We start from the raw sequence: 72,089 nt of genomic DNA on the forward strand, positions 1-72,089 counted from the left end.
AAAAAAAAAAAAACAAGAGAAAAGAGCCGTAGTCCTATATGAATATATCAAATCTATACAACTGAATTGGTTTAGTAGGAGTCTGAGTTTCAGGCCAAAGGCATGCTAAACCACATTCTATAAAAAATCTTGCTTGAGTTCAGAATGTAAGTTAATGGCAAAATCCTAACAAAAACGCTTTTTAACTATACTTGGCTATTGTAGCAAGTAAGTAGTTGGGGAAAGTGTTATATTATTTTTACTCTACATTTTATCTGCTTTTTTATTCACTGTCCACATTATCTTAGAGATACTGTTAAATGAGGGGAGAGCGAACCAAGAGGTAAATAAAAGGAGAAAATAAACATTTTCTTTGGTCTTTATTAGTTCAACAGAGGATTCAGCTTCAGATTATTCTGTGAGAAGTCCAAATTTGTCTACGTTCAATACACTTCCAAAATAAATTCACATATTATATTTCATCTGATTCAAATGCTTTAATAGCAAAGTGTTTGTATACCTCTTTGTTTAAACGTATTTGGTATATATGGGATCCTTAATCTAGTCTTCCTTCTATCCTCCATTCTTTGCATCATCCTTGTGTAGTTGTTATTTTTCAGTTTTGAATATTTTTATTCTCCTTCCTTCAGAACATTCCTGTGCAATTTCAACACAGATGAGAGAATTCAAAACTCTTCCCCCAACAATTTACTTCTACTTTCTCCACAAGTGTAAGACAATATAGTATTTCCCAGGTTTCTTCCAGAGACCAATGCCAACAGTGCTTATGTGCCCTCTATATGGGAACGACACACACTCTCATAGAGTGCACTCTAGGGGAAAATGAACATCAGAAATTTATTATTTTATTTATTTATTTATTTATTTATTTATTTATTTGCAGTACGCAGGCCCCTCACTGTTGTGGCCTCTCCCGTTGCGGAGCACAGGCTCCGGACGCGCAGGCTCAGCGGCCATGGCTCACGGGCCCAGCAGCTCCGTGGCATGTGGGATCTTCCCTGACCCGGGCACGAACCCATATCCCCTGCATCGGCAGGTGGACTCTCAACCACTGCGCCACCAGGGAAGCCCCAGAAATTTATTTATTTATTTTTTAATTCTGAAAAGAACCACCTTCCAAGTGTTGATTTTGTTAGATTTGCTTGAAAACTTCTTTTGGCTTCCTTTTTCCCTTTCAAGATTTAGGCCAAATTTTTATCTATTTCATTATTTGATGAGCCTTTCACATTTTTCTTCTGGCATTTGCTCTAAGTCTGTGATACACGTACACTAGAGGATTTAACCAGTTTTGACACAATTTCTTTTTATCTTATTTTTATAAATTCCTTCTATTTAACTTGTTCCAGAATTCTTTACGTCCAAAGTAGAAAGGAATAGTACTGTTTCACCCAGCTTTGTTACCATTCTTCTTCCCCTGCTGAGGAAGGAAGTTATATGTGTGAAGGGCACCTTCACATAGTTCAGATTGTGTCTATAGGTCCATCACTTTTCTTGGTCATAAAGATAATCATACTGGTATAGTCAGTCAATCCAACATTTCCTTAATCCAAACAATTAAAAAAACACCATGCCTCCATTCTTTAATGAGTTTGCTCATTTTTCTCATGTTAACACAGACACCAGGTACTTCCTCAAGGTGCTCTCTGACCTGCATTTTCCATCTGCATAACTTAACAACTTTCACCACAAACAGGTTGTACCTCAAAATCAGTCTCACTGTTAATAATTCTTTCTTGAAATATGGTTGCTGTACATTTTGTTTAGTTGGCTATTGATAGTGTATTTCAATTCTCTTGAATCTGCCATAAAAAAAACAACAAAGGAAATTTGTTCTCTCAGTTCTCAAGATTGTTTAGAAATCAACAGTGGGGTCATGCACCATTTTACTTTTCTCCTGAAATTCTTTAGCATAAACACCTTAGCTTTTTGATTTTGGTATTATTTTGTTTTATTGCCTCCTTCTAATGCTTTATACCCCAGAATTAATCTCATTTTTCCCCCTCTCTTAGCTCTGAAATTTCTCTTTTGATGCAATTTTAATGCATCAGAAACTTTATGGGTTTCTGCAAACCTGTATTTGTTTACAATTTGTTTACAATACAATTGTTCTAAGAGCTAGGGAAGTACATTGACGATGAAGAAGTCTTTAGTCTTCTTATAGATGGACAGATTAACTGTTTTCATAGCCTAGAACATGTCCAAAATTTGTAGACAAGAAAGATTTTAATGTACTCTTCCACTGGAGGAAAAATATGTGTTCAAAAATTTTGCAGAAATTGTTGGTTCTGTCAGATATGATGACCAGGTAATCAAAACAAGTAAGACGCAGAAATAATGAAGCTGGCAAGCTAGAAAGATCCAAAACACAAGTGTTCTTTCCAATGGTACTTTAAAAATCTTTCATTTAGGGCTTCACTGGTGGCGCAGTGGTTGAGAATCTGCCTGCTAATGCAGGGGACATGGGTTCCAGCCCTGGTCTGGGAGGATCCCACATGCCACGGAGCAACTAGGCCCATGAGCCACAACTACTGAGCCTGCACGTCTGGAGCCTGTGCTCCACAGCAAGAGAGGCCACCATAGTGAGAGGCCCGTGCACCGCAATGAAGAGTGGTCCCCACTTCCCACAACTAGAGAAAGCCCTCACACAGAAACGAAGATGCAACACAGCAAAAATAAATAAATTAATTAATAAACTCCTACCCCCAACATCTTAAAAAAAAAGCCTTTATTTAAATAACTATTCAATTGTGAAATATTCAGCAAGTACTTATTAATCACCTACTATGCTGGACTGTATTAATTCCTGGACACAGATTTGAAGAAGTTGCCCTCATAGGACTTGCAGACTTTTCTCCTTTAATCTTCACAAAGATTGTCTGAAACATGAGGGTTGGCATAATTATGCCAATAATAGATAAGAATAAAGATTCAGTGTCTTGCCCAGGGTAAAACTGGAACTTAAATCTCTATATTTGGGGGGGGGGCTTTTTCAATATATAAAAATGCAATTTTATTGTCATTAAAAATATATCGATATCAAGAATAAACCAAGAAAGAAAACAAAAGAAATGAAACAACCTGTTTTAGTTCTTTTTACTTGGATAATTTATACTCTGAATTAATGTGACTTGGTTGTTTATTTTGCAGCGACTTCTTCTCCAAGCAAGATATCCATTACTTCCTACTTGGAGTCATTCTTTCATTCTACAAATAATTTAGAGCCAGATATGTATCATACACTATGTTTCGCTTCACTCAAATATCTTCCAAAATAGTGAAAGAACCAGCACAGACTTTCTGGAACCCAACTGGATATTCTTTCCACACTAAATCCTTCTTCCCCGTTTTCATGTCTTGGTGTATCTGACAGTTGCATTTCATCCTAACTAAGCTGAATGTCATAAGCTCTGTTGGGTTTACCTTTATGAAGCTGTGGTATTCCTGCTTCTGTGGAATTATCAGACATTAGGTGGTATCTCCATTTTATTTGGCCCAATATAAATACATTATCTCCCCTCCAATGTAAAATAGTTACCCATCAATTCCAACGTTTTTCTCATAAAATGTAATGAACATATCAAATGCTAACTTGAGACTTGTTTTCACGATATTGAGTTCCGCATTTACATTTTTATGAACTACATTAGTTTTTCACTTCCAACACATTTTAAGATTCATAAAGGACTAGATATCCTCATTAGAATGCTTTCTAAGCACCTACTACATGTCTCTCGGTCCTGTAGACACAAAACAACTATATATTGCCAGATGAAGTTTAATATTTTCAGGCTATCCTTACATCGCTTCTCCATTCTGTGACCTTCCTCCTTTTTCCTCTAACCCCAATGTGTGGCAAGATTGAGGTGTGGTTGAAAAATAGAAGGTAACAATGATCACAATTCTTATATTTTTCTTTTATACATCAAAAATATTTCTAACAGCTCAAGACCATATCCCTAGGATGGCCCTAACCACCCCCCTACCCCTTAGAGTGCCTGCCTGAGAAAACTCAAGGCTGTCAAAAAATGGCCTGTTTGTTCCAGCCAACACTTGAAGACGGGGCCCTGACTTCCAGTGTCTGTGGGAGGGTAGGAGCCTAACTTCAAAAAGCACGGGTTACCAAACCCAGAGAGGTTTCACATGGACCAATCCCCTCTTCCCAGTTTTTGTGATTTTTCTCTTCCTTGACTCTACTGAGTCCCCACTCGCCCCCTTCCTACACCCTCATACTCCCTTTAAAACACCCAGTCACCTCTATACAAATTAACCTTAAGGTCATGCTGAACTTTTTTCCCTATTGCAATAGTATATTACTAACTAATATCTGATCTTACCATTTAACTACTGTCTGGCTTTATCTTTAAGAATGGGAACAGGTGGGCTTCCCTGGTGGCGCAGTGGTTGAGAGTCCGCCTGCCGATGCAGGGGACATGGGTTCGTGCCCTGGTCCAGGAAGATCCCACATGCCGTGGAGCAGCTAGGCCCATGAGCCATGGCTGCTGAGCCTGCGCGTCCGGAGCCTGTGCTCCGCAATGGGAGACGCCACAACAGTGAGAGGCCCGTGTACCAAAAAAAAAAAAAAAAAAGAATGGGAACAGGTGGTGGCTATCGGGGAGATGGGCGGCAATTATTCAAATGTTATGCAAGAGAAGATTCACTTAATGCCAAAGAAAACAGTAATGGAGAACAGAGGAACAAAGAAGATGTAAGGCAAAAAGAAAACAAAATAAAGTAGCAAAAATATTCAACTATGTCGATAATAACATTAAATGTGAATGGATTAAACAATCACTCAAAAGGCAGAGGTAGTCACACTGAAAAAAACAAGATCCAACCACACACTTTCTAAAGGGGACACTGTAGACTCCAAGATATAAAGCACTGAATGTAAAAATATACCATAGAAACAACAATAAGAAAGATGGAGTGGCAATAATGCTATAAGACAAAATAAACTTTAAAACACAAAATGTTAACAGATAAAGAGGGGAAATTTTATAATTATAAAAGTGTCAATCCATCAAGTGGACATAACAGTTACAAACATTATGCACCTAACAAGAGACCCAAAATATACAAAGCAAAGTTGAAAGAATCAAAGGGAAATAGAGACGTCAACAACAATAACTTACAGCACATGTATCACTTATACCCAGCCCAGAGCCTCCATAACTTGGATCTTCACAGGTGTAAGACAGAGACCACATGCTACTGAGTCAGTTTTTGCTATTCATGTTTTTTTCACAGATTGAGAAAAATATTCTAAGTCTGTGCTTTCAAAAGGAGGCACTGTTTTACTATTCATCCTCACTTTAATGTCTAAGAAATCCAAATATATGGCTCAGAGTAGACACTAAGGATTGATCTCTGGTGATGAAATTACATCAGAATAGGTTTTGATGTGCTTCAATTTCCTTGTTCCATTAGAGCTCTGAAGGCTGAATTTATTAATTTTCCCACTTCTGGGATCTAGCTGACACTCCTAGCTGTGTAAATTCAACTCTGAGCCTTCTACAACTCTGTTAGTTTTCTAGTTCTAGATTCTTCCTCTTTGCAAAATACCATGCATACTCAGTTGAAACAATTGTTATCTTGTTCCCTGCTGTACAGTAACATGTTTATATTTTATGCAGTGTATTTCTGAGCATACATAGGTGAAATAACAATGTGTATGAAATAAAGCATTCCAGGCTCTATTTAAAATCTAAATATAAAGACCATATTTAGAAACACAGTCTGCAGAACAGAATATCATTTTAGGAATATCTAAGCTTACGCTTTATTCTGAGGGTAAACACTAGATTAGGAGACGGCTAGCCGGGAAGTCGTCTGGGGAAAGCCTATTCATGGAATGGATTTGTCAAACGTAGGGTAAGGTGGTGAAAAAGTTGACCACAATTATAGTGAAATATAGCATTTCCTTTTGCTGACTTATCATCAATAAATTTCTATTATTAGATATAGTTATGGTCTAGCTGAAATACAAAACCAAATAAGACATGGTGCACACTTTAAAAGGAGTAAATGATGTACTATATCATTCAAGTTGTCAAACTTCTAACATGACTCTGAAGAAAATTTCTGGTTCGAGAAATGGAAAGGAGAATAACAATTATGAAGCAGTGAAAAAAATGTTTCTATAATTTTCTTCAAACTAGACTTAGTTTTAACAAAGTTAAAAGTGAGTTAGAAATGATTTAAAATCAATTTCTACCCAAGCCCACTAAAAAGTGCCGGAAAATATTTGAAGCATATTACTTTGAAGAAAGGTCAAAAAAAAAATTTTTTTTTTTTTTTTTTTGCAGTACGCGGGCCTCTCACTGTTGTGGCCTCTCCCGTTGCGGAGCACAGGCTCCAGACGCGCAGGCTCTGGACGCGCAGGCTTAGCGGCCATGGCTCACGGGCCCAGCCGCTCTGCGGCATGTGGGATCTTCCCGGAACGGGGCACGAACCCGTGTCCCCTGCATCGGCAGGCGGACTCTCAACCACTGCGCCACCAGGGAAGCCCCTGAAAGGTCAAAATTTTGCCTGCTCAGGGCAACTTATTGGGCTGTCTTCATTTCTGCCCCTAGAGGAATAAGTAATGATAAAACTGTCTTAAGCTAATAGAGATAGGTGTTGAAACTCACTTCTGATATATGTAGTTGTCATTATGTGCATATATGAATGAATAAATGATGAAATGAATTAAATTATAAGTCATTACAATTGCATTTCAATCAACTTATCCTATATATCAGAAACTTATCCTACAAAGACTTTATTAGTCAGGGTTCTCTAGAAAAACAACCAACAGTATGTGTGTTCAGTATGTGAAAGAGAGAGAGAGATAGAGACTGACTTATTATGAGTCACATGATTATGGAAGCTGAGAAGTCCCACAATTTTCTGTGTGCAAGGTGAAGACACAGGGAAAGCCGGTAGTGTAACTTAGTCGGAGCCCAAAGGCTTCAGAACCAGGGAGATGATGCTATAAAACCCAGTCTGAGGGCAGGACAAGATGAGATGTCCTAGCTTAAGTAGTGAGGCAGGAAAAAAAGGGCACATTCTTTCTTCCTCCACCTTTTATTCTACTCAGGCCCTCAGTGGATTAGATGATGCCCATCCACATTGAAGAGGGCAATTTATTTTGCTGAGTTCATCAATTCAAGTGCTAATCTCATCTGGAAACACTCTCACAAAACACACCCAGAAATAATGTTTAATCTGGGCACCCCACTGCCAATCAAGATGACACATAAAATTAACCATTACACTTAGACTCACACATTTTGATAAAAGGTATATGTATCTAAATATTCATTGCAACATTAGCTTTTAATATTTAAAAGCTTGCAAACTTCCATGTATTAGCAAGTTACTCATTGATTATTGACTTAGAAATATAATTACAAAAGCCATCACACTATTTGGGTTTCAATAGTATTTTTTTGAAAGATAATACATGCAAGTGGTAGAAAAAAATTAAGTCCATGAATTTATGAATGGATAAATAAATGTGATATAGGCATACAGTGGAATATTTGACAATAAAAAGAAATGATGTACTGAACATGACCTTGAAATCATATTAAGTGAAAGAAGCCAGTCACAAAGGACCACATATTGTTTGATCCCATTTATACAAAAAGTCCAGACTAGGCAAATCCATAGAGGCAGAAAGTAGATTAGCAGTTGCCTAGGAGTGACAGAAAGTAGATTAGCAGTTGCCTAGGAGTGGGGAGTGGAGGAAGGGGGGAATGGTTGTGGGGTGAAAGGTAAGGAGTGTAGAGTTTCTTTTGAGGGTAATGAAATGTTATAAAATTGCTTGTGGTGATGGGCTGTACAACCCTGCAGATGTATTAAAAGCAATTGAATTGTTCACTTTAAATGAATGAGTTATATCTAAATAAAGTTGTTAAAAATACATAAGGATGTGTGTTAAGAAAAGATAGTTTTTTAGTGAGGGTTGAAGTCTGAAGCATTTCTAGTCTGGAAACAGTGTGTGTGTGTGTGTGTGTGTGTGTGTGTGTGTGTTTGGCTGGCTGTGGTGTTACGAGTTGATTTCTGCAATAAAAATCCTTCTGTAGAAGGTGTGGTCATTTAAAGATACTAATGTATATTGTCATTCTGTAGCCTTTCCTATTTCCCAACATTTACTGAACACAGTAAACAGCCAAGCATTCTATTTATTAGAGGCTAGTGGTAGGACGGGCAATACAAAGATGAATCACATAATCTCTCAAGGAGTTTCTAGCCTAAAAGAATTGTATTGTTAGACAGTTTGAAGCATGTAATCCCAGGCAATCTGACTGAGGCACAGTGCCATCACCCTAGGAGTTAATAGGCTCCATATCTGGCTTCTCTTTTTTGTCTAACAAAGTCTTTTTCTGGCATATGTGGTGATCCTTAGTCTCTTCATCATTAAGTTACTTGACAAGATTCTTAGATCTGGAGAGACTGGGTGTAGTGCCTTATAAGAAAAATGCATTCATTTGAAATCATATTCAGGGATATAAGGTCAGGTAGGAATTTTTACCCACCTGTAAAATGTAAGGCAGATTCCCAATCTGCCTTAAAAGTTTTTAAATTAAAAACCTTAAAATCTTCCTGTAAAATTTTTACCTACCTGTAAAAATGTAAGGCAGATTCCTAATTTGTCATAAAATGGTTCCCATCTTCCCCTAGAGCTTTGGAAAGCTGCAATTTTAGGCAGCATGGACCAACTGGATTTTCTTTATCCTTTGAGCACAGGTTTTGTAGCTTTTGTTATTTTGTCAGAACATTCTTTGGCTTGTGTGTACTAGAGAAATTACCAAATTTTGGTGAGAAAAAATCTTCCTGATAAAGTTGAGATCTGTACATTTAAGAAGAAATTTGAGTATTTATGCTTGGTTCTATGTCTCCCTTTTCTCTTCATTGCTCCCATTGATAAAGCTAAATATATAGAAACAAATGTTGACAGCTACACAAATCCTTAGGTTAAGTACTTTTAAACTGATGGTACAGTATGAAAGAAACTTCTTGGCAAATTTCTGTTGCAGAGAATTAATTAGAACTGACCTGAAAGGTGGTTGGATTTATATCCAACCACCTTTCAAAATCCCTTTTCCTCCTCTTGCCCACACTCCTAGCACAATGTATGGAACACAGTAGTTTCTTAATAAATGCTTGTTGAATGCTGCATTCTGCATCTTCCTGAAATAACAGAACTGTCAATAGTTACTTAACAGTTAAATGTTTTAAAAACTTATTTGGAAATTAAAATGTAAGAGACTAATGAACCAAAAGAAAATCTCATCTCTTAATTGCTTAAAATTTATTATTTCAAATAAACTTCTTTAATTGAAACTATTCTGAAGGCTGGATTTTTAAATTATATGCTTTGTTCAGACCAGCCTCTGAGAATAAGAACATTTAAGGTAATTAAGATAGCTTTAAATTTTTGATGAAAAGTTGGCGTTTTCTGTATATTAAGATTAGATATTAGCTACTGAAGTTTCTGGGGGTAGGACTTAACTAAAGCTTCCAACATTAATGATACAAAACTGTTATGAATTTGCAATCAAATTTTCTTGGACATTTTTTTCATTGAGGTGAAAAAGGCCATGTAGCCATGCCTCAAGCCAGTTTACTCACCTAGTACCTCCTTAATAATCCATTGGTAGTTGTGAAGCAGTTTAACATTTAAGTTTAATTTTTTTCACTAGTCTTCTGATTTATAAATACTAATTTCTTGGAAAATTTGAAAATTTCCAAAAAGTAAAAAATTCAGTATCTTGTTATCCCACTATACAGAGATAACTGCAGTTAAATGTTTGGTGCATTTTCTTCCAGTCTCTTTTATTAAATGTATAAATATTAAAAGTATTTCATAGTTGAGATCATACTGAAAAAAAATACATAAGGACATAGAGTGAAAATTATCTCTCTATTCCCAGTGATCTCCTTAGAATCAATCACTTATTTTATTGTACTATGTTCTGATAAATGTTTCAGTGCATAGATAAGTATTTATTGATCTATCAAGTATCTATGTACCTATCTATCTACTTTCCCTATTCCTTTTCTCTGCCTCCTGGTTTTCTTCTCTTTTATTTGGCGGGGGCGGGGGGATGGTAGAGGGTGTTGGCAGCAAGAGAGAAGGTACTTAAAATTGTTCCATAACAGTACATATAAACTTTCTTTAGTGCCAAGCAGTATTTCATCATGCAGATGAGTTCAATTATACCTCATAAGTTACAGGAAATTACGACCGTTTGTCTAAAAAAATAAAAAGAATCCATAGAAATCGACTCAAGATAAATCAGATATGGAATAAACAGATAAGGATTGTACAAGTTTTCATAAATGTTCGAGAACTTAAAAAGATGGCTGTAATGAAGAAACATATGGGGAATCTCAACAGAGACACAGAAGATGCAGTAAAGAACCAAACTGAAAGAATAGAACTGAAAAGTGTAACACCTGAAATGGAAAAATCACTGGAAAGGCTTAATAGCAGATTGAAACAAAGGTCAAAGCTTGTAGAGAGATTCAAAGAAAATATCGAGTTCTAAGAAAAGAATAAAAGAAAGAAAATGCAAATAAATCCTCAGTGATCTGTGGGACACTATCTAGAGTTCTGGCATATATTCAGTTGGATTCCTGGAAATAAGGGAAAGAATGGAACAGAGAAGAAGTTTAAAAGAAAACTGGCTGAAATGTAACCACAGTTTGGGGAAAAAGCAGCTGACATATCCACAAAGCTCAGAGAACTCCAAGCAGGAAAGACACAAAGAAAACCACATATTTTAGACTAACTGCAAGAAAGCCAAAGATATAAAGATATCTTAAAAACAATGACAGCCTACTCAACATCAGATAAAAATGGAAATCAAAGGGATACTATCTTTAAAATGTGTGGAAATAAAATAAAACACTGTTAATCCACAATTCTATATTTAGTAAAGATGAATCTCAATAATGAAAGCAAAATAAATATATTTTCAGATTAATAAAAGCTGAGAGAACTTACTGCAAGCAGAGCTGCACTTTAAGATATCCAAAAGGAAATTCTTTAGCCCAAGGAGAGATGACACTATATGAAACTCCAAAGTTCAAGAAAGAATAAAATGCACATGGACTTGTGTATATGTGGGTAAGTATAAGATCTATCTTCTTTTTTCCCTTCTCTTAATACCTATAAAAGAGAACTGACTCTATGCCAAAGTTATAACAATGTACGTGAAATTTATATCATATGTCCACGTAAAATATGTGACAACAATGACATAAAGGATTGAGAAACTGAAACATATTGTGGCAAATTTTTTAATTTTGTATGAAGTGACATAATATTAACTCTAAGTGGACTGTGACAACATAAGAGCAACTGGTTAAAAATAACAACACACAACACAAAAAGATGCAGCTAAAAACATCAAGACAAGTGGAAACAAATACTTAAAACAAAAAAGATGCAGTTGTTATCACATGACTTATTCAAGTTGGAACATCATTAGATCTTGAGAAAGACTTGCGTTTAACTGGTCATAGCTTTGGTGCCTGTTTCTTTGTTTTATATTTTAACACACTATTTCTACATTTGAAAAACGTCCTGTTCAATAAAAAAAATTTAGAAAAAGGAAAATGTCCTGTGCAATTTCTAAGGAAAAATACAGTATGATTTTTAAAATTTATTCTCACACACATACTGACAAATAGCATGCATACAAAGGAAGAGGGAAAATTGCAGAACTCCACTCCTATATGCTTTCCCCTATCCAAACTTCTCCCATACTGGGGCACTGTGAAGTACTCTTCAGAGCTTAATCTATTTTTGTCCAGTTTTGATTGCTTAATCTAGAGGTCTGGGACTTCTAGAGTCTCCCAGTTCCTGTCCTATCCTTCCAGTGAGTAACCAAGCAGGACTCTATGGGGCCTTTCTGGGACAGACCTCCCCCACCCAAAGTTCTCCGCCTGCCTCTTGTCTATAGAAAAACTTTAGCCTCCTAGGTCTTCACTGAGTTCCAAAGAATAAATTTAATCAGAGAAGTGAGAAAATGCAGAAAGAAAGGAAAACAGTCAAGCAAGACAAAATAATCCCATAATAGTTTAGCCATTAAACAAAGTCGAGGACCTTTAGTTCCTCCTCAAGGGCCATACATAATATTCTGAGCCATATCCTTTGAGCTGTGTTTGCAGATACTGAGACCGCCACCAGGGGGAAGAAATTAACTGTACGCTGCCCACAAACACTCAGGCCCCAGACTGATGGGAAGCAGAAGGTTGATGATGTTGACTCCCGACTACCTCACAACCAACCAATCAGAAGAATGTCCACCAGCTGATGGCTCAGGCCACAACCTGCCTCCTTCACCCTGGCTTTAAAAACCTTTGCCTGAAAGCCATCAGGGAGTTCAGGTCTTTTAAGCACTAGCTGCCTAGACTGCTTGCTTGGGGCCCGGCAATAAACACTGCACCTTCCTTCACCAGGACCCCAGGTCAGTAGATTGGCTTTACTACACTCAGGGCACGCTGACCCAACAGCGACAAGTGAATTACGTTCCTCCCCAAGGACCACAAACCTGAACCTCAGTAGTCTGAAAACAATACTTGTGCCTAATAACAGTAATTAACACATGGCATTGTTGTCCCAATGCCAGAAAACACAGGCAACCCAGCTCCCGCACCTCTCTTTGCTGGCACCCCTTCCTCCCTCCCTCCCTCCAACATCCAACTGGCCTCCTCCAATCCTGTGGAAAGGAAAACAAATGCCCGGGCCCCCGCGCCCCAGTGTTTCCAGCCAACATTGCATCGCCAAGGCCAATTCTCCAAGCCAAGCGTCTGAGGGACTGACAGGTGCAAATTAACAGGGCTCTTACGAAAGGCTGGTTTCTTCTTTTCCTTTCTGGGCTCTTTAATCTCTGCCACGAAGCCCTGCCTCACAGGCTCTAGAAAGTGCCTTTAGGATTAGAGGCAACCGTCGACTTGCTCTTATCTTTTTCTTCACCTCACATGTGAGCGGTGACAACTAGTTTTCCCTCTTTTCCTGTCCGCTGTGTTTTTTACCTGAAAGCCGGCTTCAGCGGCGGTCCACGACTCCAGGGGGCAGCGGACCCGGGGCGGCGGAGCACCCAGCGCGGGGGCGGGGCGGGACGGGGCGGGGAGACGGCGTCTGGGGAGGGTCCCCGCCCGCGTGGCCACGCCCCCGGCCCCCGACCCCCGACCCCTGCCCGGCGGGGCTCTATTTGTTTTTAATTAGAAAATCCTCCTCTTCCTTCTCCCTTTCCCGGCCCCGTCCCTTTCTCTTTCCTCCCTGGATAAACTCAGAGCCCCAGTCCTGGCGTCGCGGGTGCCGTGCGGACAGCGGGCCGGGAGGTCAGTGGGGCCGGGCGGGCAGAGAGCCGGGTCGCGGGAGCCTCGAGGAGAGGCCCGAGGCCGGAGGCCGCCCCGCGCCACATCCTCAGGTGGTTCCCGAAGTTTCGGGGCTCCCGGGAGGGAGCGGTCTCCGGCGCTGAGTAGGGGTCGGGGTCGCTTGGATCTGAAGTCGGCGGCCGTGGTCCCCAGACGGAGTCTGTGTTGGGGAGACCGTTGTGCCCGCGCAGAAGCGCGCCCCGGGGAGCGGGCTGCGCTGCCTGGCCGCGCTGCGCCCCTTTCCCGCGTCTCCTGGCGCGCCTACTGCCTCCCGCCGGCCGGGGCCGCCCGCCCCCCGCCTCCCGCCTCCCGCCTCCCGCCTCCCGCCGCCCGCCTCCCGCGCGTTTCTGTCCCGCAGGCCGGGTCCCGCCGGATGCGACTCAGCTGGGGTCTCCAGCGGGTGCTCCCTCCACGTAGCTCTGGGGAACCGGATCAGGTCGACTCGCGGGTCAAAGGGTTTGTAATCACTTCTTGACGGGCCTGACGGGCGGGGGTTACAGGAAGAACCCATCTATCACTTTAGCATTCAGGCAAACTGGAGAGATGTAATTATATCGGGATACACTTACATGTAAAATAAAACATATTTCTAGACTTAGGTTTTCTCTTAATTTTATATTCTCCCCCTTTGTTTACCTTTACTGAGAACCTGCACTGAGTTTTAAATTTTATATCACATATTTAAAATTGGAGCCACCTAAACAGGTCCAGGTGAAGAAAATATGTGTGTACTAGGTTCATTTCTCACCTACTTAAGGCGTTATAAATCAGTATTTTAAGTTGCACGTCTCTCTGATAGGAATATACAGATAATCTGTTGTCCTGACATCATGTTTAATGGTAAAACACTAGTATCAATTCCATCAAATTTGAAAAGGACAAGAATGTTCACCAGCACACAATCAATGTGATAATACTGTGAATTGTACAGCCAAGCAAATTAGCTAGAACACGTTTCTCTGATTGGAAAAAGAAGATGCAAAAACCACCTTTATGCATAATATGGTTGTATTCCTTGAATATCCAACTGAAACAACTGAAAAACTATTTGAAAAACTAAGAAAATTTAGTAAACTGGATAACTACATTTAATCTTAATCTACAGAAAACGTTACATTTCCTGTATATAAACACCTAGAAAGTTAAAAAAAAATCTCTTTTCAGGTTATCAACAAGGAACACAAAATATACAGGACCTATTTTTAAAAGATATAAAACTATAAGGGAAAATACTCTTAGGGATATTAATAAAAATACATGATGTTTATATACAGATGTATCTGTGAAAGTGTAACTTTTTTCTTCCTAAAGAAATGTATAAGTTAAATATAATCTTAGAATTTTTTTGCTTTGTTTTTCTAATTCTATTGTTTAGTTCATGTGGAAAAACAAATACTTGAGAATAGCTGGGATATTTTCAAAAATGAATCTATAAATAGCATTACACAGCTATAGTGATTAAAAGGCAGTGGCATAAATTAGTCAACGTATTGGAACCCTTTAGAAGGAGAAGCTATTTGTCTCAGAGTTACTGCTGGTAGGATTTAAACTTAGAGCTGCTGAATGCCACTTTTATTACCACATGTGTGGAGAGTCTGCATGAAAGTGAATCCTAGAGGGAAGCGAGACAAACCGAAGGATGGAGGGAGGCAGAATCCTGATAGCAACGTCTGAGTCTTGGAATCTAGCCATGCTTGGGCTTTTCAGTTATGTGTATCAGTCAGAAATAATTCTTTTTCTTGATACATTATTAGTTCTTGATTATTATTTTCATTATTATATATCATTTTAATTCTTGATAAATAAAAGTTCTTCAGCCTATTTTTTTAGGGTTTTTTTGACTTTTCTAATTAAAGTATAGTTGATTTACAATGTTGTGTTGGCTTCAGGTGTACAGCAAAGTGATATATATATATATATATTTATATATATATAGGTTATTACAAAATATTGAGTATAGAAACTGGTCCTACACTGTAGGTCCTTGTTAGTTATCTATTTTATGTGTAGTAGTGTGTATATGTTCCAGCCTATTTGAATTGAGTTGTAATTAATGACTGAAGAAGTCTGAGTAGAACTTGTTTGCAGAGCAGAGGTAGAGTCACAGACGTGGAGGGCAAACTTGTGGTTGCTGGCAAGGGGGGCGGGGGGGCTGTCAGAGGGGATGGGTTGGGAGATTGGGTTTGACATATACATACTACTATGTGTAAGGGTAGATAACTGATAGGGACCTGCTGTGTAGCTCCGGGAGCTCTTCTCAGTACTCTAGAATGACCTGTGTGGGAGGGGAATGTAAAGAAGAGTGGATATATATGTATGTGTGGCCAATTCACTTTGCTGTACAGTAGAAACTAACAACATTGTAGATGAACTATACCCCAATAAAAATGTTTTTAAAAAAGAAAAAAAAGAAGAAGCCTGACTAATACAATGGCATATAAAATCATCAATTCTAGAACTTGGAATTTAAGGTCATTCTGATCTTACCCCAGTGTCTTTCCCAACTGAATATTGGCTAAGACTGGGCCATACTAATGAATAACACTTTCTCTTGATCTAGAAGTGAGCTGTAAGAACCAGTGCAATTGTGCTGTTCCATCCACATGCATGCTTATCCCACAGTTCCTGCACAATATTTTTTTTTCCAAAGACATGGAGAATGTTGCAGTATAATAGAGGAAATAAACAGAGCATTCTCAAGTGACCTATTTATTCATTTTAGGAGAGAGTATGTATAATGAAATGCACTTTTGCTCAGAAATGAAAAGGGTCCTCTCTGCTATTGTCAAACTTGTTTTTATAAACTCCTATTTTATATTTTATTTTGGTACATCAATCTTGAGTACTTTATTGTCAGGTCTTCATCGGTAAACCCCTTCCCTATGACAGTACAGTGTGTAATCAATTTTAGAGCATGGAAAATACATGTACTTGTTTTGTACCTGTAGTTTGTATATATAATTGACATCTTTGTGCTTTGGTGTTTCAAAAATGTTAAGGCTGTAATGAGGAGTCACATTTACAATCATCAGTGTATTCTCTACAATGAATATGCTCCCTTAATTAAATCATGATGCTGGAAACACACAAACACACACACACACACACACACACACAAAGACAATGGCATAGACCCAGGACCAGACAGGTTAATGAAAGAATAAAAGGGAAGCTGGCATTTTAAATCAGGGAGTGGCGATAAGGAGGAACATTTAATAGATCATACTTGGACAACAAGATACTTATTTGGTAAAATTAATAATAAATCTGGAATTTTTCTTCAATCTTAACTCCAAAATATAGTCTACATGACTTACTAATTTAAATCTAACCTAAAAGTACTAGAAGAAAACCTGGGTGAATATGTGTACACAAGGGAATTAGGAAGGTGTTTATAAGCATGATATAAAAGCTAGAGCCCATTAAGTAAATACATGTTTATTTTTAAAACTTTGCATGTGGGAGGAAAAAAAACAGACAAATTGGATGAAGAAAATTGCTAATATACCTACAACATTCATAAATGATTTTCAAAATCAACAACCCAGTTTGAGGATAAAGAGTGTGAATGCACAGCAAGAGAAATGCAAACGATAAGCCAAATAAAGATGCTAACCACACTAATTATCAGAGATTCAAATTAAATAGAACATTTTATCTGTTGTTCTAATTTTGAAAGTCTGATGATACAAGGTGGTATTGATAATGTGACCAAGAAAATATATCCTTACACATTCTAAGTGGAAATAGGAATTGGTAAAATGATTTTATGATAATGTGTATTAACATTTTTTCTAGTTTTATCGAGATATAATTGACATACAGCATCGTATAAGTTTAATGTGTGCAGCATTATGATTTGATTTACATATATCATGAAATGGTTACCACAATAAATTTAGTGAACATCCATCATCTGATATAGACACAAAACTGAAGAAATAGAAAAAAAATGTTTTTTACTTGTGATAAGCACTCAAGATTTATTCTTAACAACTTTCCTATATGATGTACAGCAGTGTTAATTGTTATGCTGTACATTATATCCCTAGTACTTATTATTTTATAAGTGGAAGTTTGTACCTTTTTATTTCCTTCATCCAGTTCCCCCTCTTCTTACTCCCCACCCTCCCCACATGTGGTGATCACAAGTCTGATCTTTCTCTGAGTTTGTTTGCTTGTTTTTGAAGTATAATTGACCTACAAGACTAAGTAAGTTCCTCGTACACAACATAGTGATTCGATATTTCTATACATTTCAAAATGATCACCATGATAAGTCTAGTTACTATCTATTGACATTTTTAAATGTTCACTTTATTATTGGAATTTATCCTACAAAACATGCTTCCAAGTGGGCAAAAAAAAATCTGTGTTCAAAGTTGTTCACAGTAGGATTTTTTGTAATATTAAAAAATTGGAAACAATTTTACATCCATTGAATAGGATTTGATCACACAATATGTGGTATATCCACACGTGAAACATTATGTAGTTAAAACTATTAGGTAGCTCTGAATGTTTTAACAGACATGTCCAAAGTACATTATAAATTAAAACAAATAAAAATATCAATTTGTACTTTGCTTCAATTTGTTCTTTTGTTTCTACTCTCTACTGTATGGTATATACAGTTTTTGTATATATAGGACATATCATTTGTGTTTCAGTAATATATGTTGTAGGATACCATTTTTATAAATAACAACCATAAATACTAATATATACAAAGATAAGGCTCTATCTTTATGTATTATATATAAATTTTATTTTTATGAGTATTTGTATTTTACATGTTTCTATAATGTATGCATGTTTATAAAGAAAAAGTGTTTCTATTGTAATTGGAAAAACTAAAAGATCATGAGAGTTTTTGGTCACTATTTTGTACAAAATGATTTCTTCCTGGATATTTTAGTCATCATTCTCTATTAAGAAAGTATATTCTGGGGCTTTCCTGGTGGCGCAGTGGTTAAGAATCTGCCTGCCAATGCAGGGGACACGGGTTCGATCCCTGGTCCAGGAACATCCCACTTGCCGCGGAGCAACTAAACCCGTGCTCCACAACTACAGAGCACGCGCTCCTAGAGCCCGTGCTCTGCAAGCACAGAAGTCACCGCAGTGAGAAGCCTGCACACCGCAACGAGAAGAGTAGCCCCCGCTCGCTGCAGCCAGAGAAAGCCCGCGTGCAGCAACGGAGACCCAATGCAGCCAAAACTAAAAAACAAATACATTTATTTTTTTAAAAAGTATATTCTCTTACATAAGGCTTTCCTTTTACTGCTTATACAGTCATAGCTCAGTGGGGGGTGCGGGGTGCAGGATGATTCCACAACCCCCCATAGATACAAAAATCCTGCATGCTCAGATCTCTTATATAAAAGGTTATAGTACAATCGGCCCTCTCTATCTCTGGGTTTCTTATATGGAGGGCCAACTGTATACACACACACCCAACACATTTTCTGTTATTTGTCTTCTTCTGGCTTCTTAAACAGTATTTCCCAGTTTGAACTTTTTTTTTTTTTTTTTTTTTTTTTTTTTGCGGTACGTGGGCCTCTCACTGCTGTGGCCTCTCCTGTTGTGGAGCACAGGCTCCGGACGCGCAGGCTCAGTGGCCATGGCTCACGGGCCCAGCCGCTCCGCGGTATGTGGGATCCTCCCGGACCGGGGCACGAACCATGTCCCTGCATAGGCAGGCGGACTCTCAACCACTGCGCCTCCAGGGAAGCCCCAGTTTGAACTTTTGATTCCTGCCCTCCCCAGTCCCAACATTTTCCCACCATCTTCCTCTCTAGTTCAGCTAATGGCATCACCATCAGCTCGGGTACCCTGGCTTAAAAAGTGAGACTCATCCTCGACTCCTCTCTTTACTTAGTCCATCAGCAACTCCTGTGGGTTCTGCTTCCAAATCTTGTTAAGCATCTGACCACATATGACCCTCTCATGTCACCTCCCCAGTCTAAGCCAGCGTCAGCTCTCACTGGGATTACTGCTGCCAGACCTCCCCCACTGCTTCTACTCCCGCCCCCTCAAGACAAAGTTTAAATCAGATGTGATCACTCCACTGATTAAAGCCCCCCGAAGACTCTCCAGCTGCAATTACAACAGATTCCAAACATTTTGCCATGAATTTCAGGTATGATCCGACCTCTGTCTCCACCTCTGACCTCGGTTCTCTTCTTTCCTTGTGTCCCAATCACACCTGACCTTTTTCTCTCCTTTGAGTATCCCAAGCTCACTGCCATCTCAGGGCCTTTGCACTTACTTTCCTGTCTTTCTGGGACTCGCTTCCCACATTTTTAGTGTAATGCTTCCTTTCACAGTTCAGGTAGCTGAAAGGTCACCCCTAAGAGAGGCTTTCCTTTACCCTCCTGGAGCTCCCCATCCATGTTTTTCTTAAACCTTTTATTCTGTTTTCTTCATAACTGTTCTATCTAAATTTAATCTTAAATATTTGTTGACATGTTTTTTAATCTCACTCCACTAGAATATGCTCTCCAGCAGAGTGTCCATCTGGTTTACTGCTGTATTTTCAACACCTATAGTAGTGCCTGGTACATAATAGGTAATCAGTAAATATTTGTTGAATTAATGAAGGAATGAATGAAAAGTAACTGGGGACAAAAAATCATAGAACTTGTTATATACATTACTAAGTAATATATATTATATATGTGTAAACATAGTAAACTATTAAAACACTTTATTTTTCAGTATTAGAGTTCTTCAAAAATGTCAGCAGGTGGGTCTTTTGTGAACAAATTTTATTATGCTTTATTTCAAATGTGAATTATGTGATTGTTTTTCTTAGTACAGTAATACCTTGAGTTCATTTCATTTTGAAATTGATTTTATGGTTTAACACTTGGATACTATGTCTACTCATTTACAAATCTGAACATTACTGTCTTCCTGTATTTGGCACAGTAAGGGTTAAAGGAGATTTATATTGGTCATATCTAAAGAAATATACTTAAAACACATGAGGAAGACAAAGTAAAGAAAAATAAGAATAGGAAAGTAAGTCTAACAGAAGAGTTGATAGTAATAAAAAGCTCACCTTGATAGAGGAGGTCTGAAACGTGGGCCCTGAGTGTTCTAGCAACAGATATAAGGAGAGAAACACGTTCATGGGACTTGTGTTTTCTATGAGATAAAAGTCAACCAGTTCTTTCAGAAATGCTGAGTTATTCCTGATCCTGAGGCCAGGAGAAAATGTCTACACTCTCAATGAAAGGACAGGGTGTAACATGAAATGTGACCTCAATACCTTCCTTTCAGTAATTACAGTGACCTACATTGTTTTAGGAAGAATAAGTCAAAATAGAGTCACTAGTAAATTAAATCACCTCTATGTGAATCATGTTAAGTATTTCTGTTGCTTTGTTTTGAACTTACTTAGAGTCACTTTCCAAAAAGGATATGGGGGAAAAAAAAATCAGATTCACATCATATATGCCATGTTCTCCATACTGCATAATAGGACAAAGAATTTTCACTATCCTGGAAGGAATTTATCTATGTAAATAAGAGCGGTATCAGGTCAGCTAAACCACCAGCCTGAGAACTCAGTGCTTAAATCACAAGCACAGTATAATTGCTCAGTCTTATTTTTTTCATCTGTGTTCAGCCTAAGAATTTACCATATATATAGATTGATGCCTAGTATGTCATACATTATGTATCACGTGTTATAGTAAATATAGTTGTGTATTTTGTAGTGATCACATGCACTGATGTTTTAGCATACCAAAAATCAGTATCTTCAGTTATCAAATTATTTTATTTCTCCATTGTGGTCCACCTCTCCCTCTAAGGCCTAGTACCCACAAACTTGATCAACCTATAGACAAAATGGAAGATAAAGCAGAGTCCCTGGATCTAATACCTGATGCTCCTCCTGACTACAACTGCAGCTTAAATTCATCAGATACAAATCCTGATGCCCCTCCAGAATACAATTCCTGTTTTGTACTTGGTAAGTTAAATAATCACCCCAACAGAAAATGACACTAAGAGTTAACGTTGTTCTTTTAATTAACTAATTCATTTCTTGATTCAATAAATAAGTATTGAGCACCTACTGGATGCCAAGTAGTTTACTAGATGCCAAGTGGAACAGATTCCTGCCCTTAAAGAATTTACAGTCTCCTGGGGAAGGAAGTTGTAAAAACATTGATGGCATTCTCCGTTGTTAGGGAGCTATGAAGCGAATATTGTAGGGGCCCAGAAGGCAGAGTAACTGATTCTGCCAGAGATGAGGAAAGCCCTGAGGAAGTAAAGTTTTGTTGGCACGATAAGGATTTTCTCAATCGAAACATAAATAAAGGTGGGAGGGGACCAAACCTGGGAGAAAGAAGAACATGTCCAAAAGCACAAGGTCATGAAGACCTACTGGTCTCTTGGGGACATGATGGCGGCCTGTTTGGGTCAAATGGCAGAACCACAGAGAAAAGTAGGTGAAGGGTCTTGAGTGCAGATAAGGAGCTGGCATCTTATCCTAGAGACCATGGAGAGCCTGCAGATGCTAATTAACAGGCCATCAAGAGTATAAAGTATATATTTGAGTTTGTTTTTTCATCACCTCTCCAGCTTCTGGCACAGGGTTCAGTGCATAATGGGTGCTCAATGAATGTTCAGTGAACAGCTGGTTGATAGCTAATAAGACAGCTCTAGGGACCAGTGTGAAGGGATCACTGGAACAAAGAAAACAAGAAAAGGGAGACTAGTTAACAAGAGTCCCAACTGGATGAGGCTTAGTAACAGTATCAAGAAGAGAGGCAAAAACTTAGTTTGAAAAAAAATCCTCTATGAGATGATGCAAAAATATTATGTCTTTCTAGAAATAAGATTCTGTAGCTCAGGCAGCCTTTGCTTCTGCAGTGTTTTCTGAAAACGGCAGAGCTTCCTTTTCCCCTTTGCCTCGTGTATGTGTGTTGTCTGGATCTGATCCAGTATAACCCCAAATTATTGGGTCAACACCTAAATCCAAGGTCTCAACAATCTGACATTATATAGTCAGTATCATTTCTCAATACTTCAGTGTCTTTCAACATGATTTATCTTTCTTTTTTTAATGGAGATATAGTTCACATACATAAAATTCACCATTTGAAAGTATGCAAGCCAGTGGTTTTTAGTATGTTCACAAGGTTGTACAACCATCACCACTGTTTAAATCCAGAACATTTTCATCACCTCCCATTAACAGTCCCTCCACATTTTGTCGTTCCCCTGGCAACCAGTGATCTACTTGTATCTGTATAGTTTGCCTATTCTGGATATTTCATATAGGTGGAATCATAACACAGGTGGCCTTTTATGCCTACTTCTTTCAGCATATTTTTGTCACAGTTTACCCATGTTGCAGCATGTATCTGTACATTATTCCTCTTTATGTTGAATCATATTCCATTGCATAAATACCTTGATTCTTCATTGATCACTTCATGAGCATTTGGGTTCTTTCCACTTTTTGGCTACTACGAATAATGTTGCTATGGCCATTCACATTTAATGGCAGATTATATTTTTTAAGTTTTAGGGAAAAAATTCTAATTGTTTTTTAAAGTGTAGTTTAATACTAAGTGCAACAAAATAGTGTGAACTTCATTTGATAATACAAAAATGTAGATTTCTGGCCATCTATTTAATCAGAATCTCCAAGGCAGATCTTAAAAAAGAAAAACATCCTATCTTGTTGATTCTTATCAACAGCTAAATTTGAGAAACACTGTTCTAGTATCGTGTTTCCCAACCTATACATCCATGAGTAGACTGTGAAATTAATTTAGTAATTTTCAATCAATAATTTCTTGAAACAAAAATGGTGAGAATATTCAAAGTAAGTAAAAAAACACAAATGTCATCAAGGCTTCAGCCAATTTTATAGGTCAGATCTCAGCTAGACTCTCCTGCTAACTTGGAGTTTATTTACTTTTAGCTAAAATAGATCTGTAATAAAATCTGAGAATGAAATATTCATCCTTGTTTCATTTATTTTGTTTTCAACTACGATACTTTTTAAAAAACATCTCTGTTGGCTGGGATTGAGAGGAGAGGATGTTTTTTGTCATGGATCTGCCTTTCTTTTACATTTTGTTCTGGCCTTTCCTAGAAGGTCAGAGAAAGGCAACTGTGGTTCTCCCTCTCCCAGAGCTTCAGGTAAGGCTCTGCAATGTTAGGAATAACTTAGAGTTTATTAGGTACCCCTTTGTAATCAACCAGAGCCCAGTTACCTACGTAAATAAACCAATTATTTTAAATCCAAGAAAGTAAATCAAATTTCAAGGTAAAAGTATTCAGATCTTTTTAAGAACTATAGATACTTCCCAGCAGTATGGATAGTCTCATGTCTAAATGCTGGTAGTACTTTAAATTTTAACTAGTCCTTATGAAATGTTTGTAGAGAGTTACCCATTCTTCTCCAGTAAATGTCCGGGGATCCTGCTTCTTGACAAGGCTTCGTTTCACACGGAGGGGGTAAAATGTTCCTTGTTATTGCTGGCAGGAGTTCAAGGTTCCTTATTAGGCCTGCACGGATACCATTCTGGCTGGGAGAGGGGAGAGCAGAAAGGAGATGGCATCACTGCTGCTTTTTAGAGACATTTAATAAAAACAAAATCTAAAGTCATACATTAGCAGTACCCTTATACTAATTCATGATTTTGAGTGCTTAAGTGTTGTGTCTGTTTAAGGAAAACTGGTTTCCTTGACTGTGATCTTTCTTATATTGACAGAGTTAAAATTTAACTAATCCCTGGTTGGAGGAGAGCTGTGTGAGAACCAGACGATGAGGGTATAAACAAGTGACTGAGTCAGAGACAATACAGCATAGTCTTTAAATCATCACTTTTAAGTTAAAATGTGACTTCAAATCCCAGTGTTACCACTTAATATCAAGGTGAACTTGAACAATAATGATAGAGGATATAAAAATAGAAATTTGCACGGTGCTAATTTTATGCCAGACCCTGTGCTAACCCTGCAGCAGCTTTATTTGATAGGCATAGAGAGGCTAACAAGTTACTTAATCTCCTTAACCTTAGTTTTTGCACTTATGAAATGGGCATAATTATCTCACAAGGTTTAAGAAGATTAAATGAGTTAATAATCTGGAAATCCTCCAACTACATTTTTGGTACATAGCCCTTTGCTTGGAAAATGGAACTTCTTGTTATTTTTAAGAACCTGTCATGTGACCTGTGTAATCTCCACATAAAAATTCATGCTGTTTCAGTATATTATAGTTTTAACCATATATAATTCTTTCATTTGTTTTTGAATACAGGGCCCCCAGACCAGCTGTCATGCTACCCAGGAGGCTTGCCAGCTGGTAGCACCCATCCTATACAGTACCAGCCTGGCAGGTATCCTTCACCAATCAGTCTGCTCCAACAACATGGAGCCAGCTCCTATGCCAAACTGCCCTTCTGGTCTGGTCTGGAATACTTAGGTCAGGTACTCCACACAAATCCAAATTGTTTTCTTTTGAAATTTGACCTCAGGGATCCAACAAGAAGAAATAAAAAGCTGAAGAGAGGGGATAAAGGTGATGGGTCAGTGATGACAGGTGTCTAGTTTCTGAGACTGTAAAAGTGGTGGTACTAATTTCAGAAATGTAAAGGAGGATAGGGAGATTTTAGTGGGAAGAGTGTGGATTTCATAAAGAATGCAGGTTGAGTTGTAAGATATTCAAGATGTCTTCTTGAAGGAAATTAGAAAAATAGGAGTAGGAATAGAAAAATGCTGTGGTAGGTGCTAGTTGGGGTGTCATTTACCAGGAAGTAAGAGTGAACATGAAGGAAGGTGACATGAAAGAAACAGAACACTTAGTGGCCAAACCATCAAGTGCCTTGGCCCCTTGCCTTCCCTCACCGCCCATAATTTCATTAGCCACTCCGGCCCCCACAAATACCTGATACCTTAGGAAAAATGAGGTGACTACCAACCACATGTAGCTTCAAGCCAAGTCCCTGAGACCCCCTCCCACAGAGTGGTGATCCCCTAAATCCCTTCTATATAAAAATTACAGAACCACCCTGAAACCTTGGTCAGAAACTTGGGGGATAGACAGGTTTGGTGAACAAAATGGTGTAAATTCAAAAATTGTACCCTAAGATAAAGCTATTATTGGAAAACGCTGTGTAATCTTGACCCCTTTGGTTTTGGAAACAAGAGGTTTTGAAGTTCACTGTGAGCAAGAGACTCTAATTCAATACTTGTCTCCCAATATAGTCAATAAAATATTCCTTGAGGTTGACAAGTTCCTCTTTGCAATTCAATATATTATTAATCTTGTGCATTACAAACTATTGATACTATAGAAATGATGTGCAAAATACAATACAGTTGGACCAGGAAATTGGAATCTCCAGAAGGCAAAAATTTTATTAAACTATCTCTTTGTTAAATAACTATAAAATACACATAAAAGTCATTAAATTGCTAGAGTAAACCCCTTTATTACATCAGAAGCTTATAGAATATTTATAGTAAATACATTTTAGAAAATCTTTTTTATACTTGCACAATGATACAGGAATTTGTCCTTGCAAGCCTAGGGTCTTCTAGACCATTTCCCTTGTTTTTTAAAATTGTACAACTTTAAATTTGTTTATTTAAGTTAAAAAAAAAGCGGCTTAACTTTTTCTATTACCCTGACAAAGGTTAAATGACAGATATGATGGGTTCACATTTCCATTTCAGAAATGGTTTGAGTTAAAAAAAGAAAAAAAACAGAAATAAAAGATAAAACAGGCTTTGGAGCCAGACAATATGGTTTTTAATTCTGACTTTATCCCCTACTAGTTCTGCAATCTTCAACACATTTCTTAACCTGTTGGTGCTTCAATTTCTTCATTTATAAAATAGTATCAGTACTAACTATCCCTACCCTGTTGGGCATTATGAAAATTGTTGACGTGTAATATAATTCCTGGCACATAGGAACCACTGAATGGATGAGAACTGTATTGATGCTGTTTAATTAAAATGCTTCCTTGAGTGTGAATGGAAGGCACACACCCAATCATTTTTCTCTATCTTCACTAGACTTCTGAGATCTCATATGGAGGATATGTAGATCCTTATCAGGACCCGTTAGTGGAATTCTGTCCAACATAGCAGGATTATGTGGTTTCTGAGGCTTGAGTTTGCCAGGGATTCCATTAACTCCTCAAATAACTACTCCTTAAATAGCCACAGTTTGTTATGGGGTAAATTCCTTCCATACTGAAGAGCTTCATATCTTTAGGATATTTTACCCAGCAGTGGACATTTTACCAAGTCTGAATATGTTTTATCTTTTTTTTTTTTTTTTCTGGTATGTGGGCCTCTCACTGTTGTGGCCTCTCCTGTTGCGGAGCACAGGCTCCAGACACGCAGGCTCAGCGGCCATGGCTCACGGGCCCAGCCGCTCCGTGGCATGTGGGATCTTCCCGGACCGGGGCATGAACCCGTGTCCCCTGCATCGGCAGGCGGACTCTCAACCACTGCACCACCAGGGAAGCCGCCAGTTTTTGATTGGATTGTTTTTTTAATATTGAGCTACATGCGCTGTTTATATATTTTGGAGATTAATCCTTTGTCCGTTGATTCGTTTGCAAATATTTTTTCCCATTCTGAGGGTTGTCTTTTCGTCTTGTTTGTAGTTTCCTTTGGTTTGCAAAAGCTTTTAAGTTTCATTAGGTCCCAGTTGTTTATTTTTGGTTTTATTCCCATTACTGTAGGAGGTGGATCAAAAAAGATCTTGCTGTGATTTATGTCAAAGAATGTTCTTCCTATGTTTTCCTCTAAGAGTTTTATGGTGTCCGGTCTTACATTTAGGTCTCTAACCCATTTTGAGTTTATTTTTGTGTATGGTTTTATGGAGTGTTCTAATTTCATTCTTTTACATGTAGCTGTCCAGTTTTCCCAGCACCACTTATTGAAGAGACTGTCTTTTCTCCACTGTATATCCTTGCCTACTCTGTCATAGATTAATTGACCATAGGTGCGTCGGTTTATCTCTGGGCCTTCTATCCTTTTCCATTGATCTATATTTCTGTTTTTGTGCCAGTACCATATTGTCTTGATTACTGTAGCTTTGTAGTATAGTCTGGAGTGAGGGAGTCTGATTGCTCCAACTCCATTTTTTCCCCTCAAGATTGCTTTGCCTATTCAGGGTCGTTTGTGTCTCTATACAAATTTTAAGATATTTTGTTCTAGTTCTGTAAAAAATGCCATTGGTAATTTGATAAGGATTGCATTGAATCTGTAGATTGCTTTGGGTAGTATAGTCATTTTCACAATATTGATTCTTCCAATCCAAGACCATGGTATATCTCTCCATCTGTTGGTATCATCTTTAATTTCTTTCAAAAGTGTCTTATAGTTTTCTGCATACAGGTCTTTTGTCTCTGTAGGTAGGTTTATTCCTAGGTATTTTATTCTTTTTGTTGCAGTGGTAAATGGGAGTGTTTCCATAATTTCTCTTTCAGATTTTTCATCATTAGTGTACAGGAATGCAAGAGATTTCTGTCCATTAATTTTGTATCCTGCAACTTCACCAGAATCATTGATTAGCTCTAGTAGTTTCTGGTGGCATCTTTAGGATTCTCTATGTATCGTATCCTGTCATCTGCAAACAGTGACAGTTTTACTTCTTCTTTCCAATTTGTATTCCTTTTATTTCTTTTTCTTCTCTGATTGCTGTGGCTAGGGCTTCCAAATTATGTAGAATAATAGTGATGAGAGTGGACATCCTTGTCTTGTTCCTGATCTTAAAGGAAATGCTTTCAGTTTTTCACCATTGAGAATGATGTCTTCTGTGGGTTTGTTGTATATGGCCTTTATTATGTTGAAGTAGGTTCCCTCTGTGGGTTTGTCATATATAGCCTTTATTATGTTGAGGTAGGTTCCCTCTATGCCCACTTTCTGGAGAGTTTTTATCATAAATGGGTGTTGAATTTTGTCAAAAACTTTTTCTTCATCTATTGAGATGATCATATGGTTTTCCTTCTTCAGTTTTTTAATATGGTGTATCACATTGATTGATTTGCATATATTGAAGAATCCTTGCATCCCTGGGATAAATCCCACTTGATCATGTTGTATGATCCTTCTAATGTGTTGTTGGATTCTGTTTGCTAGTATTTTACTGAGGTTTTTGCATCTATATTCATCAGTGATAGTGGTCTGTTACTTTCTTTTTTTGTAGTATCTTTGTCTGGTTTTTGTATCAGGGTGATGGTGGCCTCATAGAATGAGTTTGGGAGTTTTCCTTCCTCTGCAATTTTTTGGAAGAATTTGAGAAGGATGGGTGTTAGCTCTTCTCTAAGGGTTTGATAGAATTCACCTGTGAAGCCATCTGGTCCTGGACTTTTGTTTCTTGGAAGATTTTTTATCACAGTTTCAATTTCATTACTTGTGATTGGTCTGTTCATATTTTTTATTTCTTCCTGGTTCAGTCTTGGAACGTGATACCTTTCTAAGAATTTGTCCATTTCTTCCAGGTTGTCCATTTTATTGGCATAGGGTTGCTTTTAGTAGTCTCTCAGGATGCTTTGTATTTCTGCAGTGTCTGTTGTAACTTCTCCTTTTTTCATTTCTAATTTTATTGATTTGAGACCTCTCCCTCTTTTTCTTGATGAGTCTGGCTAATGGTTTATCAATTTTGTTTATCTTCTCAAATAACCAGCTTTTAGTTTTATTGATCTTTGCTATTGTTTTCTTTGTTTCTATTTCATTTATTTCTGCTCTGATGTTTAGGATTTCTTTCCTTCTGCTAACTTTGGGTTTTGTTTTTCTTCTTTCTCTATTTCCTTTAGGTGTAAGGTTAGATTGTTTATTTGAGATTTTTGTTGTTTCTTGAGGTAGGCTTGTATAGCTATAAACTTCCCTCTTAGAACTCCTTTTTCTGCATCCCATAGGTTTTGGATCGTCGTGTTTTCATTATCATTTGTCTCTAGGTATTTTTTGATTTCCTCTGATTTCTTCAGTGATCTCTTGGTTATTTAGTAACGTATTGTTTAACCTCCATGTGTTTGTGTTTTTTATGTTTTTTTCCCTGTAATTGATTTCTAATCTCATAGCGTTGTGGTCAGAAAAAATGCTTGATATGATTTCAATTTTCTTAAAGTTACTGAGGCTTGATTTGTGACCCAAGATGTGATCTATCCTGGAGAATGTTCCATGTGCACTTGAGAAGGAAGTGTAATCTGCTGTTTTTAGAAGAATGTCCTATGAATATCAATTAAATTTATCTGTCTATTCTGTCATTTAAAGCTCATGTTTACTTCTTTATTTTATGTTTGGAGGATCTGTCCATTGGTGTAAGTGAGGTGTTAAAGTCCCCCACTATTATTGTGTTACTGTCGATTTCCTCTTTTATAGCTGTTAGCAGTTGCCTTATGTATTGAGGTGCTCCTGTGTTGGGTGCATATATATTTATAATTGTTATATCTTCTTCTTGGATTGATCCCTTGATCATTATGTAGGGTCCTTCCTTGTCTCTTGTAACATTATTTTAAAGTCTATTTTATCTGATATGTGTATTGCTACTCCAGCTTTCTTTTGATTTCCATTTGCATGGAATATCTTTTTCCATCCCTTCACTTTCAGTCTGTATGTGTCCCTAGGTCTGAAGTGGGTCTCCTTTAGACAGCATATATATGGGTCTTGTTTTTGTATCCATTCAGCCAGTCTGTGTCTTTTGGTTGGGGCATTTAACCTATTTACATTCAAGGTAATTATCAATATGTATGTTCCTATTACCATTTTCTTAACTGTTTTGGGTTTGTTTTTATGGGCCTTTTTCTTCTCTTGTGTTTCCCTCCTAGAGAAGTTTCTTTGGCATTTGTTGTAAAGCTGGTTTGGTGGTGCTGAATTCTCTTAGCTTTGCTTATCTGGAAAGCTTTTGATTTCTCTTTCAAATTTGAATGAGATCCTTGCTGGGTAGAGTAATCTTGGTTGTAGGTTTTTCTCTTTCATCACTTTAACTATATCCTGCCACTCCTTTCTGGCCTGGGGAGTTTCTGCTGAAAAATCAGCTGATAACCTTATGGGGATTCCTTTGCATCTTATTTTTTGTTTTTCCCTTGCTGCTTTAATATTTTTCCTTGAATTTAATTTTTGTTAGTTTGATTAACATGTGTCTTGGTGTGTGTTTCTCCTAGGGTTTTTCCTGTATGGGACTCTCTGTGCTTCCTGGACTTGGGTGACCATTTCCTTTTCCATCTTAGGGAAGTTTTCCACTATAATGTCTTCAAATATTTTTTCAGATCCTTTCTTTTTCTCTTCTTCTTCTGGGTCCCCTATAATTTGAATGTTGGTGTGTTTTATGTTGTCCCAGATGTCTCTGAGATTGTCTTCAATTCTTTTCATTCTGTTTTTCTTTATTCTACTCCTCAGCAGTTATTTCCACCATTTTGTCTTCCAGCTCATTTATTCGTTCTTCTGCCTCAATTATTCTGTTATTTCCTTCTAGTGTATTTTTCATTTCAGTTATTGTTGTTCATTTCTGTTTGTTTGTTCTTTAGTTCTTCTAGGTCTTTGTTATACCCTTCTTGTATCTTCTCAGTCATGCGTCCATTCTATTCCCAGGATTCTAGATCATCTTTACTATCATTACTCTGAATTCTTTTTCAGGTAGACTGCCTATTTACTCTTCATTTATTTTGTCTTGTAGGTTTTTACCTTGCTCCTTCATCTGTGACATGTTTTTTTGCCATCTCTCTTTTTTTTTTTTTTTTTGTGAGTAGGATTGTGTTCCTGTTTTACTGGTTGTTTGGTGTGAGGCTTCCAACACTGGCATTTGTAGGCTGTTGGGTAGAGATGGGTCTTGGTGCTGACATGAGGACCTCCAGGAGACCTCACTCCAATGAATATTCCCTCGGGTCTGAGGTTCTCTGTTAGTCCATTGGTTTGGACTCAGAGCTCCCACCTCAGGAGCTTCGGCTGGAACTCTTGCTTGTGAGCCAAGATCCCACAAGCTGCATGGGGTGGCAAAAAAAAAAAAAAAAGAACAATAATGAAGTAAAAAATAAAATTAGACTAGGAAACTAACAGCTATGTTAGAAAAAATATAAAAAAAATAAAAATATAGATGAAATAACAACCAGAAGGTAGAACAGAACCAGAATAGTAAAAAAGAAAACAAAAAAAGAAAAAGTGGAAAAGGCCTTGGTTGTGGAGAGCAGGGCCTAAGCAGGGGTGAGGTTTGGGTGGTGGGTGGGCCTATGCTTAGGACCCACAGGGCTGGAAATGGCTCTGGGGGTTTGGGGATGGGGCTTAGGCTCACAGAACAGAAGGGGCCCAGGCGTGCCTCCCACCTCTGATCTCACAGGTTGGGGGACCCCACCTGGGTGCCCAGCAGACTTCCTGGGCTTGAGTGGGCAGGGCATACAGCCTCCTGCTCCTCTGGTCCTGGGGTTCCCCTCCAACCTGCCTCTCCTGATCTCCCTTGCCTCCCTCCTATGCCCCCAGGAACCACGTGGCCTGGAGTGGGCTTTGGAGGGCGGGGGATCAGCCTGGGAGCTTAGCAGGCTTCCTGGGCCTGAGGGGGGGGCGGTAAATGCCCTCTGCTCCTCTCTGGCTCCTCTGGTTCCAGAGGGCCTCTCCCACCTGCCTCTCCTGTCCTCTCCTGGCCTCCCTCCTACTCCCCCAGGGCCAACCCAGCCCAGAGGGGACCTCTGTGGGCATAGGACCCAGCCCAAGAGCTGGGCAGACTTCCCCAGCTGATTGGGCAGGGGAAACTCTGCCCACACTCCACCCCTGATCCAAGCTCCTTAGGGTCTCCCCAGGCATGGGAACCCCTCCCCTCTCTCAGCCACCCCTCAGGGGCGCCAGTCCTCTCTGCCCTCCACTTCTCCTCCCCCCTCAGTCCCCCCATGTCCTTCCTACAAGTTCGCTGGGGGGTTCTTCCCATCTCCTTAAGCGTCAGCGTCCCCCAACAGCATCCGGCAGGCACCCTAGTTGTGGGGAGATGCGAAGTCCGCGTCTTCCCACACCGCCATCTTGACTCTGTCCCCAGTCCTACCATTTCTACTGAACTTTGTACTGGAGCTATAAGCTGATTGCAGTAAGTCAATGAAACTACTTAAAAGGCCTAAAGTTCAAAAATAAAACTGTCTCTATTGGTAGATGACATAATTTTTAGCATGGTAAAAACTAAGGAAACTATAATAAAGATACTAAAAATAATAAATGAGCTAGCAAGCTCACAGATTATATTTAAAAATCAATTGTATTTTCATAGACTAACAGGAAAAAAATTTGGTAAATGAAATTACAGAAATAATTCCACTTATAATGGCATCAAAAATCATAAAATATTTGGAAATTTAACAAAGGCTATGAAAGACATTCACACTGGAAACTACAATACATTGATGAAAGGTAATAAAGGAGACCTAAATAAATGGAATCAATTTACTGGGGTTTATTGGTTTGAAGACCTGAAATTGTTAAGGCATCAATTTACTCCACAGTGATCTATAGATTTAGGGCAATCCCAACACAATCACAATAAATGTGGAACTAGTCTAGGACTGCTAAACAAATTACAGAATAGAGAGTAACAGAATAGAGTTCAGAAATACAATCATATATTGATGGTAGTTTTGACAAAGGTGCCCCTGAACTCCAAAAGGGATAGGAATGTCTTCAACAAATGATCCGGAAAAGGTGGATATCCATATGGGAATAATTAATGTCAAACACTATCTAATGCCATACAGAAAAATTAACTCAAGCTATAACATAAACTAAAATATATTAGCTAAATCTGTAAAGCTTTAGAAAAATAAGCATAGCATAATATCTTTGAAATGTGGATTTAAGCAAAAGTTTTGTAAACAAAGCTAAGAAAGCAATAACTATAGTAGAAAAAATATAAGTTAGACTTTATGAAAAGTAAAAACTTCTGTCATCAAAAGACATTAAAAAAATTAATAGGTAACCCAAAGACAGGGAAGAAACTGTACAAACATCTGACAAAAGACTGCTATATACAATATTTTTTTAAAAACCCTATAACTCAATAACAGACAAAAGAAATCTATTAAATATGAGAAAAATATTTCAACAGAAATTTGACAAAAGGAGAGATATAAATGACCAATAAGCACATGAAAAACTGCTCAATATTGCTTGTGACAGGAAGATGTCTAATAAATTCACATGAAGATTTCTACACATCTCATCAGAATGGTTAAAATGAAAAAGAATGACCTAACTAAATGTTGGGGAGAATGTGAAGCACTTGTAACTCTCATACATTTTTAACTGGTGTGTAATATTGTACAACCAAATTGGAAAAAAACTCTGGCAACTTTTTATGAAACTAAGCATATGTTTATATTTTGACACTGTAATTCAAATCCTACATGTTTATTCAAAAGAAGTAAAAACACATGTTCACAAAAACACTTGTATAAAAATATTCATAGCAGTCTTTATTTGTAATAGCCAAAACCTGGAAATAGCTCATGATTCCATCGAGGACAATGGATAAAGAAGGTGGGATCCAGATGGGGGAGTTGGAGGACATTGAGTTCACCTTCCCTTATCATGAACACGTACATCAAAACTACAACTACATAGGGAACAACTCTCTCTGAAATTGACCTGAAGACTAGCAGAACATCTCTTATACCACCAAGGCTATAAAGAAAGATCCACATGGAGTCTGGTAGGTAGGGAAGAGGAGCGCTCTAGTCTGGACCCACACCCCTAGCTGGGGACCCAGAAGATAGGGGGATATCACAGGCTTGGGGAGTCCCTCTGGGTAGTGAGGTGTTCAAGTCACATAATAGGCACCCCAGCCCTGGGGTCTGACATTAGGAAGATGAGCCCTCTTAGCTGGTTTGAAAATCACTGAGGCTTGGGACTTCCCTGGTGGTGCAGTGGTTAAGAATCTGCCTGCCAGTGCAGTGGACATGGGTTTGAGCCCTGGTCTGGGAAGATCCCACATGCTGCAGAGCAACTAAGCCTGTGCACCACAATAACTGAAGCCCGTGCACCTACAGCTCGTGCTCCACAACAAGAGAAGCCACCGCAATGAGAAGCACGTGCACCACAATGAAGAGTAGCTCTCACTCACTGCAACTAGAGAAAGCCCGTGCACAGCAATGAAGACCCAATGCAGCCAAGAAATAATAAATAAATAAATTTTCAAAAAAGAAAAAAGAAAATCAGTGAGGCTTACCAGAGGGCTGTAAGAAACAGACTCTGCCCTTCAAGAGTATACACACAAACTTGCTTACTCCCAGTCACAGCATGGCGACAGCCAATTGAAATCTGCCTGGTGTTCTGGCTGGCTTGCCAGGACCACCACTAGCATATCCCCCAGCTCTCACTGAGCTCCTGCTCTGGCCCCTCTTGCTCTGGTGCTGCTCCCAACTAAGACAGAGGCAGCCATTGCAAATGAGGGTGTGCACACTAAGAGGGAACATAGCTGGCTTGGGCCCTGGCACTGCCTTTGACCAGGGCAGAGGCAGCCATTGCAGATATATGCATGTGTGCACACATTTAGGAGGGCGTAAAACCAGCTCCAGGGAGAAGAACAGCATTTCTGGCACAAATATCCATGTTTACACTTGGGAGGGAATGAAACCTACTCAATAGTATGGCCCCAACCTCTCTGGCCCCACCCAAGCCTAAAACTAGGGCATGCACACTGGGGAAAAATGTCAAACCAACACAGAAGTACAGCCCCAAGTCCTTGGGCCTTGGTGACACCCCCAACCAAGATGGAGACTGCCATCACATCCATGAGAGACCCAACTCCCTCACAGCTCCTGCTCCACCCCTTGGGTCCTACCCTTACCCCTGATAAGGTGGTGACTGCCATTGAGCATAGGAGGAGCCCTGACTCATACTTGGCTCTAGCTCTAGATCCTCCCACTCCAGCCCTACATCCCACCAATGCATTGGTTGCCACTGTACCCCTGGAGAAGACATAGTCTGTGCTCACTTCAGATCCAGCTCTCCCACCAAAGCCAGTGGGCACACACAAACTGCATAGGGATGCTCCCACACAGGACATGCCTTTAATACTGGGATAGGTAACTGTTTCATCTAATCTACAAAGACAGAGTTAAGCAAAAAAGACAAATATGTTTCAAAAGAAAACAAGGGGAAAAAATCTCTGAAAAAACTCTAATGACACAGACACAAATAATTTACTTGATAAAGTGTTCAAAGCAATAGTAATAAGAATGCTAACTGAACTTGGGAAAAGATGACCATAGTGAAAATTTCAAAAAAGAACAAGAAAATGTAAAGAATAACCAATGAGAGCTAAAAAAAAATAATAACAGAAGTGAAAAGTACATTAGAAGGAATTAGCAGATTCAGTGATACATAAGTAATCTGGAAGACAGAATAATGGAAATTACCCAATCAGAATACCAAAAAGGAATACAAATTTTAAAATATGAGGATAGTTTAATGGACCTCTAACATAACATCAAGCATACTAATATTTGCATTACAAAGGTCCCAGAAGGAGAAGAGAGAGAGAAAGAGGTAGAAAATTTGTTTGATAAAATTATGGCTGAAAAATTCCCTAAGCTGAAGAAGGTAAGAGATATCTGAGAATAAGAAGCACAGAGTCCCAAACAAGATGAACCCCAATAGACCCATACCAAGACATGTCATAATTAAAATGGTGAAAGTTAGATATAAAGAGAGAAATTTAAGGCAACAAGAGAAAAAGTGTTACATATAAGGGTATCAGCTGATTTTTCTACAGAAACAGAAGTTTATAGCAATACAGGCCTTCCTCAAGAAACAACAAAAATCTCAAATAAATAACCTAACATACCATCTAAACCAATTACAAAAATAAGAAAAAAAAATCCTAAAGTCAGCAGAAGGAAGGAAATAATAAAAGTCAGAGCATAAATAAATATAATAGAAACAAAAAAATAGAAAAGATCAATGAAACCAAGAGCTGTTTTTTGAAAAGATAAATAAAATTGATAAGCCTTTAGTTACACTCATTAAGAAAAGAACAGGCCCAAATAAAGAAATGAAAGAGGAGAAATTACAATTGATATCACAGAACTAAAAGCAATCGTAAGAGAATAATATGCCAAAAAATTGGACAACCTAGAAGAAATGGATATATTCCTAGAAACATACAATCTTCCAAGACTGAATCAAGAAGAAATAGATAATTTGAAGAGACAGATTATTAGAATTAAAATTGATCAGCAATCATAAAATTCCCCCAAAACAAAAGCTTAGGATGAGACCACTTCAGAGGGGAATTCTACCAAACATAAAGAAGTGTTAATACCTATCTGTCTCAAACTATTCCAAAAAATTCAAAAGGAGGGAACATTTGAAAACTCATTATATGAGGCCACCATTACCCTGATACCAAAACCAGAAAAAGACACTACAACACAAGAAAATTACAGGCCAATATCTCTAATGAATATAGATGCAAAAATCCTTAACAAAATATTAGCAAACTGAATTCAGCTATATTTTATAAAAGGATCATACACCAAGATCAAGTGGGATTTATCCCAGGGAAGCAAAAAGGATCTGGGTCAGAAAAAAAGGATAATGAATAAAGAAATTGTAATATATTCATAAATGGAAAACTTCATAGCAATAAAAGGAATGAACTACTGGTATATACAACAGCATGGACTAATCTCATAAATATTCTGCTGAGCGAAAAAAGCTGCACACCTAGAGTACATGCTGATTCCATTTATAGCATCTATAAACAGGCAAAAATTTCTATGGTAAGAAAAAAATCAGAACAGTTGTTGCCTATAATTAGTGGAGTGGGGGTTTGCTTGAAAGGGGCATGAGGAAGCTTTCTGGACTGTGGCTAGTATTTAGCATCTTGATAATGGGCTAGGTTACCATGTGGCACTCCAAGCAACTGCACTTTCTCTGAGGCCCTTGAGGCCAGCCCTGCCCAGCGGGCAGTATCACTTTACATATTGAAGCAAGCTAAATATTTTCCTTTTCTGTCTGGTACTGGAAATTATTGGTTTACAATGTTGCAGATGCAGATGTGAGTCCTGGCTCTGTCATATATCACCTGTTGGATTTGGGGCAAGTTATCTTCAGTTTCCTCTCCGAAATGTGGCCATGCAAATTAAATTTCCATTGCGAGTTCCAGCATCACATATGAATTACACATGTGAATTTTATTCCAGTGAATTTACAAATAACTGAATGTATTATAAAGGTTATAAAAATTAGTGACTTTAAAATCTTGCTATTAGTGTTAGAACAAGAATTACATTAATTAAAACAATCTTTTGCTTTTCTCCCCTACAATCCTTGGGGTCCCTTTTCCCAGTTGTGAGCTATCAGTCATAAGTAAAGCTCATTTTAAAATCAGAAATGCTTATTATTTAAACAAAGTTATATATTTAGGATTAAGAACATAATATCGTATGCACTATATAGTCTACATATGGTATTCTTCATTGTAATCTTCTGCCATGACTTTTTGGTATTCATAAGTAGAATAATTTACATAGTGCTTAACAATTCCTAAAATCTGTTTACTTACATTTTATCTTTTACTCTTGTACTGAAAAACAGGAGTGCTGGTTCTTGACTGTGGACCTCTCTCTGTGGGTGGCCAGGTCACTTCCTTCACCATCTCCAGGTGCTAGAGAGCTGGCTTTTTCCAGTACACTTTGAAAAACTAGCACCAAAGCTCAAAGCGTCCATTCCCCAAAGGCATATCACTGTTACACACTCCCCATTAAAAAGAGAAAACAGGGGCTTCCCTGGTGGCGTAGTGGTTGACAGTCTGCCTGCCGATGCAGGGGACGGGGGTTCGTGCCCCGTCTGGGAAGATCCCACATGCCGCGGAGCGGCTGGGCCCGTGAGCCATGGCCTCTGAGCCTGCGCGTCTGGAGCCTGTGCTCCGCAACGGGAGAGGCCACAACAGTGAGAGGCCCGCGTACTGCAAAAAAAAAAAAAAGAGAGAGAGAGAGAAAGAGAGAAAACAGCAGGAGGCAAAGTACCTCTGCCAGCACCCAGCCCTATGCCCCAAACACATCTCTCCAGGAAATTGTAAAAGCAGAGGTCTCTTGCTCCTTCTGGCACTCACCTGTGAGTTCCTGCCTGCATTATGTGGTGCTTGCTGCTGTGTGCCCTGAGCCTTTGCAAGATAACCTTTAAGTCATTGTAGGACAAATAGGGGCAGGAATTATTCACCTCATTTTACAGTAAGAAGCACAAAGTCAGATGGATAAAGTGAAATGCTCAAGGTCACATATCTTGATTGATGTGGAATTTGACCTTCCTATGCCAGGATAAGTCATCAGTGATGTAGGCTTCTTGATAATAATAGCTAACATATTACTTACTCTATACCAGATCCTCTCACAAGCACTTTATACTTATTGACACATTTAATCCTACAACAAACCTCTAGGACAGGGACCTATATTACCCCATTTTTACAGAGGGAGAAACTGAGGCAAGAGAAAGTTTGGTGTTTTCCTCAAGGTCTTAACTGATAGTAAGTTGCAAAGCTGTAGTTCAGATCTACACGGTCTGGGTGCAGAGTCCACGCTCTTATTCTGGCTCTGGAACACTTTCCCAGTGCTGGAGCTGTCCAACCATAGCTCTTCCTGGGCCTCATAACCAGCTTATTCTGAGAAAAAGGAAAAGAAATATCTCCCTGTCAGAGGTCAGGTTGGTGTTCAGGGCAGCCCCAGGAGGGCAGGGCAGGGTTTGTGGCCCATGTCACTGGTTAGGGCAGGATGTAAGACCAAAGGCAGCGGACATGTAGAGAGCTGATGGGATAGGTCAGTAGTCTTCACCCATTCAGACTCATTCAACACTTGATAACACCTATTTTTTCATGTCTCCCATTAGGCATTCAAAGTCATGAAGGACACTAAAAAATACGCTTTGTGCAGGGCTGCCCTATGTCCTGCAGGAAGTTCAACATCTATGGTCCCTGTCCTTTCAATGCCAGTAATGTCCCTATCAAAGTGACAGCCATAAATGCTCCCTCACATACTCTCCCACTCCCAATATGAACTCTGAGACGTGGTTCATTCTGTGCTGAGAATCACCCGTGTATATCTGTGCAAAGCCTTCAGGGATGATCTAGACTCAGGAGCCACAGCCAACTCATCTGCACCTCCCTGGGGTATATATACCTCATACCTTTATGTACCTGGCCTAGAAGCAATTCCCAATTCCTGGGGATGCCCTAAATTTCTCCTCAACAAGATCTCTACTTTTTCTTCACCTCTTGTTTCACAAGCGATGTATATCAAGAGATTCTGGGCTCATCCATGTTGTTAGAGCTTCATTGAAGACAGAGTCCCAAGAAACAAAAATTGGAAGCAAAATGTTTGCATGACCCTCTTACAGGAAATGGTTAACTGGCTGGAGTGTTGGGGTGGGCTATAACCATGCACAGATTTTTAAAGAACAGCTAAGGCAGGAGCACCCCGGGAGGTAACCAAAATGAGAGAGCTGGTGAGCAGCTCTCTGCCAAAGTTCTTGAAGACTGTCAGAAATCAGAGACAAAATATAAATGCCAAATCTCCAGGGCAGAAGCAAGCGTTACATGAGAAAAAGGATCAAAAAGTCAGGAAACAGATGGAGATGGAATTTAAGAGTGAGCAGTCCAGGAACATAAGAGTAGGGATGGTCTGGGATGGCAGCCAGACTATTGTGTGTTTTGGGCTCATTATTATTGCTTGGTGGTGATTGTTGCACAACTCTCTGAATATACCAAAAAATACTGAACAGTACATTTTGAAAGGGTAAGTGTTACTGTATGTGAATTATATCTAAATAAATCTGTTTTTTAAAAAGTATATGATTGAAATAGATTTTTAAAAATCAAGAAGAAAGAATGTGTCAGGAAACTGTTTACCTAGTAATCCTAAAATCCTTAGATGTTAACACAAAATCTTTTGTGGATACATGGAACTGAAGGTGAAATGGCACCTCTAGCCAGGGCTTCTAGAAGTCACAAGTCATGACATCACAGATCTAAGAGAGCAGCAGAGGATTATGTGCACTAGTTTTCTTCATCTGAAAAGCAGGATGTTATCACCCTCTGGTATGTGAAAGTAAGGAGTTAATTTTCTACTCTGTGGTATTCAGAGTTATCAGGAATATCAAATAAGTATTAAAAATCATATTTTATGCAGTTAATGATATGATTCATATAAAATGCTTTCTTTAAATCATCTAAAATATGTTCTTATTCTACAATTATTTTTAAACACATATGTGGTGTAGTTGATATCTCTCCATTGGCTTTTACTTTTTTCTTACCCGTATGAAAGTCAGTCATGTCTAAGTGTACTAAAGCCAATCATTTAAGACTTGGCTCAGGTCTAGCAGAGCACAAATAAATATTAAAATGTAAAATAAACACATAATGGATATTATTAGATCATGTTTAGCTCATGTCTAATTTTGCGGTACATTGTATCATATTTGTTCTTGTGTCCAAGAACATTTTAAGTTTGTTGAAAACCTCTGCAGAGTAAAGGAATGGGAATGTGTAAACATGGATAAATAAAACAATGATTGTAATATCCTCTTTGGATGTGTACCAGTGAAATGGAGAAAAAATTACAACTGTCATCGAAACGTTTAATTTAACAAGTAGGTATTCAGTATATTATTAATTTGTTTTCAAGATGCATTTTCAAATGTTCTTGAATCTTAATATAATTAAAATTAGGTGAAAATCAGAAAAATAGAACAAACAATATGTCTTTGGCCAAAATGCCTGTGCTATTTTCCATTTAGTTGGCACTCTCTAAGAGACTATTCAAGAATTCTAGTAAAAGATACAATGCATTTGTCCATTAAAAATATGTATTGAATCCAATCACATGCCAACTACTGTGCTAAGACCTGGGGTTATACAGGTGCCAACTTGTACACAGTCTTTGCCCCCATTGGGCTGTTAGTCTGTTGGGAAGGCAATACATGAACCTACAAAGCTAATTGTAACATGCTGTGTGAGGTTGATGATAGGGAGAGGCATTGGAAAGTCCATAGAAAGAGTATTTAACACAATGGGGTGAAAAAAGAATAGCAAGAAGACTTAGAAAGACTTTGGGAGTAAGACCTGAGCCAAGTCTTACATAGGAATTACCCAGGTAAAGAGCAGATATGGGAGCTCACAACAGGAAAGGATTCCAGAACAAAGGGATGAAATTAAACAAGGAGCAGAAATGACAAATAGCATAATGAATGGGGAGTTTGCTAGCAACTGGATTATGATAAACACAGTGTTGGGAAGTGATGGGAGAGAGGGTGACAGAGGCAGAGGGGCCATGTGTGCACTCTAAGAGGTTGGGCTTTATCCTGAATGTGTTAATAAGGGACTGAAAGATGTCAACAGTTGACTAATGTGGTTTGAATTGTATTTTGGTTACATCTTTATGACTGTGTATAGAAAGCAGATAGTTTAAGTACATTAGTGGTACTAAGGAAGAAAATAGGAAAATTATTTGAGAAATATTTGGGTTGTAAGATCTATACGTAGAGCAATTGATTAGAAGTGAGTTAGTGAAAGATATTTTTTATCTATGTCATTGGTACATCTTTTTATTTTTTCATTGCAGTATGGTTGATTTACATTATAATAGTTTCAATAATACAGCATAGTGATTCAGTATTTTAACAGATTGTACCCCATTAAAAGTTATTATAAGATAATGGCTATAATTCTCTGTGCTATACAACGTATCCTTGTTGCTTATCTATTTTATACATAGTAGTTTGTATCTTTTAATCCCATACCTCTAGCTTTCCCCTTGCTCCTTCCCTCTCCCCACTGGTAACCACAAGTTTGTTTTCTATATTCGTGACTCCTTCTGTTTTGCTATACACATCCCTCGTATTATTTTTAGATTCCACATATGTGTTATCATACAGTATTGTGTCTTTCTCTGTCTGACATTTCGTTAAGCATAATATTCTCTAGGTCCACCCGCATTGCTGCAAATGGCAAAATTTCATATATACACACATATGCACCACATCTTCTTAATCCATTTGTCTGTTTATGGATACTTGGGTTGCTTCCATATCTCAGCTATTGTAAATAGTGCTGAAATGAACGTTGGAGTGCATGTATATTTGCGAATAAGTGTTTTCATTTTTTTCTGTATATATACCAAGGAGTGAAATTGTTGGATCAGTTCTATATTTGTCTTTTTGAGAAACCTCCATACTGTTTTCCACATTGGCTGCACCAATTTACATTTTCACCAACAGTGTACAAGGGTTGCCTTTTTTCCACATCCTTGCCAAGACTTGTTCTTTGTAGACTTTTTGATGATAGCCATTATGACAGGTGTGAGGTGATATCTAATTGTTTTGGTTTGCATTTCTCTAATAATTACTGATATTGAGCAACTTTTCATGTGCCTGTTAATCATTAGTATGTCTTTTTTGGAAAAATGTCTGTTCAGGTCATTGACCAATTTTATGATTGGATTGTTTCTTTTCTTCACATTGAGTTGTTTGAGCTGTTTATATATTTTGGATATTAACCCTTTTGGTCATATCATTTGCAAATATTTTCTCCCATTCTGGAAGTTGTCTTTTGATTTTGTCATTTGTTTCCTTTGCTGTGCAAAAGCATTTAAGTTTAATTAGGTCCCATTTGTTTATTTTTGCTTTTATTTCTTTTTCCTTAGGAGACAGATCCAAAAAAAATATTGCTATAATTTATGTCAAAGAATGTCTTTCCTGTGTCCTTGTCTAGGATTTTTATGGTTTCATGTCTTACATTTAAGTCTTTACTCCATTTTGAGTTTATTTTTGTATATGGTGTGAGGAAATGTTCTAATCTCATTGTTTTACCCGTAACTGTCCAGTTTTCCCAGTGCCACTTATTAAAGAGACTGTCTTTTCTCCATTGCATATTCTTGCCTCATTTATCATTGATTAATTGACCATAGGGTGCATGGGCTATTTCTGGGCTCTCTGTTCTGTTTCATTGATCTATATGTCTGTTTTTGTGCCAATACCATGCTGTTTTGATTACTGTAGCATTGTCATATAGTCTGACATCTGGAAATGTGATGCCTCTGGCTTTGTTCATTTTTCTCAGGATTGCTTTGGCAATTTGGGGTCTTTTGTGGTGACATATGAATTTTACGATTATTTGTCCTAGTTCTGTGAATAATGTCATGGGTATTTTAATAGGGATTGCATTAAATCTGCAGACTGCTTTGGGAAGTATGGCCATTTTAATAATATTAATTCTTCCAATCCAAGAGCATGGAATATCTTTCCATTTCTTTTTATCATCTTCAGTGTGCTTCATCAATGTTTTATTGTTTTCAGAGTATAGGCTTTTCACCTCCTTGATTACGTTTATCCCTAGGTATTTTATTCTTTATTGATGCAGTTTCAAATGGGATTGTTTTTTTCACTTTCTCTTTCTGTATTTCACTATTAGTGTATAGAAAAGTCATAAATTCTGTATATAAATATTGTACAATTTTACTGAATTCATTTATTGGTTCTAATAGCTTTTTGTTAGAGGCTTTAGAGTTTTCTTTTTTTTCCAGTTTCATGTTTATTTATTGTTTTTAAATTTATTTTTATTTATTTTTTGCCTGCGTCGGGTCTTTGTTGCTACACGTGGGCTTTCTCTAGTTGTGGTGAGCAGGGGCTACTCTTCATTGCGATGTGTGGGCTTCTCATTGAAGTAGCTTCTCTTGTTGTGGACCACAGGCTCTAGGCACACGGGCTTCAGTAGTTGTGGCACATGGGCTCAGTAGCTGCGGCTCATGGGCTCTAGAGCACAGGCTCAGCAGTTGTCGCACACAGACCCAGTTGCTCCACGGCACATAGGACCTTCCCAGACCAGGGCTCGAACCTGTGTCCCTGCACTGGCAGGTGGATTCTTAACCACTGTGCCACCAGAGAAGTCCCCTAGAGTTCTCTATATAAAGTATCATGAATCATGACATCTGCAAATAGTAATGGTTTTTCTTCTTCCCTTCCAATTTGGATGCCTTTTATTTCTTTTTCTTGTCTTATTGTTGTGGATAGGACTTTCAATACTATGTTAAATAGAAGTGGTGAGAGTGGACCTCCTTGTCATGTTCCTGAATTTAGAGGAAACACTTTCAGCTTTTCACTGTTGAGTATGATGTTAGCTGAGGGCTTGTTATAAATGGCCTTTATTATGTTGAGCTATGTTCCTTCTGTTCCCACTTTGATAAGAGTTTTTATCATGAATGGATGTTGAATTTTGTAAAATGCTTTTTCTGCATCTACTGAGATGATCATGTGATTTTTATCCTGCTTTTGTTAATGTGGTGTATCACAATGATTGATTTGTGAATATTGAACCATTCTTGCATTCTCGGAACAAAACCAACTTGATCGTGATGTATGATCCTTTTTATATATTGTTGGATTCTTTTTGTTGAGGAGTTTTGCATCTATATGCATCTAAGATGTTGGCCTGTGATTTTGTTTTGTAGTGTCTTTTTCTGGGTTTGTTATTAGGGTAGTACTGGACTCAGAGAATGAATTTGGGATTATTCCATCCTCTTCAATTTTGGGGAGTATTTTGAGAAGAATAGGTATTACTTCTTTATATGTTTGGGAGAATTCCCCAGTGAAGCCATCCAGTCCTGGACTTTTGCTTGCTGAGTCTTTTTTTCTTTTAATTACAAATTTAATTTCACTACTAGTGATCAGTCTGTTCAAATTGTCTGTTTCTTCTTGACTCAGTTTTAGCCAGTTGTATGTTTCTAGAAATTTCTTAATTTCTTCTAGGTTGTCCAATTTGTTGGCATATAACTGTGTGTAGTAATCTCACGATTTTTTTTGTATCTCTGTGGTATCAGTTGTTATTTCTTCTCTTTCCTTTCTTATTTTGTTTATTTGGGTCCTCTCTCTTTTCTTCTTGGTGAGCCTGGCCAAAGGATTATCACTTTTTTTACCTTTACAAAAAAATCAGCTCTTGATTTCATTGATCTTTTCTGTTTTTAAAAATCTCCATTTCATTTATTTCCTCTCTGATCTTTATTGTTTCCTTCCTTCTGCTGAAGTTGAGCTTTGTTTGTTCTTTTTTTTCTACTTCTTTCAAGAGGTAGGTTAGAGTACTTATTTGAGATTTTTCTTGTTTGTTTGTTGAGGAAGCCCTGTATCGCTATGAACTCTCCTTTTAAAACTGCTTCTGCTGCATCCTATAGATTTTAGAGTGTTGTGTTTCCATTTTCATTTGTCTTGAGGTATTTTCTGATTTCCTCTTTGATTTTACTGTTGACCCTGTGGTTTTTTAGTAACATGTTGTTTAGTCTCCACGTGTTTGTTCTTTTTCCATTTTTCTCCCTGTAATTGATTTCTAGTTTCATACCATTGTGATCAGAAAAATGCTTGAAATAATTTGTCTTCTTAAATTTGTTGAGATTTGTTTTGCGGCATAGCATGTGATCTATCCTGTACAACAATCCAAGTGCACTTGAAAAGAATGTGTATTCTGCTTATTTTGGATGGAATGTCCTGTAGATATTTATTGTGCATTTAAGACCACTCTTTCATTATTGATTTTGTCTGAATTATCTGTCCATTGATGTAACTAGGGTGTTAAAGTCCCACACTATTATTGTATTATTGTCATTTTCTCCTTTCATGTCTGTTGATATCTCCTTTATATATTTAGGTGCTTCTGTACTGGGTGCAAATATGTTTACAAATGTTATAACCTCTTCTTATATTGATCCCTTTATCATTATATAATGCACTTCTTCATCTTTTGTTATAGCCTTTGTGTTAAAGTCTGTTTTGTCTGATATGAGTCTTGTACCTCCACTTTCTTCTTATTTCTGTTTGCATGATATATCTTTTTCTATCCCTCCATTTTCAGTCTGTGTGTGTCTTTAGCTCTGAAGTTAATATCTTGCAGGCAGCTTATATGTGGATCTTGTTTTTTATTCAATCCACCACCACATGTCTTTTGACTGGAGCATTTAATCATTGACATGTAAAGTAATTATTGATAGGTATGTACTTAATGCCATTTTATAACTTTCCAGTTGTTTTTGTTGTTCTTCTCTGTTTATTTATTCTTTCTGTTTCTTCCCTTGTGGTTCTACTAGTATGATTGTGTTCCTCTCTTTTTAGTTTTTGTGAACCTATTGTAGGTTTCTGACTTGCGTTTACCTTGGGGTTCATATATGTTGACCTATATTTACTTGTTTTAAACTGTTAGTCACATAAGTTCAAGCACATTCAGGAAGATCACATTTTTTACTCCTCTCCCCCACATTTTGTGTTTTTGATCTCATGTTTTACATCTTCATGTTTTTCCCTTAACTTTTAATCTTCATACTGGCTTGTTTAAGTGGTTGATCCTCAGTCATGACTATATATTTGCCTTTCCTAGTGGGATTTTCCATTTCCTATAGATTCTTGCTTCTTTTCCACTTAGAGAAGATGCTTTCATCTTTCCTTTAGGGTAGGTTTAGTACTGGTGAACTCTTTTGTTTTTCTTTTTCTGAGAAGTTCATTATCTCTCCTTCCATTCTAAATAATAATCTTGCTAGGTAGAGCATCCTAGATTGCATGTTTTTCCCTTTTATCACTCTGAATATATCATGTCACTCCCTTTTTTCCTGCCAAGTTTCTGCAGAGAAATCAGCTGATAGCCTTCTGGGGATTCCCTTGTATATGACTCTTTGTTTCTGTCTTGCTGCCCTTAAAATTCTCTTTAACTTTTGCTATTTTACTTATGATGTGTTATGATGTGGGTCTGCCTGGGTTCATCTTGTTTGGGACCCTCTATGATTCCTGTACCTGAGTATCTGTTTCCTTCTTCAGGTTTGGGAAATGTTCAGCTATACTTTATTCAAATACATTTTCATTCCCCTTCTCTCTCTTCTGGGAGAATGTTGAGTGTGAATTTTGAGTTGCAAATATTGGTACGATTAATGTTATCCCAGAGATCTCTAAACTGCTTTTATTTCTTAAAATTTGTTTTTCTTTTTGCTGTACCGATTGGGTGATTTCCATTATTCTATCCTCCAGATGACTTATGCATTCTTCTGTATCACTTAGTCTGCTGTTCATTCCTTCTAGTGTGTTTTTTATTTCAGCTACTGAATTCTTCATTTCTGATTAGGTCTTTTTATTTTCTAGTTCCTCATTAAAGTGTTCAATGTTTATATCAATTCTTTTCCTTAATCCAGTTAATGTTTTTTTATTACCAATGCTTTGAATTCTTTATCTGGTAAATTGTTTATTTCTGTTCCGTTATTTATTTTTTCAGATGTTTTTCTCCTGCTGTTTCAAACGTGAGTAGTTCCTCTGCCTTTTCATTTTGCTTAACTTTCTCTGCCTCTATGAATTTAGGTGAAACAGTTAAGTATTGCAGTCTTGAAGAGGTGATCTTATGTGGGTGCATCCCTATACAGGCTGAATCTGCCCAGTGCCTTTGGTGGGAGAGCTAATTTGATGAGGACTCTAGGAACATCTTTTCTCAGGGAGTGCTGGCAGCTATCACCTTTTTGGGAAGAGGGGCTGGAGCTGGAGAGGCTAGAGCTGGCACCAGGTATGACTCAGGTCTTCCCATCTGCTCAGTGGCCAGCACCACCCTATTGGAGGAAGAGTCTGATCCCAAGTTGCTAGAGCAGAAGCCCTGTGGGTTGGGACCAAGCTTGCTGTGTTCCCTTTAAGTGTGTGTTTTTCCTTCTCCCTGTACCAGGACCCTTGTCCTGGAGAGGGAGAGTGTTGAAGCAATTGGGGCCCATGTGCAGAGTACCAGTGCTCTGCCTGTGCAAGAACCTGCAGCTCTGCTCGGATGCAGCCTTGGATGCAAGCCCCCTTTGTCCCCCACAGCCTATGAGTGCCCCAGCCTCTGCCATCCCTGCCCTGTTGTGGAACTGCTCCACAGGGCAGGTGGGGCCTGCATGGATTATTGGCATGTATAAAAGGTAAGCTATGGTGGAGTAGCCACCATCAGAGATCTGGGCTGCTTCTGAGGCACTGCTTGAGGAAACACAAGCAATGGCCACCACCACCCCATGCAGCCTCTTACAGGGGCTTGTACGTTAGCCAAGGACAAAACTGCTAACATTTATACTGATAGGAGATATGTTTTTGGAGTAGCTCATCATTTTGGGGTGTTGTGGAAGCAATGTGGCTTCAATACTTACAACAGAAATAAAATTTAAAATGGCCCCTATGTTCAGAAATGTTTGGTTGCAATTCTTTTAGCCATTACTTTAGCTATTATTAAGATTATGGGCATTGTAAACTTGACTCTCTAGAAGATATGGGAAACCATCTTGCTGATATTTCTGCAAGGAATGCTGCCCTTATTGGGACCAACAGAAGTCAAACCTCTGCCATGGTACAATTACAGAAAATATTGATGATTGATTTTCTGTCATTCTGGAGATTGGTCTCTAGTAGTGACCTATTAGATTCTTTATTTATCCCAACATTTGTGTCAGTGACATGAATGTAGACATAAAAGAACAGGATTATCAAATTTCACAGGACAAAATCTACACAAAAACTAACATGATAGGTTAACAGAATACAGATTCAAATTAACCATAATAGGCTACCTCTGATTTTAGTCATAACGTTGAGAAGCTAAATGGGCTTAATAAATGTTGAACTAAAACAAATAGACTGCTAGATATTTCTCCAACAAAGATAGGTTTATTTGGGATCACCAGAGAATTGCAATTTGGGATCTGTTACCATGGTGAGCCATGTGCAATTTCCCACACAAGGGAAGGGAAAACTTTTACAGAGGGAAAAAGGAAGTTTGGAGGGCTATAGTAAACCTTTGGCTTTTCAGGCTGAGTCCTTGCCAGGAAAGAAAAGGTTTTAGATTGAGTGGTATGAATGTTAATACTGTGACTAAAGACCTAAGACTTGACCATTATTCTTAAATGTGGATAAACAATTAATTAACTTACTAACAGAGTCTCTTTTCATACATTGTCTGTATGCAAAGTCAATTATTTGCTGATTTAAAATTTGGGGACTGAATCAGCTACTGGTATTTAATATATTCAGGGATGTGAATTTGTGGGGTAAGTTGCAGAGCTTTTTTTTTAATATGACTTTTTTTTAGAGCAGTTTTAGGTTTAAGAGGGAGATACAGAGATTTCCCATATGCCCTCTGCCTCCTCAGCTGCATAGCCTCCCCCATTATCAACATCACTCATCAGACTGGTAAATTTTTTTTACTAAGAAGGATAAACCTATATTGACACATCATAATCATCCAAAGTCCATAGTTTACTTTAGGGTTCATTCCTGGTATTATACATTCTGTGGGTTTGGACAAATATATAATGACATACCTTCATCTTTATAGTATCATACAGACTATTTTCACTGTTCGAAAAATCCTCTGTGCCTCTGCCTATTTACCTCTCCCCACCCTCCTACTCCTTCCCTCAGCAACCACTAATCTTTTTTACTCTTTCTGCAGTTTTGCCTCTTTAGGAATGCCATATATTTGTGTGCAAGAGTATGTTTAGTTTTTTAAGTGTAGTGTAAGCCCTGAGAGTTGGCTTTTCTTTCTGTAATATAAGTGCCTGTATTAAGCTCTGATTAAGAGGCATCCACTTCAAAGAGGCTATCTGGAATAAACATATTGCCAGCCACAAGACTAGTATTATTTTTTTTTTTTTTTTTTTTTTTCTTTTTGCGGTATGTGGGCCTCTCACTGTTGTGGCCTCTCCCGTTGCGGAGCACAGGCTCCGGATGCGCAGGCCCAGCGGCCATGGCTCACGGGCCCAGCCGCTCCGCGGCATATGGGATCCTCCCAGACCGGGGCACGAACCCGTATCCCCTGCATCAGCAGGCGGACTCTCAACCACTGCGCCACCAGGGAGGCCCAAGTATTATTTTTAATAGCAAAACATTATAAAGATCTGAGTATTCATCAGTAGAGAGATGTAGAAATAAAGTGTGGTATAATATATCCACAAAATAGAATGGATGTTATAAAAATGTACTGACTTAGAAACTGCCTACTATAAATAGAGAAAAAAATAGCAAGTTACAGAATGGTCTTATAAAAAAGAGGAAGCAAATAAACAAACACCCCTTCTCCCTAAGAAAACAAAAACAAGAACAAAAACCTCCTAAATTACACATATGTATACTTGTTTGTATAAACATAGAGAAAATTTTGGAAGAATATGATTAACTACTGGGGGATAGAATTGGAGGGAGGAAGAAACTTAATCCTTATATACTTTCGTATCGTTTAAATTTATTTTAACAAGCATTTGTTGCTTTTTATTACATGTAATAATATTTTTTTAAATGCTGGTACAAAGGTTAAGGAAAGCAAGCATTACAATTACTTTTTAGTAAACAGTTGTTATTTGCAAAAAGAGCTCCCTGAGCTGAGGAATGTCAGAGCTCCACTTAGCAAGAACACTCTAGGCACAGATGAACAAAACATTCCGTTTTCTATATGAGTTCAGCCAGGGAGTGAGGTAGCGTGAATCCTCCATGAGGAAAAGTGGAGTCATCAAGCCCTCCTGGCCTTTGAAGTCGAGAGGGGAACTGGCATATTTCTCTGCATCTTATGGCTGAAATACAACTTTCTGGCCCCCATTTCAGTGAACTTTGAACTTGCTCATAATTCACAATCATTTATAATCTATAACTTCCATGTGAGGGGTAAATTTTTCTGTTTTACTGCCTAGTCTGAACTAGTTATAGAATGACTCCACTTTAAACCCAAGGTCTCATTTACATCTTGAAGCCCTAGCCTTTAAAAGGGACAGACACTGGCAGAAAGAGAGAGAAGCCTAGGAAAGCATCCAGGATGGTGTGGAGTCTGGGGCGCCAGTCACTGCTCTCCCCATCCGGCTCATATTGTAAGGGTTGTATCAGGAGTGTGGAAGTCCTCTGTCTGCCTAGTACCTAACAGTTGACAAGGCATCCCAGGTTTGCAAAGCTCTTCTGCCACGATATCTCAGCTGTCTCCCACAACAAGCCTGGGGGCCTAGGAGAGCTATATCAACCTCAGTTTACTGAAGAGGAAACCAAGACTTAGAGACACTAAAGCGATGACCCTCAAGTCACTCAGCAATTTGGTCACAAAGCTCAGGACAGAATCATGTCTCTTTATTCTGCTGTCTCCTTCAGCCAGAGCTTCATTTTTATCTCTTTCACTGCTTCTGTTTCCAACGTAGATTTTGTTTGATAAAAAGAGGTCTGCTGCTTTAAAAAGTTTGAAAGCTAGGGCTTCCCTGGTAGCGCAGTGGTTGGGAGTTCGCCTGCCAATGCAGGGGACACAGGTTCGTGCCCCAGTCCGGGAGGATCCCACATGCCGCGGAGCGGCTGGGCCTGTGAGCCATCGCCGCTGAGCCTGCGCGTCCTGAGCCTCCGCTCCTCAAAGGGAGAGGCCACAACAGTGAGAGGCCCGCGAAAGTTTAAAAGCTAATGATCCAGGATGATGCTTCTAAATCCCCAACTGATATTAACATTCATCATTCAGGAATGACAAATTGGAATTTCCAGAAATTCTCAGAAATTCCTGAAATAAAAAATTATTCCACATTTTTCGTAATATTTTTATTAACATGCTTTCAAATAGTAAGTGGCCCTAATAATAGTGAATAATTTTCTGTGGTGGTATGATGCTAAAAGTTTCAGCTGTTTTCAGTAAAAAAAATATGTTTTTATAATCTATTATTATTATGAACCAATATATCATGACAAGATTATTTCAATAGCATGTAAAAATGATCTCTATTTGATATGACACCAGATATAGAAAACATTTAAAAGAAGGGAATATTAACACAAAACAAATGCCAAATGAAATCACTTAAAACTTGAAAAAGAATACCACAAGTTTTTTATATTTAAAAGTTATTATTTTTAAATGAACTTTAAAAACACAAAGCATTAAATCGCTCCATCTGATAGCCTTGATCTTTGCTTTGTAACAAATATTCAAGACAGAAAACTTTCACTCTGCATTGATGGTTGAATTAAGAGTGTGCCCCTCACATCTTCAAGTTGGGTGTTAGGGTACTTGCTTCATAGACGCTCAGGTCCTTTGAAACAAGTCTTGAACTGCTCTGCTTTGCTGTCTTAACAGGTCAACTGGAACTGAGGGTTTTGTAATATAGCTTTGGAAATGTTCTGTATAACTTAGATTTGGGTACTTCCACCCTTTTGGGTGTTTTTGTAAACAGCAAGTAGATGTTAGGTCCCCTGGATTTGGAGTCAGACGACCAGCCCTGCCACTTGACATATGTATATGTCTTCCTCAGTAATAATAAAATATTAGTAAAGCTTACCATCCTAAGTTGTTTGAAGGATTGAGGTAACCATACACATAAAGGATTTAACATAATACACAGTAAATAATAAGTGCCAAAAAGATATTAGTTGTTTTGATTATATTCATACTCATTGTTTCAAGCAAGTTATGTTTCCATAGTCATGGATAGCTCTGTGAAGAGTCCAACGACAGCTTTGTGGTATATAGCTAAGACTTTTTGGATTGTTGGTTCGTCAACTGTCTACAATAAAATATTGTTCTTTGAAAAATATCATCTGTTACACAAAATCAATTGTAAAATATATTAATGCTTGTAATAAATGCTATCTATTGGGATATAGAAATAGCTTCATTTTAATTTGTGAATTTTAATTTTATTATTTTCTTTGAGATATGGCAAAGTGAGGATGAAGAGATACTGTGGAATTTGACCAAGAAAAGTACAGTTTTGGCTTGTGGAGCAAGAATTCTGGGAAGCTGATGACAGGGAGATAGCTCTCTATCCTCCACCAATGAATCCTATGTGTCTGTTTCTCCTGAGTCAAATAGATGCTGATTCCCACAGGAGTCTGTGTGCAGGTGAGGCCACTGTGTTCCATGGTGGCCATGGTGTGGACAACTGATGCAGAACCATGAACTCTTGGGCTGGATTAGTCCCTGGAAGCCAGAATTCACATAGTGAAGCCAAGAAGAAACTGAACAGATCCTTCCTGCTCTATGTAGAAGTGATTAGGAGTATACTGGGTCATCAAGAGGTTTTCTCTAGCTGCCTCATTAAAGAACTATTGACTTGCTTGCTTTTATTCTATCAGTCTTCTCAGAGTCGAAGCCAACGACCTACGTGATCTGGCAACTCTGACTTCATCTCCCATTGCTCTCTCACTCTCTTGCTTTTACTCCAGTCACTGGCATCATTCTGATTCCTGAATATCAGTCACACTCCTACCTCAGGATCTTTGTAACTGTTGTACCCTCTATCTTTTTCAAGTACTATGGAATTACTTATTTTAACTTCTTATATCTATGAATGCATTTATTACATTTATTTTCTGCCTCTCTCAAGCAATATCATCTCCATCAGTCCTTAAAAAGGAAAGAGTTAAAAAAAATACTATGCACAGTGGAGACAACTTTGAAATTTAAGAATAAATTTAGTGGAGGGGCGGCAAGTGAGGCTGCCGCAGTCCGCTGGGGACCTCGTCCGAGCCCACCCGCTTCTGGAGGCTCCATCTCCATTCTGGGTTCTGATGATGCCACCACTTGTCACATTGTGGTCCTGAGGCACACAGGCTGTTCAAAGATGAGGCCGTCCGAATGGACAGGCGTAGACCTGGCCTGCTCCCCGAGTTATCATCGGGAATAACATGAGTCGTTTCACCCTTGTTCTTCAGGTGAATTTGACAGACAGGAAGATGACATTCACTTGGTGACATTGTGTGTGACAGAATTAAATGACCGGGAAGAAAATGAAAACCACTTTCCAGTAATTTATGGTATTGCTGTCAACGTCAAAACCTCGGAGATCTACAGAGCCTCCTTCCAAGACCGAGGTCCGGAGGAGGAGCTACGTGCCGCACGAGCTTTAACAGGAGGACCAATGATTAGTATTTACGATGCAGAGACAGAACAACTTCGTATAGGACCATATTCCTGGATGCCATTTCCCCATGTGGATTTCTGGTTGCAGCAAGATGATAAGCAAATACTAGAGAACCTTTCCACGTCACCTCTGGCTGAGCCCCCCCACTTTGTTGAACATATTAGATCTACCTTGATGTTTTTAAAGAAATACCCTTCTCCAGCTAACACGCTGTTTCCTGGAAATAAGGCTCTATTGTACAAAAAAAACGAAGATGGCTTATGGGAAAAGATCTCTTCTCCAGGAAGCTAAAAATAAATAGGAATTACCAAAGAAAGCAACTTTTTGGCATGACAAAAGACCACTGGTGGAGGTAGGAAAGAATATGAATTTGGACTCTACATCCATTCAGTCTTAGGTCTCTTTCCTTGCTCCATGTTTTTCAAATGACTTTAAAATAAAATCTTATTTTGGCAAAGGCAAAAAAAAAAAAAAAAAAAAAAAGAATAAATTTAACAAAAAAATCGATAGGGCCTTCATGAAAAAGACTGAAATTTTAATGAATGCTGTAAAATATAGGATATATAAGCAATGCTTTTGGATGAGAAGAATCAATATTTTTAAAAATCAATACATTAAAAATGAATATATTAACAATACCCGACAATTTCTAACTTTAAAACAATTGGCTAAAATGATCTTTCAATATACAGGGGAAAAATAAATGTCCATGAATATACAAGGAAAATATTGGAAATGCATTATAATTTAGTATATAATTCACAGTAACAGGGCCATTGAATATTTTTTCCAATGATTCAATATGAAAAATGATTTTGCCAACCATGTCCATCAGCTTTCAAATCTGATTTATTTGTCAGCAACTCAATTATATATACTCACAAACATAATTATTAAAAGTCTTGCTAATCTATTTCTAGTCTTGTTTAAACCTCATAGTATATTTCTTCCTATCATAATTATCCTGTGATGACTTTTAAATCTTAGGGACATAAGACTACCAGAAACAGGTTCTAAAAACAAATAATAAAGCATTTAAAAAATAAGTCTGCTAATTTCTAGTCAATATGTAGAATTAGTTTGCTTTCAATGTTTGTATATATTTTTTCTAAGTATGATACCTGTGGGTCTAGTACCTTCTTTTTTTTTTTTTTTTTTTTTTTTTTGGTACACGGGCCTCTCACTGTTGTGGCCTCTTGCATTGCGGAGCACAGGCTCCGGACGCGCAGGCTCAACAGCCATGGCTCACGGGCCCAGCCGCTCCGCGGCATGTGGGATCTTCCCAGACTGGGGCACGAACCCGTGTCCCCTGCATCGGCAGGCGGACTCTCAACCACTGCGCCACCAGGGAAGCCCTCTAGTACCTTCTGAGTTAATGTAACAAGAAAGGAACTCTGTCCATTCCCCTCCCATTGAATTTAGTCAGATGTTTTCCTTCAATTTCTCTAGCCCATTGATTCTTGTTATGTTCATGATAGCAACATTCTTAACATTTTTCTGATTGTGAAAATGATCCATATATATATTATGAAGACTCAAACAATACAGAAGAGAAGAAACACAAACTTAAACACACACAAGTGCAGGATAGAAGAGAAAGTTAAATTCATTCTTAATTTCAATATTGTACTTACTGAATACAAAACAATTCCAACCTGGGAATATGTGAAATTTAGGTGTGGTAGCCTGGTCTAGCCAAATCCATCTTAACTAACCAACCTGTGTTGATGCACTGCCAACCTCTGGACCCTGAGCATATAGATATTTCCTTTCTGGATTGATAACATGAAACAGAAACCATCTGTCTTCCTCTTATCTCCTTTTCTTCTTCCTGGAAATTCCTCTGAATTTTCCACTCCTATCCCTTTGAAATGTCTACTTCCTATATCTTCAACTACTTTCTTTTTTGTTTTCTTTCCCTTAGCCAAAATTTAGGCTTATCCCTCCCATCCGAAAAAGTCATCTGTTGTCTCTACTTTTCCCTATATCCACTATAGAGTCTAAAAGCATTTCTACTATCTTATTTTCCATTTATTTCTCAATTATTTGCAATCTGGCTTGCTTTATCAACTCTCTATGGAAGTGATTCTGGCATAGTTCACCAATGAGCTCTTTCAAAATTCAGTGGAATTTCCAAATTCAGTGGAAACAACTTAGCTTTTATTTATTGGTCCTCCATGGCTCTCTGCTCCCTGATATCACATCCTTCTGGTTCTCATACTTTTGCAGATATTTGTCTCTTTCATAACTTATATTTCCCACATAAACCTTAAATGTCCTTGTTGCATAGGATACATTATGTAGCAAATCCTTATTTGCTAAAATGAGATGGATAATCTTATCTTTTAAAATGTTTTCAATGATTACCCACATATACAAAATTCCCCAAACTCTAGTTCCCACAGAGATCTCTGTCCTCAGCTACAGATTCACAACGTCCTACTGGACGTTTCCATCTGGGTATGACAGTGGCATCCCAAATTCAACAGATTTAAAACAAAACTGATTTTACCTTAGGCATCTTCTTGTATGCTCCCTGTCTTAACTGGTAGTACCACAATCCACTTAGCCAGAAACCAGTTTTTCTCAAAATTTTTCTATCTTTCAGGGTTCAAATCAAGATGGCAGAGTAAGAGAACATGGAGCTCACCTAACAGTAAATTTTTCATCCCCTGAAGGATTTGAGTTGGAACATCACCAGATCAGGAATTTCACAGACATAGGTTTGATCATTATTCTTCCCCTCAAAACTTGGGATTTGGGGCATATGAAATACTTTCAATCGTTTCTTTATCCCTCCCCAAAGCAATATGTTTCACAAGCCATGTTTTGCTCCTGAATTATTGGGGATCATTCATGTGATCATTTTGGATGTTTGCATTCATAAACTCAATCTCTGAATCACTCTCATGAATTTAAAACAAAGCTAATAAATAGTATCATATTTAGCTGTAGTTTCGGCACTACTTCGTTTTATGCTTTCAATATAACATTATTTCAGTATTTGGGTAATGTCCCATGCAATTACTACTAAGACATGCAATATGAATTTTTAAAATCTCTTTCACATACACAGTAGCAGATAGCATTCATAAGGGGAAAATGGAATATTCCAGAGCTCCACTCCCATACGCCTTCCCCTATCCAAACTTCTCCCATAGTGGGGCACTGCCAAGTACTCTTCAGAACTTAATCTAATTTACTTCTGTCCAGTTCTGATTCTTTATAAGGTCAGAGATATCTAGATTCCCTCAGTTCCTGTCAGTGGGTTGTGTTCCTTCCCATGGACCACAGATCTAAACTTCATTAGTTTGAAATCAATACTTGTGCCTAACAACAGTAATTAACAAATGCCATTTTCCTCTCAGAAAACATAGGCGACCCAGCTCCCCGACTCCTCTTCTCTGGCACCCCTTCCTCCCTCCCTCCCTCCAACATCAAACTGGCCTCCTCCAATCCAGTGGAAAGGAAAACAAATGCCTGGGCCCCGCGCCTGAGTGTTTCCAGCCAACATTGCATCGCCAAGGCCAATTCTCCAAGCCAAGGGTCTGGGGGGTGGGACAGAGGCAAATTAACAGGGCTCTTACGAAAGGCTGGTTTCTTCTTTTCCTTTCTGGGCTCTTTAATCTCTGCCACGAAGCCCTGCCTCACAGGCTCTAGAAAGTGACTTTAGGATTGGAGGCAACCGTCGACTTGCTTTTATCTTTTTCTTCACCTCACATATGAGCGGTGACAACTAGTTTTCCCTCTTTTCCTGTCTCCTGTGCATTTTTACTGGAAAGCCGGCTTCAGCGGCGGCCCGCGCCTCCAGGGGCAGCGGACCCCCGGCGGCGGAGCTCCCAGCGCGGGGGCGGGGCGGGGAGACGGCGCCCCGGGGAGGGTCCCCGCCCGCGGGACCACGCCCCCGACCCTCCTCCCCCCCTCGCCCGCGGGATTCTGTGTGGTTTTTCGTTGCAAAATCCTCATCTTCCTTCTCCATTTCCCCGCCCCGCCCCTTTCTCTTTCCTCCCTGGATAAACTCAGACCCCAGGCCTGGCGTCGCGGGTGCCGAGTGGACGGCTGGCCGGGCGGTGAGTGGGGCCGGGCGGGCGGAGAGCCGGGTCGCGGGCGCCTCGAGGAGAGGCCCGAGGCCGGCGGACGCGGGGGCACGCGGTGTCCTGGGCTGGCTGCTCCCCGGCCCGCCGCGCCCCGCGCCGCATCCCCAGGTGGTTTCCTAAGTTTCGGGGCGCTCGGCGCACGTCTGCCAGGTGGACGCGTGGGCCTGGCTGGCAGCGAGCCGTCTCCGGCGCTGGGTGAGGGGTAGGGGCCCCCTGGATCTGAAATCGGCGGTCATGGCCCCGGGACGGAGGCTGTGTTGGGGAGAGCGTTCCGGCCGCGGAGGAGCGCGCCCCGGGGAGCGGGCTGCGCTGCCCGGCCGCGCTGCGCACCTTTCCCGCGTCTCCTGCCCCGGAGGCGGCTCCGCTGGCGTTTCTGGCGGGCGCTCGCTCAGCGCAGCTTTGCGGACCCGGGCCTGGCCGACTCGCAGGTAAAAGGGTTTGCAGCCACTTCTTGACATGCTTTGCTGGCAGAGAGACGGGGGTTACAGGAGAGAACCCAACTCTCGCTTTAGCATTCAGGCAGACTTGGGGGGCGGGTGGTAATTTATTTCGGCGTACAGTTGGTTGGTTTCTATAAAATAAAACGTTTATGTTTTAAGACTTAGAATTTTCTTTCATTTGTTTTCTGGTCTTAGGACCTTCAATTTAGCTGAGTTTTTACTTTGTTGCGTATTTAGTGTGTTATCTACCCAAACTAGTACGGAGATGAAGATATTATGCACTAAGGTCAATTTCCCACCCAAAAGGGTAAAGCTTTAATATTTTATATTGGGTGTTACTACATTATGAGTAGGATACCCTCCATCTATCTTGCTCTCACGGTAAATCTTGGAACACTAGCATCACTTCCAGGAAATTTGGAAAAGCCAAGAATGCTCATCATCATACTCTATGACGTTGTTGAGTTGTATAGGCCAGTGAGGTAGGCAAGAGGACACGTTAACATTCTGATTAGAAAGGAAGACACAACATTATCACTTTTTACACATAATACAGTCGTGTACCTTGAGTATCAACAGAAAACAACTGAAAATCTCATAGAAAAAATAAGAGAATTTAGTGAAGTGTCTAATTGCATCTAACTGCAATTTACAGTTATCAATAGATGTTATATATATATAAACTGGAAAATAGAACAAAATAAACCATTCCGTTTGGCATGAAATAACTTGCAAAACGTATTTTAAAAAAGACGTAAAGCTCTAGGGACATAGATGAAAATATACTATATATGAGAATGTATAGATAAAAATACAATGAAATACATAACATTCTTCTAGACAAAGCGATCATTTCTCTAAAAGAACATATAAATTAAACAGAATCCTAACCGAATTTTTTGTTTGTTTGTTTTGAAAGCAACTGTTTAGCTCAAGTAGAAAAATAACTACTTGCCAGGAAGATTTCAATTCAAAGAAAAATGTACATATGTATACATATATATGAGGATTTTGCAATATAATAAAGGGTCTTATAAAGCTGTAGTGATTAAAGGACCACTAGGGAAGAGATCTACTACCAGACAAATCAAAGAAACTGAAGAGACATTTAAGAATAAAAGGAAAGCTGACATTTGATAAGCATGCATTTAAAATAGGGAATGGAGAATAAATAACATTTAATCCATCATGTATGGACAATCAGGTGTTTATTTGGGAAACCTAATAATAAAACTTGAACTTTCCCTCACTCTTAACATACAAATGAAATCTAGATGATTTACTAATTTAAGTTGAAATATATGAAACCTAAAAAAGAAGAAAAGCTGAATGAATGTTTGTGAGTGTACCATGTGGGAAAGCATTTTTGAGGTTGATAGAAAAACCTAAAGCCCATGTAAGGACATGATTCTTAACATTTGCATGCAAGAAAAACAAAACAAAACAGATACAAATGGAAATTGTTAACAGAAAAAGAGCTAATTTTCTAATATGCCTAGAACTCTCATTAAGGACTTTTAAGATCAACCGTCCAATTTGAGAATAAAAAGTGTCAATTCAAAGTAAGAGAAACACAAATGATAAGGGGAATGAAGACTCAGTCACATTATCAGAAAAATGCAATTAAAGTAAAACCATTTTTGCCTGTTTTACTGATTTTGAAAATGTGATAATGCTCAGTATTGTTGATAGTGTGGTGAGAGAAATATACTCTTACAAACTGTTAGTGGAAATGTATTGGTAAAACTTTTTTATGGTGATACCTTAAAAATTTTAATATTCATTCACTTATTGGAATTCATCATGCTCCTAAGCGTGCAAATAAAAATCTGTGTCAAAGATGGTCACAGTAGGATTGTTTGTAATAGAAAACTTAGGAATAGTTTTGTAACCATTGATTGGAATTTGGTTACGTAATTAATTTGTACATCTACAGTGGAATAATAATAGTTTAAAACATTTGATAGTTCTAAATGTTCTAAAGTGGAAGTATGTCTGAAAACAAACAGAAACAAAAAACAAGTTGAACCACAGTATGTATAAATGTTTATGTATATAGGTGTGTATATATACATATATTTATATGTATATATGTGTATTTGCTTTATTGTGGTCTGGAACTGAACATGCAATAGCTCTGAGGTATGCATGTATTATTATGTATATTCATGTTTTGTTCTGTAAATATATGCATATTTGTAAATAAAAAGTGATGTTTTTATAATAGGAAAAATAAAATAATAAATAATAAAGATCTTGAGATTGTAATTAGTAATTTCGGTATGTAATTCCTTTCTGAATATATTAGTTATCATTCAGTGTAGAAGAAATATATTTTCTTTCACAGAGCTTTTCATATTGTTCACTTCATTTACTTTCTCTTTGAATGTTCTCTTTCAGCTTCTTTCTTTGAAAATCCCTTCCTTTATCTACTTCCTTAGTATTGATTGCTATGATGTTTCCTATAGGCACACAACTGAAGTTTTGCTTGAGGGATTTCACAGCCTGTTAACTTTTTTATAAACAGAAAATACAGTAGTTTTTATACTCTTTATATATTTCAGTAACATTGTCCTACAATCACTTTTATAGTACTCGTTCTTCAGGATGAGAGAGATGCTGTACTTCAAAAAGTTTGTAAGAGTATATTTCTCTCATCACATTATCAACACTACTGAGTATTATCACATTTTCAAAATCAGTAAAACAGGCAAAAATTAGACTACAAAAAAATCAAAAAGAATGTGTGGCAAAAATGTAAACATTCATGACAAATTTGAGCAAAAATTCTTAACATAAAATGAAATTTTTTTTTATACAGGATCTTATTAGTTATCCATTTTATACATATTAGTGTATATATGTCAATCCCAATTGCCCAATTCATCACACCACCATCCCCACCCCCCTGCCGCTTTCCCCCCTTGGTGTCCATACATTTGTTCCCTACATCTGTGTCTCAATTTCTGCCCTGCAAACTGGTTCATCTGTACCTTTTTTCTAGGTTCCACATATATGCGTTAATATATGATTTTGTTTTTCTCTTTCTGACTTATTTCACTCTGTATGACAGTCTGAGAATCCAGCCACATCTCTACAAATGACCCAGTTTTGTTCCTTTTTATGGCTGAGTAATATTCCATTGTATATATGTACCACATCTTCTTTATCCATTCGTCTGTCAATGGGCATTTAGGTTGTTTCCATGACCTGGCTATTGTAAATAGTGCTACAATGAACATTGGGGTGCATGTGTCTTTTTGAATTATGGTTTTCTCTGGGTATATGCCCAGTAGTGAGATTGCTGGGTCATATGGTAATTCTATTTTTAGGTTTTTAAGGAACCTCCTTTACTGTTCTCCATAGTGGCTGTATCAATTTACATTCCCACCAACAGTGCAAGAGGGTTCCCTTTTCTCCACACCCTCTCCAGCATTTGTTGTTTGTAGATTTTCTGATGATGCCTATTCTAACTGGTGTGAGGTGATACCTCATTGTAGTTTTGATTTGCATTTCTAATAATTAGTGATGTTGAGCAGCTTGAAAAGAAACTTTTTAAAAAACCTAGCAAACAGAAAAATGGGCACATGACAAACAGGCAGTTCACTGAAATGGAGCTGAAAATGACTTTTAAGCAAAGAGTAAAAACTGCTCAAGGTATGGAAAATAAAACTGAAATGTTTTCACCTTTCAGATTGACAATGACAAAATTTTGATAAAACATAGTGTTAGGAATGTAACACATTTTTGTCTGGTATGTGAGTTGATTCAGATTCTTGGCGAAGAGTTTGACAATATATGTCAAAATAAAAATGTTCAAAACTTTTATCCAGCAATTCTGCTTCCAGGGATGCAATACACTGGTGCATAAAATATGTAAATTTATTTCAGCATTGTTTGTAATGGCATACATTTGGGAACAATTTAAATTTTCATCAAGCAGCCAGTTGAACTGTGGTGCAGCCTTTAAAAATAATAAGGTTATATGAACTGAAATGTAATCAACATCAAAAAATTTTAATAAATGAAAAAACAAGATACAAAACAGTATATAGGAAACTGCCGTTTGTATTAAAAGGCATATATATTAGTTTGTGTTTGCTTAGAAAACCTTGAAAGACAAAATGTCTGGTATCTGTGGCTGCCTTTTGAGAAGGGAAGTGGGGATCTAGGTTGGAAGGATCCTTTCTGTGATATAAATATATGTACTTTTGCAGATAACACATTTTAAAATGTAAGGTTTCTTATCAAAATGATTTAATTGTAGGTCACCTGACATCCTGTTTTGTTACTTTTTTTTTTTTTGCTGTACGCGGGCCTCTCACTGTCCTGGCCTCTCCCGTTGCGGAGCACAGGCTCCGGACGCGCAGGCTCAGCGGCCATGGCTCACGGGCCCAGCCGCTCCGCGGCATGTGGGATCCTCCCGGATCGGGGCATGAACCCGTGTCCCCTGCATTGCCAGGCGGACTCTCAACCACTGCGCCACCAGGGAAGCCCCTGTTACAGTTTTTAATACTAGAAGACTAGCCAGAAAATGACACAATAAGGCATTATCTGGCAATCTTTTAGATATCATGATTGTCATGGTAATGTTTCCTAAAATGTATTATATAAGCATCATGATTGTATTATTCTTCTGGAATTTTTTGTACTCCAGGTAACAAAAACATGCCTCCTCTGAAAGCTAAAATGGAGAGACCTGATATTCTCTTTTTAAAAACTAAGCTAATACGTTTAATAAAAGTTATCTATCAACTGTGACTATCAGTTTGCTCCCATTTAATCTCATTCTTTTGTTTTTAAGTAAAACTGAATAACCAACCTCCTGCTAAAAGGAAGGAAATGTCCTACCATAGACCTTTTGTTTGGAAGGAACCATAGTGTGACTAAAATAAGAAAAATGTTTATATAACTTATAAAAACAATATAAATTGATTAGATTTTGCCAACATTTTCATTTGTTCATAGTGAAAATTAGTCACCATTTCTCTCAAGTTTCTTATAGGAATAATTTCATGCAAATATATAATTAAATATATATTCCATGTATTGTTCTAATGAAAGATTCCATGTGTCTCTGGGTTACTTCTACTGCATGTTTTATTTCAAAGTAACAGAGCTAAATTTATCTTGTTAGTGCAGGCCTCTGTAATTGCTTTTTGAGTAGGATAGTTTCTTAATTCCAGCCCATGTAACAGCAACCTATTAAGTTGCCAAGGTGTGGAACAGGAATGACAGAATCCTTCACAATCATCAGACTTTAATCCATTCATTCTGATCCCACTCAACTATCTAGTTCCCTGGTGACTAGGAAACCCATAAAACTAACACAATACACCACAGGAGCCAAGATTTTGGCTTCAAGTCTGTAAAGAGAATTGTGCTTGGAAGGGTGTGTAAAGTTTTCATCTTTTATAGACCTCAGGTCTTTTTAGTTAAATTCACTATAAAAGTCTAGATTGTCAGTTCTATTTCTATTATTTTTTTCTTTTCACATTATAAAATCTATTATACTTTTTTTTTTTTTTTTTTTTTTTTTTTTTTGCGGTACGCGGGCCTCTCACTGTTGTGGCCTCTCCCGTTGGGGAGCACAGGCTCCGGACACGCAGGCTCAGCAGCCATGGCTCACGGGCCCAGCTGCTCCACGCAATGTGGGATCTTCCCAGACCCGGGCACGAACCCGTGTCCCCTGCATCGGCAGGTGGACTCAAAACCACTGCGCCACCAGGGAAGCCCTATTATACATTTCTTATAGAAAATTTGAAAAGGAAATATTTATACTTTAGCATATTCTCTAGGTTTTAAATAGTTTTAAAAACAAAACGTTCCATATTATAATTATGCAGATTATTGTAAGCATTTTATTTTTACAAAATTATTGTGACCATATTTTTAAAGGAATATGATTTTATAACGTTTCACTATAATGTGTTTTCTTATATGTGTTAGATATTTATGTAGTTTATAGTTACTACTGTTTCATTCTGTACTCCTTCTATGAGAATGAGAATGTATCACTTAAAACAAAAATCTTACAACATATTTTGGATTTCTCTTGAACTTTAGAGGAAGTTTACCTTGGTTTACAAATGAGGTTTGAGGAAAAAATTTACGTAGGTATTATATTAGTAAATTGAAAGTTTAATTGAATTTATTAAGATAAAGTTCTTTTATAAGTCAGAAGGAGAAAAATACCGTATGCTAATGCATATATATGGAATCTATAAAAATGGTACTGATGGACCTAGTGGCAGGGCAGGAATAAAGACGCAGATGTAGAGAACAGACTTGAGGACACAGCAGGGGAGGGGAAGCTGGGACGAAGTGAGAGAGCAGCACTGACATATATACACTACCAAATGTAAAATGGATGGCTAGTGGGAAGCAGCCGCATAGCACAGGGAGATCAAATCCATGCTTTGTGAAGACCTAGAGGGGTGGGATAGGGAGGGTGGGAGGGAGACGCAAGAGGGAGGGGATATGGGATATATGCATACGTATAGCTGATTCACTTTGTTATACAGCAGAAATTAACACAACACTAAAGCAATTATTCTCCAATAAAGATGCAAAAAAGAAAAAGATGTTTCTTTTAGAAGATGGCTTTTTTTTGAGTGAGGAATGGCTGTTATCCGAAGTTGGGCGTGTGTTGGGGGGGTGAGGGGGTATGTCAGAATTGCTTGGAAAATGGTTTCAAACCTCATAAACTTTGTGAAAGAAGTTCTCTAGACTAGTGGTTCTCAGAGTGAACTAGCAGCATCAGCCTCACCTGGTCTGATATGCTCTAAGTCCTATTTGGAATAGTTCTAGATTTCTCTTATACAACTACCCGCCTCCTCCTTGAGAATCATCATATTTGATTGCTGAGCTGTAGGATTTTTGTGCAGGAAGGAGCTTTGGAAATCAATTTGTTCAAACTTTTATACCGGTATACTTAACGTATACTTGTCTGGGTGTGTTCTGTGTGTGACTGAAACTCTCTATGAAACATATGCGTTGTTTTTCTTCAGTGTCAACGTGATGAAAATTTCATAATTTTTACACTCATGAGAACAAACTGAACCATATTATTTAGTAATATATGTAGCAAATTGACTTTCTTAAATATTCTTGGTAAGAGTGGAGTGTTAAAGACATATCTACACTCATTTTGGAAGTGGTAACATCAAATGATGAGCTAATATTTGGAAAATCCTTGTAGGAACATTGCATATCCTATTAATCATCCTTTTGCAAATTTCTGCTATGCTAAGTACCCTTGAATAGTACTATAACAGAAAAATTTTAAAAGACACCTGATTTAATGTCATAATCTAAAAAATATTTATGTATTAAAAAAAAATCCTTTAGCAACTTGATCCAATTTAAAAATCTATACGAAATAACCCCTTCAGATTTGGCTACAGAAGGTGTTAATTTTTATTTTAAATTTATTGTCTCAGTTGTTTTTGAATTGTTTTAATGTTGGACATTTATGTACTTATAAAAGTTTTCAAAGAAGTTTTCTCAATAGAAAAGAAGTAAAACATCTGCAAATTTGATCATGTTCCTGATTTTTGGAATCATTTTCTTAGTTTTTTATAATAGGTACATAAATATATGTTTCAGTACTTGAATAATTAAATATGCACAGTAGAAAAAATATTTAATTCCCTTACTTAAAAACTGTATTTTCTTCCCCAACATGAGGGAGTGGAGAAAATGAGAAAATATTGGGGAATTCTGCAACTCTTTCTGAGCTGCAGGGATTCCCCTTTCCCTCTGCTTAAGCCAGGACCAGAGGGCTTCTCCTGATCTCCCTGCGTCTGGCACTTGCTACTGTGTGTCAGGCTGCCTTGAAATAGTATCATGCTAGAGATACCAGAGAAAAATTAGGAAACTGATTCTGGTTTGATAGTGTTTCCCATTGTGGACTTCTTCTCCCATGCTCTTGCTACGGTTTAATTTTCAGGGCCTTCAGATGCCCAATCATTTTTTCTACATTAATTGCATTCAGTTGTGTAGATTTACTGAATCTGACTCAGAACTGGAACATGTGACCTCTTATGAATTTTTTTCCTCCTGGTTCATGGATAATTTCTCTCCCAATTATACATATATTTCAAAAATCTTACAAAAGGGAAGTTGAAAGGGAGTTCAGTAGAAAAGTCTATTTTCATTTTAGAGGATAGAGTACAGTAATAGTAGTGGGGAGAGCTGGAGAGGGCAGCAAGGTGCAGAAGGTAATTTTCAGTGGCATTTAGAATACTAACCTGGCCTCTGATGATGGTGTTTTGAACTACTCTTTCCCCAGTTTATAGAACTGTGACCTTGAACAGATTCTTTAAACTCTGTGGGCTTCTGTTTCCTTACCTGTGTAATGAAAATTGTAATATTCACCTCAATCAACATATACAAAGTTCCGGGAACCTCATAGATAATTAATAATTGATATCTAAAACTGAAATCCAATGACATTGAGTGTTTTATGCATATTATGTCAGTTCATTTGAAAAATTAATTCATTAATTAATCAGTAGGTAACTCCTCAGCTCTTTATAGCTAACTGCTCCTTTAAAAAATACTTCAGGGCTTCCCTGGTGGCACAGTGGTTGGGAGTCCGCCGATGCAGGGGACACGGGTTCGTGCCCCGGTCCAGGAGGATCCCACATGCCGCGGAGTGGCTGGGCCCGTGAGCCATGACCGCTGAGCCTGCGCGTCCGGAGCCTGTGCTCCGCAATGCGAGAGGCCACAACAGTGAGAGGCCCGCGTACCGCAAAAAAAAAAAAAAAGTTATCTGTAAACTGGGCATTGTGATTTAAATGGGGTGAGGGTAGGGACGGATCAGTGGGTTGGGCAGGAGGTGTAGCTTAGGTGGTCTTCCCACCCCCTTGGTGGTGCTGTGTGCGGGGACCATGCACAGGACCCTGCTTTTACTCTCAGCACCTCAGAAATGGCAGTTGGTTTGTGACCTTCTTGTACCTTATTGCTCATAATTGCCCCACTGTGCATGCATGTAGTTATTTTCAGTCCCTTATAGTTTCTTTGTATTATGTTGCTTGAGGAGATGAGGGTCCCAGGTCCCAGCCCATCTCTTGGTGTCAGCTTGGAACCCAGCATAAAGTCTTACACATAGATGCTCAGTAATACATGTTAAATGACTGGCAGCATTTTTTCTAATACTACATTTGAATACCCAAATAGCGAACTGTGGTAGATGGACTGGGACTTTGCAAGAACTAGCTCTATTTCCTGCCCCTGCTAAGGAGCTGAAGGAATTATATGGACAGGGACCTCTTGCTTTCTTTTCTCTCCTCTCACAGCTGAAGGCACTGGAAACAGGCAGAGCCCAAAGTTTGAGATTTCACATGCAGGTTTCCAAGCCTTGTGCCTAAAGAACGGCAAGATTCTCATGTGCCCAGAGTCTCTCTTGCCAAGAGACCAGGACAGATTCTAGTAAAATACTCAACTGCAAAGAGCTGATCGTCATTTTCAGTTTTGTGATTGAATATCCATGGTATGGTTCAAGGACTTGCGGTTTTATTGAACTTTGCTAGTGTGTCACTATTTACAAAGGTGAAATTGCAGCTTGAGCATATAACACAGCTGCAATGTTTTTTGCAGCAAGTGGTATCCGGGTAAATGCTCTCTTGCTGTGGGATGCCGTTTAAGATACCAGGGCTGCCTTGCACAGCCGCAAACCACAGCTTCCCCAACCTCATGCTATCTCGCCCATGTCTCCCTTCCCTCTTAATTACACTTCAGTTGGCTTAGATTCCCCTGTATGTAGCCTAAGCCTTGAAAATGCGAAGGCCTCTGCAATTGAGTTCTCTAGACCATGTGATGCTAACCTATTACGGAGACACAGCTCAGTTTTCTATCTGATTTCCCTTTGATAGAGAGCCAAAAGTCAGTCTTTCTTCAATGTATGGCACTTTCTGGCCTTGCTGAGTGAATGAGAAATCTGAAACAATCCATGAACGTTAAGGGAAGATTAAGTTAGAACATTCACGACTGTACCAATTGGACATTATCCTGCCTTATATAACATTTGTTGATAAAGCTATATTGTAAAATTTTTAAGAACGGGGAGAGAATTTAGAGTGGTGAAAAAAAAAAAGAAACCAGTGGCTCAAAGGAGGGAGGACTAAACAAATTCCATGAGCACCTGCAGCTTGTTAGGCAATGTGTAGGTGCATTTTACTTTAAATTCATTGATATTAGTTACTTTAAAAAACATTCTTATAGATTTAAAATTTTTTCAAAATTGTTTTATTTTTTCAAGGTGTTTTTCAATTGCTGGAATCACATTTGAATGCTAATTTCTGCCTGGCATGGTTGAGAACTGTTATTTTTCTTTACACTATATCAGTGCAAACATGCCTGATCAAAATGATCACCTGGGACTGTGTTAAAAGTATAGATTTCCAGGCCAGGACCCCAGAGGTATTATTTCACTTTTGGGGTCCAGAATTATGTACTTGTTTTCCTTCAAGTTTTTTTTTTTTGTAATAAAAATATTCAAATCTGTCTTCACTTAGCTTCAGCAGTTGTTAGCATTTGCCACTTTTGCACTATGCTGTACCATTTGCCACTCTAGATAGATGGATGGATATATGGATGGATGGATGAATAGATGGATGGATAGATTGATAATTCAGCCCGTTTTTACTAAGGCACTCAATAATCTGTTCTAGTTACTTTTCATCACAGTTATTTGACAGTTTGCAATTCCCAGGCTTGATGTAGAAAGGAACAATAGATGTTTAGTTAGAAAGTTACACTAAACATAACTGTCAGATGGTTCTTTTTTATTGTGAAACAATGTCATACACATAAATATGCAGATATAAACATATATGTGCTCTTTAAAAACTAGTAACAACCCATCACCCCTGTTTCACCACCCTATTAGAACTAGAACATTAGCAGGAACTTCAGGCCCCTTGAGGGCCAGAGCTAAACACTTTACCCACATCACTTCTTTTCCACAGGTAACCATTTTCCTAAATTTTGTGTTATTAATTACCTAATTTTATTCTTTAAAGTTTCCCCCATACATGTATCAGAAAAAAAGCGTTTTGTCTCATTTCCTGCCTTTGAACATTCTTAAATGGACTCATATGTGTTCTCCTATGACTGCTTTTTTTTGGTACAGTGTTGTAATTTCGAGATTCATCTCTGTTGATGGGTATGGCTGTACTTTGTTTTCACTACAGTATGCTATTATATCATATAAATATACCAGAATATATTTATCCAGTGTACCACTGATGGGCACTGGAAATGTTTTTAGTTTCTTTTAGTATGAACAGTGTGTCAAGAACATTCTCGTATATAACCTGTGTGTACACATGCAGTCACTTGAGGGTACATTCCTAGGAATGTCCAGAATTTAAGGTTCTAGAAAGGTAGGGGCATTTTCCTAAACACCAGATATTACCATCATTAAAGGAATAGGACCAGTTCCTGGAACTCTTAGTTGGCCTGCAGTTGGGTCTGGATTTGTGGTGTGCTCCAGGGAGCTGTTTTTACTTTTAAGACACATAGGACATTGTACAACTAACTCCAGCTCCAGAGAGGGAGAGGAAATGGTCCAAGACTGACGCAGGCTTGGCAGGAGGCTAGAATCTACATACTGGCTTATGCCATGGTGACATTCACTGGGTCAACTCAGTCTGTATTGACTACTCACTCATATAGTGTTCTAGTGCTTCTTTGGCATACCTACCCTGTATCGGTGATTTCTACCCTACTGGAGCAACACAAATGACCACATTCTGTACTCTGATAAGCAGGACGACTCATTGAAAAGAACATGGACTGGGAATTTAGAAGTACCTGAGTTTAGCAGCATTGGCCATTTACGTATTAGATGTTTTCGTTTGTTTTTTTCACTATTACATTGTTTTATTTACTTTTTTCCAGTTTATTTACTTATTTATTTTCGGCTGCATTGGGTCTTTGTTGCTATGCATGGGTTTTCTCTAGTTGTAGCGGGTGGGGGCTACTCTTCATTGCGGTGCACGGGCGGCGCGCAGGCTCAGCAGTTGTGGCTCATGGGCTCTAGAGCGCAGGCTCAGTAGTTGTGGCACACAGGCCCAGTTGCCCCATGGCATGTGGGATCTTCCCGGACCAGGGCTCGAACCCGTGTCCTCTGTATTGGCAGGTGGATTCTTAAGCACTGCACTACCAGGGAAGTCCCTGTTTATTTTTTATTTTTTTGGTTTGTTTTTAATTTTTATTTTATATTGGAGTATAGTTGATTAACAATGTTGTGTTAGTTTCAGGTATATAGCAGAGTGATTCAGTTATACATATACATGTGTCTATTCTTTTGCAAATTCGTTTCTCATTTAGGTTATTACAGAGTATTAAGCAGAGGTCCCTGTGCTATACAGTAGGTCCTTGTTGGTTATCTATTTTAAATATAACAGTGTGTACATGTCAGTCCCAAACTTGCAATCTGTCTCTTCCCCCACCCTTCCCCGCCTGGTAGCCATACGTTCGTTCTCTATGTCTGTGAGTCTGTTTCTGTTTTGTAAATAAGTTCATTTGTATCATTTTTTTTCAGATTCCACATATAAGCGATATCATATTTGTCTTTCTCTGTCTGACCTACTTCACTTAGTATGATAATCTCCAGGTCCATCCATGTTGCTGCAAATGACATTATTTCATTTTTTTAATAGTTGAATAATATTCCATTGTATATATGTACCACATCTTCTTTATCCATTCATCTGTCAATGAACATTTAGATTGCTTCCATGTCTTGACTATTGTAAACAGTGCTGCAGTGAACATTGGGGTGCATGTATCCTTTCGAACCATGTTTTTCTCCAGATATATGCCCAGTAGTAGGATTGCTGGATCATATGGTAGCTCTGTTTTTAGTTTTTTAAGGAACCTCCATACTCTTCTCTATAGTGGCTACACCAATTTACATTCCCACCAACAGTGTAGGAGGGTTCCCTTTTCTCCACACCCTCTTCAGCATTTATTGTTTGTAGGCATCTTGATGATGGCCATTCTGACTGGTGTGAGGTGATATCTCATTGTAGTTTTGATTTGCATTTCTCTAATAATTAGTGATGTTAAGCATCTTTTCATGTGCCTCTTGGCCGTCTGCATGTCTTCTTTGGATAAATGTCGATTTAGCTCTTTTGCCCATTTTTTGACTGGGTTGTTTGTTTTTTTGATATTGAGCTGCATGAGCTGTTTGTAAATTTTGGAGGTTCATCCCTTCTTGGTCGTATCATTTGCAAATATTTTCTCCCATTCTGCGGGTCATCTTTTCATTTTGTTGATGGTTTCTTTGCTGTGCA

At 38.3% G+C, this 72,089-nt stretch overlaps 1 pseudogene across 1 annotated transcript; it reads left to right on the forward strand.

Moving 5' to 3' along the window:
* Positions 1-21,234: 21,234 nt before the first annotated feature.
* LOC308617529 (protein N-terminal asparagine amidohydrolase-like) lies at positions 21,235-54,714 on the forward strand (annotated as a pseudogene). Its single transcript has 3 exons — positions 21,235-21,358; positions 24,671-24,840; positions 53,709-54,714. The product of its transcript is annotated as a protein N-terminal asparagine amidohydrolase-like (transcript).
* The last annotated feature ends 17,375 nt before the right edge of the window (positions 54,715-72,089 follow it).

Source organism: Mesoplodon bidens, assembly GCF_964165515.1.
Source record: "Mesoplodon bidens genome assembly, chromosome: 5".
Lineage (NCBI taxonomy): Eukaryota > Metazoa > Chordata > Mammalia > Artiodactyla > Ziphiidae > Mesoplodon > Mesoplodon bidens.